At 46.5% G+C, this 72,089-nt stretch overlaps 1 protein-coding gene and 1 long non-coding RNA gene across 9 annotated transcripts; one reads left to right on the forward strand and one right to left on the reverse strand.

Moving 5' to 3' along the window:
* Nucleotides 1-21,137: 21,137 nt before the first annotated feature.
* On the reverse strand, nucleotides 21,138-28,155 carry LOC115833326. The gene is made up of 2 exons (XR_004028774.1): nucleotides 27,729-28,155; nucleotides 21,138-21,493 (listed from the first exon to the last, which is right to left on the reverse strand). It is a non-coding gene; the product is annotated as an uncharacterized LOC115833326 (long non-coding RNA).
* Nucleotides 28,156-29,205: 1,050 nt separating this feature from the next.
* MAGEA4 (MAGE family member A4) lies at nucleotides 29,206-50,758 on the forward strand. Of its 8 annotated transcripts, none has more exons than XM_030806763.1 (3): nucleotides 29,206-29,253; nucleotides 49,052-49,124; nucleotides 49,200-50,758. In XM_030806763.1, the coding sequence occupies exon 3, from the start codon at nucleotides 49,265-49,267 to the stop codon at nucleotides 50,210-50,212; it is 948 nt and encodes a 315-aa protein (XP_030662623.1). In that variant the 5' UTR covers nucleotides 29,206-29,253; nucleotides 49,052-49,124; nucleotides 49,200-49,264; the 3' UTR covers nucleotides 50,213-50,758. The 8 variants fall into 8 exon arrangements, with proteins under 8 accessions (XP_030662623.1, XP_030662621.1, XP_030662619.1 ...); XM_030806761.1 differs by lacking the exon at nucleotides 29,206-29,253 and adding an exon at nucleotides 29,594-29,680; XM_030806760.1 differs by lacking the exon at nucleotides 29,206-29,253 and adding an exon at nucleotides 30,215-30,315.
* Nucleotides 50,759-72,089: the final 21,331 nt, after the last annotated feature.

Below are 72,089 nucleotides of genomic sequence, written 5' to 3' on the forward strand. Positions count from 1 at the left end.
GAAATTTTTAAGGGCTTGATTTTATTCTTAATAAATTATAAGAGATATTAAGTTTTTTTATTTTAACCTCAAGTTTAAATTTTATTGCATCTCACTAGTTTTGGTTTTCTCTCCTCTTTTAAAGTAGCAAAACACTAACACTCCCCATCAACTCATCTTCAGCTCATATAAGGTTTTTATTTTTTCTTCCTCCTCAGGTTCTGTTTGTGTGTGTGTGTGTGGCCTGATGCTACCAATGTTTTCTTAAAGGTCTACAGGAAATATTGTCTTCCAACATTATATTCTGTGCACTGCAGAATGTATTTTCTTTTGCCTTTTGGTAACTGGCCTAACAGATTTTACATTTTATTGAAACAATTCCTATGACATCATTATTAAGTTTGGTTTGCTTAGGAAAAACTAATATTAAAAAAAATTTTAATTAAGGTTATTACATCCTTGTATCTTCCTGTGTGTGCTTTTAAAGTGCTTGTGACATTGAGTTACAGGGCTTGGACTCCTGGGTATAAAAAGTACACCAAGACCTGCTAAACTTTAAACACTGACAGCAATTGAAGCCTCATCTTTAGGCCTGGTAGAAGCAAAATAAGTTGCCTTCATGAGACACAGGGCAACAAATTAAAGCTATCTTACCCTTCAAGGCCCAGGGACTATCACAGAAGAGGTGGGTGTGTGAGATGGTAAGGGCTGATTTTGGGAGATAAAATAAGTTCAGTTTCTCTATAAATTAAACATTAATGTCAAAGGCACACAGATGCAAGACCAGCATATGGGCCCTGTGTCAGATTGACAAGGTTTCCTTGAAGCTTTAACTGACTCCTTAATGAAAGTTATAAAGGTTATAAAGTCTGGCTGCGTGCGGTGGCTCATGCCTGTAATCCCAGCACTTTAGGAGGCTGAGGTGGGCGGATCACAAGGTCAGGAGATTGAGACCATCCTTGCTAACACAGTGAAACGCCATCTCTACTAAAAATATAAAAAATTAGCCAGGCATGGTGGTGGGCACCTGTAGTCCCAGCTACTTGGGAGGCTGAGGCAGGAGAATGGTGTGAACCCAGGAGGCAGAGGTTGCAGTGAGCTGAGATCGCACCACTGCACTCCAGGCTGGGTGACAGAGCGAGACTCCATCTAAAAAAAAAAAAAAAAAAAAAGAAGGTTGTAAAGGCTTATATCTTATGATTAAAACTTTATACATTGTTTATAAAATTTTGTAAAACAAACTTAACTGGCTTTATGTTGTTTTTATTAGGGCTTACTGTTTGTAAAATTAAGTCTCCTCTCTCAAAAAATGAAGGTTTTTACCTTTTTAAAAAAAATCCTTGAGTTATAACTTTGATTAAATGAATGACTTATTTTACAATGACCTGTAATTCTATTTTGTAATATCAAGTAATATCAAGTGCTTTAAACCCTTGATATCTGACAAACTTTCCAAAATGAAATTATAAATTATATGTTTTTCTGACCTAATTAATCCTTTAAGATATTATTAATAGGTTCCATAAAGTCCAAATAATAACATATTGGCTTATTTGGTATAAAAATTATACAGGAAGCATTGTCAAATATAATATGGTGTTTGGTTTTCTTTGGACTGTATTTGTATAAATGTGTTATTGGTATGTGTTCCAAAATTATGAGAAACTCCTATAATTCTGATATGATTTACTGTATATTATCAGTAATTATTATAATTGTTATGTTAAATTGTTGTGTGCCACGGAGGTAACAAATTTCCTTGTTAATTATGTCTTTGACTATGGCTTCCCTAAAACTTTTTGTCATCCAAGGACAATTGTTGTCTTGTTTTGGTCCTCTTTAGAAGGTGGTTTTATAATCAGCTATAAAATTCTAACAGGTGTTCTTGAATGCAGGCTTCTGATAACTTTGGAGACTGTGACATCAAACTAGAGGAAAAACTTTCAGGACTGATGGAGAGTGGAAATGTTTATGCATATCAAGCAGAATAGGAATTAACTGCATGTACTGAACTAATAGAACTGTTTTATCTTTTTGCTTAAAACGTTGCTGATCCTTTGTTTTGTTTTTCAGAGTCAAGAAACTTTCCTTTTAAACTACTTACAGCTTTTAACAGTTGAGTAAAGTATACTCCTATGAACAAAATTTGGAGCATATTTGTTTCGGTCTGCCTGATTTCTACAGAATTTGGAAACTATTTGTGAGGATTTATAACTTACAACAATATAGTTATTTGCAAAAGTGCAATAAGAATCTGTTTTCATTTGTAACAGGACACAAGTGGAGAAACTGGTTATTTTACCAATGCTTTGACTGAAATGGAGTGCTTTCCTTTAAGAAATCTAACTTGATTTATGGAGCCAATAAAAGCCCCTTGGAAAAACTGGCCTCATACCTTTTTCTACACAGTACTTGTACAGGTTTTCTGACGTATGGTAAGTAAAGAAGGTCACTTTCTGACAGGCCCAGAAGCCCCAAGTTTATCTTGGAACCTCAAGAGGAGAGGAATTCATTAAACTCATAGGTATTTCATGGTATAAATTCATAGCTGGGTATGGATTTAAAAAGGTCTTATCTGAGATTCCTTCTGTGGAACAAAGTTCAATCAAAGTCAATTTAAAAGCCTATGTAAAAAATAACTATTCCTGCTGCACTGTGTACAAATAATTAGGCCAAGTATAATAAAGCAAACCAGTCCTACCGTGATTTGTCTTTAGTAAAAATGGGAAACTGGAGAAAGAAAAATTATGTTTCAAAAACTATAGTACACCTGTTGTTAGATTCTAGTCTTGTCTGACGTTTTTTGATTTTTATTATTTCCTACAGTTTGGACCAAACTCTAATTTTTCTTGGCTATGAGTCTTCAAAATAATGTTTTCAATTTTTTCTTTCTTTTTTCCCCCATTTTTCCTAATTTGGAGTAACTGGAAACTAAGCTGGACGTTCTTAAAGCCCTGTGAACTGAAGCCAGACAAATTAAACTTTAGTAGAAAATAACAGCAACCCATTTACATAGACAAGCCATTTTCATACCGGCCTACTGATGTATAGACTTCAGAAGAATGTGGCCTATATTGATTTTCCAGGATTGTTCTTTTGTTTGCTGTTGTTTTTCTCACTTCTTACCTCTATTTTCTCTTCACAGGACATGAGACTTCACAACCTTCTAAAAATGAGTGTTACTAATAACTCAGGACCTACCTGCCTTGGCTGGAGAGGAGACCCAAGGGTAAGGGTGGAAGGGTACCTGCAGGAGGTAGGGTACAGAGAAGTTTATAGAGTGAACAAATTACTGCAGTTTGGCCCAAAAAGCATTAGTCTAGGCCCTGTTCTGCCACCAACTTGCTATGTGATTGAGCTCAGGCCAACCCTTTTCCCTGTTATGCACTGAGAAGCCCCCTCAGCTTTTACCATCCATGGTTTAAGAATTCTTGCCCAAGTCAAAGCAGTAACATCTAGCAAGGTCAAGGCAAGCAAAGAACAGACAGCCAAGAAGAGAAACAGAGAGCTCAGAGGCATAATACTCAAACATGCTAGGGCAGGTGTAGCTGCAGATCAGGTTAGTTTCCTTTTCAACATCTGTTTTAATAATGAAAACAATAGCAGTAGCTGACATTTATTGTACATTAAGAGTCAGGCTGTATTCTAAGTTCTTTGCAGATATTATCTCATTTGATCCTTACAAACCCATGAGGAAGGGTGCTATTATGATTCCCATTTTAGAGATGAAAAAAAACTGAGGCTCAGAAAGGTTAGTTCAAGTCACCCTACTAAGAGACAGTAAGGACTCCTGGACATCTAGCTCCAGAAAACATTCATCTTAACCAGACACTTGAGGTTGGGACTATGATGAAAAATTGTTAGAATAAACAGCATGAATGTGCAAGCCAAGTGTAGAATAGGTATATCAGGTGACCAAAAAGTAGAACTTTTTAATGTGCTTACAATCCCACCAATCAATAACAGGAAGATGTGGAGAAGTTTGGAACTTCCTAGAGATTTGTTGAGTGGCCTTTGACCAAAATGCTCATAGTGATATGGACAATAAAGTCTCAGTTGAGGTGGTCTCACATGGAGATGAGGTACTTGTTGGGAACTGGAGCAAATGTGACTCTTGCTATGTTTTCGCAAAGAAACTGGTGACATTTTGCCCCTGCCCTAGAGATTTGTGGAACTTTGAACTTGAGAGAGATGATTTAGGGTATCCGGTAAAATAAATTTCTAAGCAGTAAAGCATTCAAGAGGAGGCAGAGCATAGAACTTTGGAAAATTCGCAGCCTGGCAATCAATAGAAAAGAAAAATCCACTTTCTGGGGAGAAATACAAACCTTTTTGCAGAAATTTCCATAAATAACAAGGAGCCAAATGTTAATTGCCAAGACAATAAAGAAAATGTCTCCAGGGCATGTCAGAGACCTTTCCTGCAGCTGCTCTCATCAGAGGACTGTAGGCCTAGGAGGAAAAATTGGTTTCCTGGGCTGGGCCAGGGAGCCCCCTCCTGTGTGTGGCCTAGGGACCTGGTGCTCTGCATCCCAGCCACTCCAGCTGTAACTAAAAGGGGCCAAGGTACAGCTTGGGCCGTGGCTTTGGTAGGTACAAGCTCCAAGCCTTGGCAGCTTCCATGTGGTGTTGAGCCTGTGGGTGCACAGAAGTCAAGAATTGAGGTTTGGGAACCTCTGCCTAGATTTCAGAGGTTGTATAGAAACACCTGGGTGTCCAGGCAGGGATGGAGCCCACATGGAGAACCTCTGCTAGGGCACTGCAGAAGGAAAATGTGGGGTTGGATCCCCCAAAAAGAGTCCCCACTGAAGCACTGCCTAGTGGAGCTGTGAGAAGAGGGCCACCGTCCTCCAGACCCTAGAATGGTAGATCTACAGACAGCTTGCACCGTGTACCTGGAAAAGCTGCAGCCACTCAACACCAGCCCATGAAAGCAGCCAGGAGGGAGGCTGCACCTTGCAAAGCCCCAGGGACAGAGCTGCTGGAGTCCATGGGAGCCCACCTCTTGCATCAGCATGACCTAGATGTGAGACATGGAGTCAAAGATCATTTTGGAGCTTTAAGATTTGACTGCCCCACTGGATTTTGGACTTTTGTGGGTCCTGTAGCCCCATTGTTTTCACCAATTTCTCCCATTTGGAACAGGTATATTTACCCAATGACTGTACCCCCATTGTATTTAGAAAGTAACTAATTTGCTTTGATTTTATAGGCTCATAGGTGGCAGGGACTTGCCTTATCTCAGATGAGACTTTGGACTGTGGACTTTTGAGTTAATGCTGAAATGAGTTAAGACTTTGCGGGACTGTTGCAAAGGCATAATTGATTTTGAAATGTAAGAACATGAGATTTGGGAGGGGCTGTGGGTGGAATGATATGGTTTGGCTGTGACCCCACTGAAATCTCATCTTGAATTGTAGCTCCCATAATTCCCATGTTTCATAGGAGGGACCTGGTGGGAGGTAATTGAATAAGGAGGGATTGGTCCTTCCCATGCTTTTCTCATGACAGTGAATAAGTAAGTCCCATGAAATCTGATGGTTTTATAAAGAGGAGTTCCTCTAAACAAGCTCTCTCTTGCCTGCCACCATGTAAGATGTGACTTTGTTCCTCATTTGCCTTTCACCATGATTGTGAGGCCTCCCCAGCCACATGGAACTGTGAGTCCATTAAACCTATTTCCTTTATGGATTACTCAGTCTTCGGTTTGTCTTTATTAGCAGCATGAGGACAGGCTAATATAATCTGTGAGCAAGATTTTTGAGATGGGAAGGGATTTCTGTAGGTACCTCAGACTCTCAACTCAGTCTACTTTCAGATGGGATCAACAAGGGAAAGTTCATGCACTCTCTACCTGTAATTTTTTTGTCCTGGGGTCAAAGGGTAATAGCTAATTCGACAGTAGCAAAATCCAAAACCAGAAAAAGTGTCTACATCAGTTAGAGAGAAGTGAAGGGCTGCTGCTGGCTTTTGGCATAAAATAGAATGTGCCAGGCAGTGGGATCAAGATAAAAAGGAACCTGTGTGAATTTTCAAAACTCTGATGAGTGAAGATTTTCATTTAATAGAGATAAGCAGCAACCATTCACTGTAGGTATCATTCTTTGCATCATTGTGTTTCCAAGGCAACTGGATTACCAGGGAGACCTGAGGAGTGTGTATTCCTCAGAAACTGTGTTATCAGGAGTGGCTCCAGCCCTTGCATGGCCTTTGAAACCACAAAGAATATGGAATAGGTTTGTATTTTCCTGAAGGCCTTCAACCAATGTCTGTATTCTCCAGTGCTCTGACTCAAATGGTTGGTCAGGAATAAATCAGCCTGGATAATGTTGTCCCCTTACTTAGAACTACAACTTGCATTGGCACAAGAAGTTACTATTTTGGCTCAGGCTAATCTCCAGCACTGACACTGGATAAATAAATGTGAGACAGATGAGAAGAGATCAAATGCTCCCAGATGGACCAGGACGTCATCATTCATTGTCAGACCATCTTTTTCTTCCCCTTCTCTCCTCACCCAGCTTCAGGTCAGGAATTTCTGCTGTTGGATTCTTGACTGACTGGAGTGGGGGTAGAGATTAAGAAATTCGGCCTATCTCATGCTTTGTACCTGTCTCTTCCAAAACTAGTATCTCTTCCTGAGCAGTAGAGGAAGTAGGGAGACACAGCAGGACATTAGACAGAGTGAGCCAAGTATGTGAAGACACAGATTTCAGAAAAATATTCTAAAATAATAGTGTGGCAGGAGAATACAGTAGAAGCAAAGAGACAGGTGTGAAATGATGCTGGAAAGGTAGGCATTGGAGCTAGCCATGGGAGGGCTTTATGTATGGGAAGGAAATGATCTAATTTGTTCTTTAAAAAGATGTCTTTGCTAGATGGAGAATGGATTGCATTAGGTAGAAGAGTGGAAGCTGGGAGACCAATTAGAAGTTATTTGCATAAGTCTAGGCAGTAATTAATAGTGGCCTGGAAAGGGATGGTGTCAGTTGGCATGGTAAGCAGTGAGTGGATCAGAGAGATGTTTAAGGGGTACAATTGATAGGATTTGGTGATATATTAGACGTAGTAAGCAAAAGAGGATGGAAAGTCTAGAATAACTGCTATCTTTCTGGCCTAAGGAACTGGGTGGAAGGTAGTGCAGCTTACTGAGATGGCCAAAACTTGGTAAGGGGTTTGCTAAGTTGTTTGGTATATCAGGAATGAACTTACAACTAATCCAAGTCTTTCATGTTTGTATTATCATCAACAAGAAACATGTGGTCAATGTCCATGCAAAATGACTTTCTAAAATCACTTTGAAACATTTCTTCTGAGTCAATTATTACTAAAAACAGAAAACCGGCAGGGCGTGGTGGCTCACACCTGTAATCCCAGCACTTTGGGAGGCCGAGGCGGGTGGATCATGAGGTCAGGAGATTGAGACCATCCTGACAAACACGGTGAAACCCCATCTCTACTAAAAAATACAAAAAATTAGCCAGGTGTGGTGGCAGGCGCCTGTAGTCCCAGCTACTTGGGAGGCTGAGGCAGGAGAATGATGTGAACCCGGGAGGCGGAGCTTGCAGTGAGCAGAGATGGCACCACTGCACTCCAGCCTGGGTGACAGAGCAAGACTCCATTAAAAAAAAAAAAAGCAAACCTATTTTCTTCAAGTGAGGCCCACCTTGCCTTTATATTCTTCCCAAGTCCTTGTTCTGCAATTTTCTCTAACCTAAAGTTTGTAACTCTTTCACCACTAAAACAACAGGACTCAATATTTCTCATTCTGGAGATAAACTGACTTTGACTTATCAGCACAATCCTTCATCCATTCAGTCAATGTTTGAAAATCTCCTTTGTGTCAGGATATCTCCTGGGCATTATAAAGATGATATGGGCCATCATAGCCATCCATCTAGCTATCCATCAGTCTATCCATTTCTTCCTTCAGTCGCTCTTACTCCTCCATTCTATCATGTTCTATTGCCCAGACCCACCAAGGCAGAGAAGCTGTGGCTCACAGGCAGAAGTGGTTAATGAATGTGGTGAGGGAAAATTGGAGAATGAGGCAGGAGAATGGAAGATTATCAAAACAAAATTAATTGCTTAGTAAAAAGCCATAACTTAAGGGGTTCATTCAACTCCAGTGAACTAATAACATCTTGTGCTTAGACCATTGTGACAGCCACCCCATGTGTACTCTCAGCCCTTCCAATCCATTATCCCCACAGCAGCCAGAGGGATCTTTTAAATAGCTAAACCAACTTATCTTTCTCTCATGCTTAAAAGCTTCCAGTGATTTCCCATCACACCGCAAATAAAATCCACATACCTTTTCATGGTCTTGCCAGGCCCTTATTACCTCTGTGGTTTCTCCTATCACCAAAATTCCCCTAGGTCACACTGCTGAAGACTTCAGGCCTTTTTTCTGCTCTAAGAAGGCAAGATTTTCCCTAGTGATTGATCATGCTGGTTTTTTTTTTTTTTTTTTCTGCTTCGAATCTGTTCCTCCTGAATTTTGCAGGCCTGGCTCTTTCTCATCACTTAGGTTTCAACTCAGATGCCACCTCCCTAGGGAGACCTTCTGTGATGACATTATGTATTTGTTCATTGTCTCCTCTAACAGAAAGTCCAGCATGATATCTATTCTTTTCACTACTGTAGTCTACATTCCTCCACAGGACCTGACCCAGAGTAGGTAAATGAATTTGTTAAATGAATGAAGACGTGAATGAATGGATGCCCCCCATCCCCACCCATCCATAGTTCCATCTAAGAGGTAGTTGTTAGTACTACACCTCCACTTCACTGATGTAAAGCCTAAAGAAGTGAAACAACTTGCCCATAATTGGAACCTAGATGTAAAGCTAATGGCAGGCAGAAGGTCTGCTTCCCCAGTCCTTCATGTCTGACAGAAAGGTTTTTAGTCAGGCTCCACCAAGCTCCCTTCTTTTCCCTTTCTCTGGCCAGCTCTGCCATTCCTCATGAGGCACAGAGCTTAGTAGCCAAATTCCATAGGACACTATGGACAAATTACCCAGACCCAGTAATGAATCCAGAGGGTGTTAGCCAGCATCCTCACAGTCATTTAGAATGAGAGGTTAGAATAAGCAGCTCATCACTTGCCTGCTCACTTCTGGTCATGTAGGATGGCTGCATTATGCCCAGAGAAATTGGACAATCATGGAGAACTTAATCAAGTCAGTTATTTAGCCTCATGCAGCCCGTGGAAAAAAGGGTATTTGACCAAATGCAACTAAATCCAATAAAGTTAGTTTGTAAGTAAGGATGGAATCTTTCATCCTGGTGGGTAATTTTATTGTTGGGGTGAAACTGAATGGGAGTGACCAAATATTCAGTGCTGATGGCTGGACCATTCAGGCCAGCTCAGCCTCACACCCATACCTCATATATTCAGGCTCCAGATGGTTAAATTCCCCAGAACAGGGATGATTATAAGCTTAAAAGGGCCTAAACTAGAAAAAGGTTATGTCACTCTCTCATATGCAATTAAAATTAATGGTTTTGCTATTGTATAAACCATAAATTGAGCGTAATAATGTTAGACACAATTCTGGTTTTACCCATGGTGATAGCTACCTAGGTGCTTTGTCTTTTAAATGTCTTTTTTTAAATTTAATTTTTAAATGTCATTTTTCTTTTTATTTCCTTTCTTCTTCCCTCCCTTCCTTCTTTCCTCCATTTCTCCCTCTATCTCTGTATCTCCCTATCTCTGTCTCTGTGTATCTGTCTCTGTCTCTCTATCTTTCCCCCTGCTGTCCTTACCCTGCTAAACTAGAGAAGCCTAACAGGTTTCAGTCCCCTCATTGTACCGATGGAACTTGGCTGTGCTATGATGGCAGTCAGTGGGAAACAGAGCCTGTATAAATTTGTTAAAGGCCCAATTATATACAGTCTTTAAAGAAAAGTAGACAATTTATTTTCATTACATAAAGCACATGGATTCTCACAGCAAATTAGACACAAAGTAGTAGCCTAGAGCCTTGATGCTGACTCTGATGCACAAATAAGTCCCGTTAGTAATTAGCACATTAATTTGGTTCCAATGATGGCTGTCAAAAGGCTTTGCCCCTTTGCAGGCTCTGTCAACGCTTTCCTCCCAGGGGGGGCCTAGCCCAGTCTAGGAGGCAGGAGCATTTGTGGAGGTTCCGTACGAAGTTACTGTTATTCTGAGATATCTGCCTGCCCAGTCTATCTGCCTGACCTTTTGTTTAGCTCATAAGTGTAAACAGGCAAAGAAGTTTGCTGAGCAACTTCTTAGCAGGGTAAACAAGGCCTTTGTGACCTTTTCTCTCACTTAAAACTTAGCTGGTGAGCCTCATCTACTGCCACTCTTCACCACTGGTCACCTGGGACTCTGGTGACATTGGACTTATTGCCATTGCTCAAACATGCTGTACATTTCTAGGCCTTTGTACAAGCTTCTCCCTTTGCTGGAAAAGTCTCTGCATCTCTTTGCCTGGTGCCCTCCAACTCAAGTTTCAAGACCCATCTCAATGTCACTTCCTCTGTGAATTCTTCCGAAAAATCTTAGCAGATTATTTTCTTCTCTGAGTTCCCCCAATCCTCTGTCTATCTTTCTTTTTCTCTTTTTCTTTTTGAGGTGGAGTCTCACTCTGTCACCCAGGCTGGAGTGCAGTGGCGTGATATCAGCTCACCACAACCTCCGCCTCCCGGGTTCAAGCTATTTTCCTGCCTCAGCCTCCTGAGTAGCTGGAATTACAGGCATGCACCACCATACCCGGCTAATTTTTGTATTTTTAGTAGAGACGAGGTTTCACCATGTTGGCCAGGCTGGTCTTGAACCCCTGACCTCAGGTGATCCACCTGCCTCATCTTCCCAAAGTGCTGGGATTACAGGCGTGAGTACAGTATCATCGCCTATTCTGTTTTGGGCAGGAACTGTGTCTTGTTCCTTATGTATTCTCTTTATCTTCTTCTTATCCGCCCCGCCCCGGACCCCAGTGCTAGCACAGTGATTGGTGCACGGGAGATTTTCAGTAAATGCCCACTGACAAGGCGAGTAGGGAATGCTGTCTTGGGGAAAGTCCTGGTTGAGAGCCTTGCTTCTCACAGTGTAGCCCCCAGACCATCAGCATCAGGATACTTTGCAACATCTCAGATCCCAACCTAGACCTACCGAGTCAAAATCTGCATTGAATAAGATCCCCAGGTGTTTCTTATGATGATTAAAATGTGAGAAGCACTGTGAGATTTGATAGAAGGAGAGTAATAACTAAAAGAAAACAGTGCGTTCATGATCTTCTGTCTATTACAGGAACGAGCCTAAAGGTCAGAACAGGTTCAAATGCTCTCAAATGAATGGGATACTCAGACTGTTCAGAGCAGCCTAGGAGAGCAGCTGGCTGACTGGTTCCGCATGGCCTCCAGATCATGTCTGTCCCATCAGGACCAAGCAGCGGGTGCCATGGCTGTGGGGTTTCACAGCCAATATAAAGCCAAGTGCCATCAGAGCTGGCTCCTTGGTTGAAGTCGGCCAGCCAATGACCAAGGCCAGCTTGTTACAGCATCCAGCCAGTCTGTCCTAGAACTTTGCATCTGACTTGTTTGATCCAACTCTGATCCAAGTTCATAAAGACCACAAATCATTTCCACTAAATCCTCAGGTTTCTGTTGATTTGGCCAATTTTTTTCTTATTGTATTAATATATTTTTAGAGAATGGAAGCAATTTTAGCTTAATTAATGTCATTATACATATGAAAAGCCACAGCCATCTCCAAGAAATTGAAAAAGTCACGATGCTCCAAGTCACATGCATTTCTCAGTTGGTCCAGGAGATAAAAAAGTCTTCTTTCTAATTAGTCTTTTGTGGTGCCTTTTCCATTTGAAAATATTATTTCCATTTAGTTCTCCTGGGTCCAAAGTATTAGCACCCCTTCTCCATCTCAAAAAGAATTGGGATTTTCCAAGTCCACTCATCCACTCTCTGCTGCCAAATTTTCCTGAGGCAGGCCTCCAGGAAGCTGTCAGCCAATGTCAATGAGCAGACAGATGCGGAGCATTATCCAAAAGCTCAGATGCTGAAACCCCAGCTAAGTTACCCCCACCAGACCTCAGATCACATCCCCTGATCATGTGCCCCTATCCTTTGAACTCAATCCCACTGAAGTCACTTCTCTTTGACCTCAGACAGGTCTCCAGCCACGGGGTGCATCCCTTTAATCCCAGTGCAGCAGGTTCCTTCAAGCCTCTCTTCCTTTCATCCCAAGCCAGTCCCCCATACATGATGGATCAGTGGAACAACTCTGTCCCCAGAACTCTTTATCCTTGTGCATTTATCTCTTTCTTCTGCATCCACTTAACAAAATCATATCTCTGGATGAACTAATAATCCACAATCCTATTTCTTTGCTTTTAGACCCAGCTCTGAGGCTAGTGGGGGCAAATCACACAACCATGATTAGCCTCATTATAAATCAGGGTTGTCCTCAACTGAGCAATCACTGTTGTAAGGGAATATTTTTCCATGGCCATAGTGACCTTCTCTTCCAGTTTTCATCCAGCAGATAAGGCTGGACAGTTAAGTTGTAAATGAGTGGCAAGCTTAAAAAGTCTTGTACAACTGCAAAGAAACTGGCCAGCAAGACTTCTCGAATGTTTACATTCACCAGTCACTAAAATAAACACTTTCTGCTTTCCTCAAGCCTCCTAAATATTGTCATGTTTCTTGCCTATAGAAAACAACTTTGCTCTTACTTCCTTGAAAACATGGAGGCCATCAGAAATTAAATCTCTTAACTCCCTGACTCTGCCCTCCTATCGATGTATGAGTCTTTTCTGACCACTTCACCTCCAGCCTCAGAGGTGTCTCTCCTTCTGTTAAAGGCAAGCATTTCTCCCATACTCATACCCCTAAGTCCTTAATATGTCCCTTCTGTCTCCTCATAGCTTTTTCCTTTTCTCTCCTGCTCCTTCATGCTCCTTTTCTCTAAGGTCTTCTCCAAACTTGAAAACACATTCAAGTTGCTGCAATATAAAAGAAAAAAAGATTCTCATAATTATTTTTAAAAACTCATAAATCTATGGCCTATAGTTTTTCTTTTTAAATCCAGCTTTACTGATGTATAATTAGTGTACAGAAAAACTGCACGTAATTAATGCATACAATTTGATGAGTTTGGATATGCATATACACTCATGTTCTCTTCTGACCACCATATCTTTCCCCCACTCCCTCCACCACTGTCAAACTCTTGGAAAGAGACATGTATGCTTACTGTTTCCACCCCTTACCAACCTCCCACTTGCTTATTAATCTACTCTACTGCTGTGGCCTCTACTCACTACTCCACAGAAAACCACTCATGTCAAGGTCAGCAATGACATCCAGATTGCTAAATCCATTGTTAAGTCTCAGTCCTCTTTTTACTTGACCCCTTAGTAACACTGAAGACTTTTGGCCATGCCTTTCTTGAAACACTCTACTTTTTTGACTTATGACTTCTCTTTGGGGTTGCCACTTCTTTATCCATCAAATATTACACAATCCAGGGTTCCTTTCTTAAGGCTATAACTTTTTCCCTGGACAGTCTTCTCCACTACCAAGGTTCCAACCACCACCTCTAAGCTCAAGACACTTCTCCCCACAAAAACTTTTACTTGCAGCTCATAGCTCTCCTGACTTCGTAATGCATATAACAAACTATCCACACAACATCTCTAACTGCACATCCCACAGGAATTTCAAAGGCAGCAGAGCCAAACTGAACTCACCACCTCATCCTTACCCTACGCCATGCAACTTAACTCCTTCCCTGTGTTTCCTATTTCAGTGAATGATTGCATCATCTTCACAGTCACCGCTGTAGTGACTTTGGGAGTTATCCAACTAATCTCCATATCCTGCTGATTTTTGTTTGATTTACATTTCTCAAGTCGGTCCCTAGCTTTTCATCCCCATTGCCATTATATTAGTCTAGGTTCTCATTATTTTTTCTCTTAACTATTGCAACTACACCACAAGAAGCAGCCTATCAAGGTATGGGTTACTGATTGTAACGTACTCATTTTAGTATCAATGGCACTTTGGAGTCTGTAGGTAACTTAAAAGTAGAAAATACAACTCTGACTCACAGATTTGTTGGCCATGTTATTGATTTCACTTTCTCTGGATGAATGTCATGGGAGCTTGGTCAATGTCTCCAATCTATGTCCAAAAGAGAAATTCTGTAAATAACCCATATAAGAAAGAGAAAACTTCCTTTCCCTATCATAACATTTTATAGCCCTTTCCAGGTCTAGCCTCATGCCAACACTGTAATAACTCGCATTACATTTCTAGGAGAGAAGAGAAAAATCAACTGCTGCCAGAGTGAACTTTACCTTTACATTGCATATGTGATTCCTGGGGGGTCCCCTCTATCTTCTTGTGAATTCTCCACATTTTCTGACATTTTTTAGAAAAGCACTGAAGGTACAAAACTTTACTGTATACCTTTGCACATGTGGTGTCTCTAGGTCACCCTTTCATCTCTGGCCTCACTACCAATTCATTCAAAGGTATTAATTGATTGACTTACAAAGGTCCTGCATAATCTGGCCCCTGACTACCTCCCCATTTGCATCTCTTACCATTTTCCTTGCTTTACTCCTTTCCAGTTATATTGACCTATTTCCTGTTCTTTGAATAAGCTGCTTTCATCCTCAAGGCCTTTACACTGATTGTCTCATTTTCTTAAATTACTTTCATCCAAGAACTTTGTATGGTTTCTTCCTTCACATTATTCAAGTATGAGCTTAACTTTTAACCCTGGAGAAAGTTCTTTCCTAACCATCTTATACAAATTAGCATCCCCCTACCCCAAACATTATCCCATTACTGTGTTTTATTTCCTGTAAGCCATCATCATTATCAATATTTTTTGTTTACTTTATTTATTTGTTGGCTTATTTATTATCTGTCTCCCCACACTACATTTTCTTTTTCTTTTTTTTTTTTTTTTTTTGAGATGGAGTCTCACTCTGTCGCCCAGGCTGGAGTGCAGTGGCGCAATCTCGGCTCACTGCAAGCTCCGCCTCCCGGGTTCACGCCATTCTCCTGCCTCAGCCTCTCCGAGTAGCTGGGACTACATGCGCCCGCCACCACGCCCGGCTAATTTTTTGTATTTTTTTTTTTTTTAGTAGAGACGGGGTTTCACTGTGGTCTCGATCTCCTGACCTCGTGATCCGCCCGCCTCGGCCTCCCATCCCCACACTACATTTTCAATTTCATGGTGGCAGAAGCTGTATCAATCCTCTTCACCACTGTAGTACCAGAGTTCAGTAGGTTATCCATAAGTGGTTGCTGGATGGATTAGTAAATGTCCACATGACATAGACCTGGTATATTAGAGGCAAAGTTAAAAGAATTCTAGGTCATCAAAAGTTCAGGAGTGTGAGGAAACAATGGCACAAATAATACAAAGCAGATAAAATGTAACTGCAGATCCTCTTCTCCCCAACAGCATATACACTTAAACCATGAACCCAGGGAAATGTTCTCTAATTCTGACAGAAGCCTCCCTTAAAACACTCACTTCTAAAATGTTGTTGAGGATGTTGTTCACCAAGTCCACCTTGTCCTCTTTATGAAGATTCCTAGAAGCAATTTCTTTCTCATATATTATGTGAAATAGTTTTGCTTCTATGAGCCAGTGTTTGGTTTTTGTCTTTCGAACCCTGAGGATCATGTAAAGGAGAGTTTTTCTCCTAGAACTGGCTGCTAAAAAATTCCAAGCTAAGCCAAAAGTACAGAATCCCACAGCATGCATGGTTTGCACAAACTAATCCCTGGCTCCATCTTTTTTTTTCTAATTTTTATTTTCCTTGAGCCCTGACACCCTGATCTTTAAAAATCCAATTGTATCAAAGCTCTTTAAAAATTTTTACAAATTCAATTTTTAAGCCAGGAGAACTATGTAAAGAAAATTCTCTCCTGAGCTTATTTGACAGGTATACTTTGGTGATCTGTTGTTGTGACAGGAATGTCTTGTAAATGTAGCAAGTGGATGAAGCAGGAGCTTCCAATTGGTTGGTCCGTATCAGTCAGAGGGTCTTGAAATCTTTATTACTCACCAAGGCTATTTTTGAGAGCTCACCTTCCCTTCTGTGAGGAGGGAATCTGAAACTGAGTCGGTAGCTAAGGGAAATCCCTCACTTGCTGCCCTGGCCCCTATCTGGTAACCAAACACGGGCAACAGTCTCCTCTCCCACCCATCCCACCATTAGACTGCAAACCAAGGTAAGGACTACATCTTCTAGGAAATGGGGAGCTCTTGAAGAGTTTTATGAAAAGTTATCGTAAGGCATATTCTTCCATCTGCAGGGTTAGGAGAAAATTAGAGAGAAATAGAACTAGAATCAGGATGATTTACTAAAAAGCTGTTACAATAAGCTAGGCTAGAAGTAATAAGGGCTATATCAGTCAGGGTTCAACCAGGGAAAGAGAAGCCATTCCAGTTGTTTTTTTAGAGGATAAATGTAATGCAGGGAACTAGTTACATAGGAGATAGAATTACTGATAAGCCAAATTGCATAAGATGAGTCAACCCAGAGATAAGTAACAGCAGGAAATCACTACCAGTCCTTGGCTGGAGAGACAAAGAATGGAGCCAGGGTTTCCAGAATCCTGGGACAGGGTCACGTGGTGGAAACTGGGATCATGGAGTGTCTGTTGGTGGGAAATGGAATCACAGGGGAGATGGACGCAGTTTAAGGCAGAGGGAAGAACAAAATATATACCCTCCTGGTTTCCCCCTTCCTCTCACCCTCCAATCTCCCTCCAGGAGGCACAAGAGGTTAGAAAATGCAGCCTGAAAAACAGAGTTGAGCAGAGAAAGGTGATGAATACCTCCGAGGGCAAATGGACCAGCATAAGGGCCTATATCAAGATGGTGGCAGTGGAGATGGAGATGAAAAGATGGAGTTAGAAGTTATTTAGAAGTGAAATAGGTGGAGCGGTGAGCATTTATTTCCAATTCTGATGACTGCTGGATTAATCATGGTACTCTTGTGTGGGAGTGTAGGAGATGAGGCTGGTTTGGGTCTTATTGAGGCTGAGATGCCTGTTAGGCCTCCAGGTAGAGGGACCTGGGAAACAACCATATACTCAGCTCAGAAGCTCAGGAGAGAGACGAGGCTGGAGAGAGAGAATGAATAATATTAGCCAGGGAGTGTATGACGACAGAGAGGAGAAGCTGGGAGGGTTTGGGGCACAATCCTGAGGAGCACCCACACTTAATGGTTGGACAGAGAAAACTGAGGGGGATTAGCCAGTAATGAGAAGAGAGTCAGAAGAAAGTGATCTGTGAGAACATAGAGAAAAGAGTATTTCATGAAGGAAGGTTCTAGGTTTTCTATCTCAGTGACTTTGGACAAACCCAGTGCTCTCTTCTCCTATATTCCCTTTCTCCCTACCACCAGCCTCTGCTTGTCTCTACCCTGGTAGTGCCAGGCTTTACAAAGCCTTCAGCTTAAGAGCTTGTAAGCCTTGCTGCCACTATGGAGAGTGTCAAACAACAAAAACTGAGCACCACTCCTCCTCTGTGCCAAGCAGCATGCTGGGTAACGTTAGGGGCCACCAAAATGGTTCTAAAGCAGTCATAGCCTTCTGAGATCCTGTCTGGTGGGCTAAGTGAAGTATCCGCATGCTGAGAGCTATGCTTACACAGAATCACATCCTGTAGGCCAGAGCATAAGAAGACAGATATGTGAGGCCTCAGAAGGAGCTGGAGACGGGCAGGTTTCTCCCAGTAGGTGCATCTCAGACAGTGCTAAAGAAAGATGAGTCTGAGAGAGGAGGATGGAAGTGTTACAAAGAAAGCCCTGGAGGCATGGATGACAGGGAGAAATAGGGCCCGAGCTGGAGCTGGAGCAAGGGATTCAAGCCAGGGCAAGTTGAAGACCAGAAAGTAGGAGCAGATGGCTAGGACTGAGAATGGGATATGAGGATCTGAAGGTAAGAGGCCAACTGGCCTGCCCTTCTTGCATCATGGCCTGGTGTGCTGAGCATTTCCACATGTGCTATTCTGCTAGAGCCACATGCCAACCCTAAGCTCCTAGCATCCTAGCTAAAGCAGCCCCCCACCCCCAGCACTTCCCACCACTTTTCCTAGTGAATCTCCTTTGTAGCACTCAGCAAGCAATGAATAATCTACTTTGGTCATTTATTTATGTATTCTAACCTTCCACCCTCAATAGACTATGAGCTCCTTGAGACTTTATGTAACTGTCCCCTAGTGCTTGGAACAATCTAGCACAAAATCGGTGTGCACTAAACATATGTTGACTGACTGAAGTTTAGAAAGGATTTGCAGGGTAGTCCACACTATATAGCTGGGAAACCAAGGCCCAGAAAGATGAGGTGGCTATGGCAAGGCTGCATAGGCAGCAAGGGACCAAGCTGGAACTGGAATCAATCGAGGTATTCTGATTCTCATTTTGCCCCATCACCATGATGCCACAATTGCTTCTTCACTCCTGACAGGAGACTCCAGGCCACCCAGAGAGGGAGGCTCATGTGCAGTGGCAGGAGCCCAGGCTTTGGAATCCAAGTTATGGTTCCAATCCTGGCTTTACTCCTTACTGTCTGTGTGACTTGCAGCAAGTTACTTCACTTTTCTGAGCCTCTATTCCTGAGCATGGTAACCTGGACTTCTCAAAACTTTTGGGAAGACTCATGAAGTCCACAGAAACATACTGAGAAGAGGGCCCAGCCTCCTAGCTTGTGGCTTTTGGTGGTAAGGAAAGATGAGTCTGAGAGAGGAGGATGGAAGTGCTATGAATAAATCCCCAGAGGCATAGAAGGCAGAGAAAACCGGGCCTGGGCTGGAGCAGGAGTGACGGATTCAAGCCGAGTCAGTGAGAGGCCAGAGGCAGGAGAAGCGATGAGCGGGGCTCTCCATCAGGAAGACAAAGGCTGATCCTAGGACTTCTCAGGGTATTCCCCCTCCAGTCATCTGGGGGTCTGTGAGACCACAAGGTCCTCTGCCTGGCCACTGAACTGTAGTAACCAGTGGCACTGACCCTGCAGGGGTGGAGAGAGGCTGGCAGGACAATCCACATGGCCTATGCAGACAGAGGGAGGGGCAATGAAAGAATAGTGGCACACTCTCAGAGGCACACATAGGCAGGTGAAACCACAGGGAACAGCCACATTTTCCCTGGATGATCCCAAGCCTGCCAGGCAATAGCAGCTCAGCTCTGCCATTGATGAATTTGCTTGTGATCTTGGACAAGATCCTGTTGTCTCTGGTCTTCAGTTTCCTCCATAGAATGAGGACCTCAAAGGTTCTTGCTGGTTCTGCCAGCTATTCTACTTGGCAGTAACAGATATTCCTTGCTCTGTACAGTGTTCTTTGTAAAGAACACGGGATACTCACAGCTGCTCAGGAGCAGGGCTCTGGCTGGCCCAACTGAGCCAGTATGCCAGTTGTGGAAAAGGTTTCACAGGGCAGTGGAAACATCAAAAGCCACTTACCCTGGGCAAGACACTTTACCAAGTAGAACTCCAGGATTCTGACTTCCAAAAATGGAAATAAGAGCCTCCTTTTGCCTTTCTTCCAATACTATATATTAAAGAGCTGGGGAAACCATAACATGTTAGCTTCAATGTCTTAGTCCCTCCTTGGGGACTCAGTTTCTAGCAGAAAAATGGAAAGAGAGCAAGCTGTTAGACTGTCATCTATAAGTGCCTCACCATATTGTGTTCCTAATCCCCATGGTGCCGAGAGGATCACTATGGCTGAGCTGCAATGTGGCAGGAGCATGAGACTCTTGCATTTGGCAGCGGGCTTAGGGGCTGCTGGAAAAGAGAGTGCCAGAGAAACTAGTGGAAAAATATCTTCCTCACCAGGCTTACCAAGAGTTTTCTCTGCAACACCCCAGTGCTCAGAGTGTGACTACAAGATGTCAGCCTGTCACTTGTGGTTCCCATGTGGCACTTGGGTGAGGAAATAAAAGGTTACTGCCTTTGCTCTTGATGTGCCTTCTTCAGGAAACCTTTAGGACCAAAGTCCAGATGTCTGGTGTATAAAGCAGACTAGATATTCTGCCTTAGTCAGGAAGCAGTACTTGGGTCATGCTAAGGAAGCAGCTGGGAGTTGGGCAAGGTTGAAATTCCTGGATCATAACTGCAGAAGGGATGAGTCACTCATCTGAGCCAGGGAGGCCAGGAAGGCAGAGCCAGACTTGGAGGCAGGCAGTGCACAAGAAAGGGAGGGACGTCCTGTGACCAGGCCAGCAAGCTGGCCTTCTATGACACTACCGATCTGGTTTTCTTCCTGGATACTGCCTGTGTGTGAGAATAACTGCCCCTCTCTGTGCTTACCTGCCTCTGTTGTAAGGGAAAGTGTTCATGGTTGGCAGATGCTCACTTCAGCTCAACGCAGGTCACTTTTACTGAAGGGATGGTTTGACAGCAAAATAATAGGAATAAACTTTTGGGGATGATGAGTATATTTTGCACCTTCACTGTGGTTGTGGTTTCTTGGAACTATATATTTTTCAAAACTCTGCATTGTTTCTCAGTGTTTCAGAGAAAAAGTAAGCAGAAAACCAGGAAGGATACACGTGACCTGAGCAGCACCATTAACTACTCTGACCTAATTAAAATTAAAAAAAAAAAAAACGCATCCAACAATAGCAGAATAAGCATTCCTCTTCAGTGTGCATGAAATATTTACCAAGATACATGGTATTCTAGGCCATCAAACAAACCTTACAAATTGAAAAGAATAGAAATAATATAAAGCATCTTCTTAGACCATAATGTAATTAAGCTCAAAATCAAACACCATGATGTCTGAAAAATGCCCAAATATTGGAAATTTTAAAATATGCTCCTAAATACCCTATGAGCCAAAGAGGGAGTCTTAGGAGAATTTTAAAAATACATTAAGTCAAATGAAAATAAAATTATATGTACAGAAATTTGTGGGATTCAGCTAAATTATTTCCTTGAGGGAAATTTATAGCATATTTTAAATGTTTATATTAGAAAATAATATCTAAAATCAATAACCAAAACTTCCACCCTAGGAAACCAAAGAAAGAAGAGCAAGTTGAATTTAAAGAAGGATCCCCCCTTCCCAAACTCCCACCTCTTCCCTCCTTCCTCCCTCCCCACCATCAGAGAGCACACAGACCCACACATCGTTTTACAACAGGTTTATTTTATTTTGATCACCATGGGATATACCCTGTGGGGTATAAAATGTACTCTAGACCCTGTTGGCTATTTATCTGGGGCTAGACCTCTGGAGACCTCTCAGCTTGCCCTGAAATTACTGACTGCTCAGGGAGACACTGAAGAAGGTAGAGGTCTCCTCACTGTTTTGGTCCAGCTGTGGCTCATTTTGATGGAGTTCCTCGTTCAGCTGGTCACAATGGCAGGATACTGTTGGCCCACTCCCTTCCTCAGGTTTTCCTGAAGCAGTGGTCTTTTTGGGAGAGACGTTTTTCCTGGAACTTCCTTGAAGGGTTCCTTTTCCCTTCCTAGCTGTTTTGGGAATCTGGAACGACAACAGGGAGATCTCAGAAGGGCATTGGTTTGGGGAAAGAGGATGGAGGAGGGGCGGGAGCCGGGGCTTCATGAGAAAGGCATGGGCTGAGGTGAGGGTTGTGCTAGGTGAGGACAGGGTAGGGGTCTTGGGAGGTAAGAGTCAGGGTCAAGAAAGGGAGGAGCCTAGGTGGTTCATTTATCTTGATAGGGCTTCTGGATCTGGGTTGAGAGGGGGCCTTCCTCTTCCTCGCCATTTTGGTGATGGCTGGTGATTGTTCCAAAACTGGGCTGGAGGCTGGTCGTTTCCTGGTCATCTTCGCCAGTGTCTCTCAATTGTCTATTCCAGGCTGCCTGGTCTCCCTATACATACCCCTCCTAGGACAATGACGAACGAGACCCCTGAGCTTTGATTGGTCAGCAAGCTACTACCTAGCCAATGGTTGCCCTGTTGTGGAGAAGGTCTTAGATATCACAAACCACCTTCAGGACATTGTCATGAGAGGGAGGGGCGAGGAGAGAGGAGGAGAGAAGGAAAGATGAGGAGGGGACGGGAGGATGAGGAGGAAGCCAGAGTGGTCTGGTTGAAGAAAAGAGGGGCATTTCTTTAGAACTGCTGAAGAGCTTTCCCAGATAGTGCTGCTCCTTTCCTCCCATGTTCAACTGGGGTGGGTCACATGGCAGGGAGAGAGTATTTCCTCCAAGCTTTTCCCCCAGGTCACTCCATTTCAACGCTTCTTTCTGTTTTCTCCTGCCATTCACTATTATCTAGTTTTTAAAAAATTATTATTATTATTGTATTTTACCAGAAATCTCTCCAAGATAATCTGGCTGTATTTAAGTCTATGTGTAGATGTGAATCACCCTACTTCCCTCCTAAAAATTTCTCTTATACATCTTGAAGACCACTCACTTGGCTACTACCAGGAAACTTTTCCATCTTACTTCCTTTTCCCAGTGTCCACAGAAGTCTCCTGGGGTTTCAGTTTTCCCCAGTCTGAAATCACTGCTTTCAGGCTGTCAAACTTCAGTGAATACACTTCCTCCATTGGACATCTTATGAATCTTGTTTCAACTGTGGGGTCATGCTCATCTCAGCAGGTGTAGTACCTATACTTGGATTTTAACAGTGTAGGGTGAATGAGGCAGATTTTCACATGTCAGAAATCATGCAGGATGTTTGCATTGTAGAAAAATACAACCCAAGACTGATGAGTTCATGGAACAGGGTAGTGTTGAGTAGAATAGATCAACACTGTGCCTGTGGTTCTGTCCAGTGTAATAAGTTTTTTTTTTTTTTTTTTTTTTCAAAAAAGGCCTTCAGATTGGAAAAAGACAAGTAGAATTGTCTTTATTTACAGAAAATAAGAGCATATGCAGACAATTCTATCAATCTTAAAAATGCTTCCAGAACTAATAAGAGTTTAGCAATGGCACTGGATATAGATCATTATACCTGTATTTTTATACTAGCAATGAGCAATTGGCAATTGAGACAAAACAATGCAATTTAAAATAAATATTAAATGGATAAATATGACAGAAGATGTGTAAGATCTGTCCACTGAAAACTATAAAACACTACAGAGATAAATTTAATGAGAAACTAAGTAAATAGAGATATAAACTTTATTCATTAGTCAAAAGACTGAATATTAAGATGTCATTTTCCCTCAAGGTTTTTGAAAGATTCAGTGCAATCCAAATCCAAATTCCAGAAATGTTTAAATAGAAATTGGGAGGCTGACTCTAACATTCATATAGAAGTGCAAAGGCCCTAGAATAGCCAAAGAAAACTTTAAAAAACAGAACAAAGTTGGAGGGGTTACCCTACTTCATTTCAAGGCTTATAAACTAACAATGATCAGTATAGTGTGGAACTGTCATAATTACAGCAATATATCAACAGAAGAGAATAAACTCCAGGAATGAATCCACATGTATATGCATCTATAGATAACTAATTATTGATAAAGATGCAAATGAAGATTAGAGGGGAGAAATGATAGTGTATTCAACAATTGGGTCTGGAACAATTGGATATCCATATGCAAAACCAGATTTCAATCCATACTTTATCTATCTATCTATCTATCTATCTAATCTATCTAAAAAGGGAGAGAGAAAGATAAAGGTATTTTAAGGAATTGTCTCAGGTGATTATGGGGTCTGATACATCCAAAATCTACAGGACAGGCCAGCAGGCTAGAAACTGACAGTGTTTTTATATTCCAATCTTGTGGTAGAATTCCTTCTCCAGGACACCTTGGTCTTTTAAGACCTTCAACTGATTGTATGAGGCACACCCACATTATGGAGGTAAACTGCTTTACTTAAAATCAACTGATTTTAAATGCTGATCACATCTACAAAATACCTTCACAGAAACATCTAGACTAGCGTTTGGCCACACAACTGAGTACTACAGTCTAGACAAGTTGACCCATAAAACTAACCATTGCACATGCCTTGCCCCATATAAAAGTGTAACTCAAAATGAATCATAGCCCTAAATGTCAAGAATGCTTTTTTTCCCTAGAAGAAAACAAAAGAAAAACTTGTTACCTGGGGTTGTGTCTTAGTTAGCTTTGACTTCCATAATAAAATGCCATGGATTGTGTAGCTGAAACAACAGAAATTTATTTTTTTTTCACAGTTTTGGAGACTAAAAGTCACAGATAAAGGACTGGAGGCTGTAGTTTCTTATTCCTGGCTTGTAGATGACCCTTTCTCATCGTGTCCATTCTTGGCATTTCTTCTGTGTATGTGCATGGAGAGAGGGAGGGTGGAAGGGTGAGAGAGAGAGAGAGTTCTCATTTAAGCATAAGAGTGCTTTCTTGTGTCCCTTCTCATAAGCACACTAATCCTATGGGATCAAGGCCCCACCATTATGACCTCTTTTAACATTAATTACTTCCTTAGAGGCCCCACCTCCAAATACAGACATACTGGGGCCGAAAGCTTCAAAATATGAATTTGGCAGAGGACATAAGCATTAGCAAAGAATAGACACATAGATTAATAAAACAGGATAGGGCTCAGAAATAGACCTGCACACATATAGTCAGGTGATTTACAACAAAGGCAATAATGGTAAAAGTATAGTTTTTCCAACAAATGGTGCCTGAACAATTGGACATCTATACACACATAATAATAACCTAGACATATCCTTACATATTTCAAAAAAAACTAACTCAAAGCACATCATAGACCTAATGCAAAATGCAAAATCCATACAACTTGTATAAGAAAACGTAAGAGTAAATCTACATAATTTTCAATTTGGTGGTGAGTTTTTAAATTCAACACCAAAAGCATCATCAATGAAAGAAAAATTTGCCAAGTTGGACTTTATTAAAATAAAAATAGTATGCCCTTCAAAAGACAGTGTGAATAGAATAAAAACAGAAGCTACAGACTAGGAGAAAACATCTGTAGTGTACATATGTGATAAATAACTTGTCTCTACAATATACACCAATTCTTAAAACTAGACGATAGAAATAAATGAAAATAGTCAAAGATCTGAACAGACACTACACCAAAGAAGATATACAGATGGCAAATAAGCATAATAAAAGTGCTGAACGTCCTTTGTCATTACAGAAGTGTGCACTAAGATGAGGTATCACTACACACCTAATTAGAATGTCTACAATAATAATAAAAGAAGACCATGAAGATATGGAGCAAAGGAAACTCTCATTCATTGATGGTGAAAATGCAAAATGGTACAGGCACTTTGGAAGACAGTTTGGCATTTTCTTAAAAAACTGAACATAGTCTTAAGATAAGATTCAGCAATCCTACTCCTAGGTATTTACCCAACTAATTTGGAAACTTACATCTACATAAGAAATTGTGTAATAATGTACACAATAGCTTATTTCATAATCACCAAAAACAGAGGCATCCAAGATGTATTTCATTTGGTGAATGGATTAAAAAACACATAGATTAAAAAAACAGAATAGAGCCCCAAAATAGACCTGCACACATATAATCAAGTGATTTATAACAAAGGCAATAAAGGTGAAAGTATAGTTGTTCCAACAAATGGTACAGGAACAACTGGGCATCTAAACAATAATAATAATAATAACCTAGACAAATCCTTAGGTATTTCACAAAATTAACTCAAAATACATCATAGACCTAATGCAAAATGCAAACACTATACAACTTGTATAAGAAAACATACGATAAAATTTACGTAACTTTGTTTGTTAAAGAGCTTTTAAATTAAACACCAAAAGCAAAAGTAGCAGTGAGCACACCTAGCACCCAGAAGTAGATTTCTAGAACCATTTCCCACTAAAAGGAACCAGATATTTGGAGAAATGGCTTATTTACGACTGGGGCAGGGCATAAACCTGATGAGCCTGGGCCATTTTGTAGCCCTAGAAATTAAGGGCTAGAGAATATGATAAAGGACATCACAGTGTTGCAAATCCAGACTGTGGAAAACTGGAAAGAACATAAGATCTGTTTCTTTCCAACAACAATGAAGCAATGGCAAGAAAACAGATCATGTGGAGGGGACCTACAGGTGAGAGGAGATTTAATTACAAATATCACTGTGTAATACTATTTTTGGGTACTCATCCAAATAAACAAATTTTTATAAAGTATAAGTCTTCTAGATAAGTGCATAAAACAGTTGAACATTTCATAATCATTTGTGTTTTTTTTAGAAATGAGAGTTGTATTGGGTTTTTATTTGTAGTGATTGTGACCCAGAGGTCACTACAATCACAGGTGCTGCAGCCACCCAGGGAATACCTCGCCTGGTACCTGCAGCCATTCTCTGCGAGGGGTACAGCTGGGTACAATGTCCTTATCTTTTAAAAATGAATATTGAATTATTTAGGGATGAAACGGTATGCTGTCTTTGATCTGCTCCACATTATTCCAGCAGCTGAGATGCAGGTAGGTGAGTGTCTAACTGGAACCAGATTTGCCATGTATTTAAGGTTGTTGATGCTGAGTGTCAGGTATGCTGGGTTCATTATGTTAGTCTCTCTATTATTCTATATGTGTGAGGCTTCCCTGATAAAAAAAGTTTTTTATCGTAAATATCATGCCATTAAAAATGAAATCCTAAGTGAAACTACTTTGTAGAAATAAAATAAATAAATGACCAAATTGATCCAAAAAGAAAAGTTCAATTAAATGACACAAACTGAAACTATACAATATTCAAAGCTCAAGCCACCCTCAAACGTCCCAGGTTAGTCAGTTTTGGAGGCTGATTCCACCAAATGATCAAGGAAAACTAACCATCATCTTACCTCAACTCTTCCAAACCACGCAAAATATAGACAATTTTTCAATTCATTCTCCCAGATTAACCCTCCTGGATTCAAAAATCAGATGAGGACCACCCCCCACTCCCGATGGAAAAAAACACATAAACAAGCTCTCTTACATAGCAGCAAATATCTTATGTAAATTAGTAGAATATTATATGAGCAAACAAGCTCTGCTCAAGGAAAGGAAATATGATTTAACATTAGAAAAAAAGTTTCATTGTAATTTTTTACATACAAAATAGAGGAGAAAAAATTTATCACATCAATGGGTACAGGAAAAGCTTTTGGAAGAAATTCAATATGAGTTCATGGTAAAAATATTTAGTTAACCTATATTGAAAGAGAACATACATTTCCTAAAATCAACAGCAAACAAATTTGAAAAGTTCAAAGAATTATCATTAAAGGCAGGAACAAGAAGTAGATGTAGGCTATTATCTCTACGTTTTAAATCATCATTGAAACACAAAGTCAGAGCTATAAGTATCATAATAAATAAGAGACGTGAATATAGGAAAAATACATAACGTTTAGTGATAATACCCTTATCATTCTTGAAAATTCAAAGAAAAAGGCATATGGAATATTCAAGTCAATGGGTTTTCAGAATGAGGTGTACAACAGATTACTATAGCAAAATCAAACTCTCTGCCACACAATAGCAATAACTATTAGAGTTAATTAATTTCCATTAATTAGAACAATTAGTAGAAAATGTGCCATTTGCAATAGCAATAAAATCCAAGAATTACCAAAAAAGAAGCCTAAGAAAAATGTGTAAGGTCTCTCTAGAGGAAACTATCGAAGTATACTGATAGATTCAGGTAAAAGGAGTTTGAAATAAGTAAAGGAGCATAACATATTCATTGATCAGGAGCAGAACATTGTAAAAATGTCAATTCTGCTTAAATTATTTACAATTTAGTGTCTTACCTGTAGCTGCCAAAATTACAGTCAAACTTAGGCTGCTGTTCTCTGGTTCCCAAATCAACTCTGGAAAATTATAGAAGAGAAAAAGAAAGAAAGAAAAAACAACAATATCAGCAATAAAATCTAAGCAACAAAACACAGAAAGTCCTGGGTGAGACTGAGGACTGTGTTGAACTGGTACTTATTATGTTTGGGGAGGTGTCGATTGGAGGGGGGGTTGGCTGCAGGGATGTTGAAGTCTATAGCCTGCCTAGACGTCAGATGACAGAATGAATAGGATGAACATTTTAAAATTTCCACCTCACTGCACTGCACAATCTGAGGCAGCACCTCAAAACACGATTCCAGTAACCCTAGGGTAATAGGACAGCAGGAAAATTGGGTTGGTTAAGGCAGTATGGTTCCAGAGATCTGCTAATTACAACCTGAAACCAACTTAGTGGGTGAAAACTGGCATTATTATTATTATTATTATTTTGAGACTGTAGCCCGGGCTGGAGTGCAATGACTCGATCTTGGCTTACTGCAACCTCCGCCTACCAGGTTCAAGTGATTCTTCTGCCTCAGCCTCCCAAGTAGCTGGGATTACAGGTGCCCACCACCACGCCCAGCTAATTTTTTAATTTTTGTTGTATTTTTAGTGAAGACAGGGTTTCACCCTATTGGCCAGGCTGGTCTCGAAAAGAATTATTTTAACAGAACATAAACAATGGAATAGAAGTTGAATAGGGTATCAGAGTGAATCATGCAAACTAAGGGTAGGTATTCTTTCACAGAAACAAATATATATGTTGCTACCTACATGTATCCTTGGAAGACATGTAAAATATATTTCTTTGAGGAAAAAAGGTTTCCAAAGTCCAGCTCTGGCTGGGGAGGAGCCCCTGTGGGAAGGCGTGCATCTTCTCACAGAGGTCACTACAATAACGGGTGCTGCAGCCACCCAGGGAACACCTCTCCTGGTACCCGCAGCCATTTTCTGCAAGGGGTACAGCTGGGCAAATGCTCAGAGGTGAGAGAAAGAGCATCTCCAACCCATCACTTCAACAAAGAGCCAGGACCCCGGAAGAGGACCCTCCTGAGTGAAGACTGAGAGTCCACCCCTGCACAAAGAGGAGCCACAGAATCCAGCTTAGAGCCTCCTGTCAGCCCTGGAAGACCCCAGCGGCTTTGTCGCCCAAGGACACCTCTCCCCCCACTGTGACCTCAGGGGACTCGGAGTCAGAACCTTGGTCTGAGGGGAGCAGACACCATTCGCAGAGAACAGGGGTCCAGGCTATGCCAGGAATCAAGGGAGGACTGAGGGGCACGCCTACCTCAACCCCTAACCCCAGGACCTCTCGCCTCCTCCCCCACCCCAACTCCCACCCTGGCCGAATCCGGTTCCGCCCCTGCTGTCAACCCAGGTGGCCCGGATGTGACATCTCTGACTTGCGCATTGGGGGTCAGAGAGAAGCGAGGCTGTCAGTCTGACCAGCAACTCGAGATCCACGGAGGGAAGCAGGCTCAGGCTCTGTGAGGAGGCAAGGTGGGGGCAGGCTGTGCTAGTTATCAAAGTCAGGACCCTAAGAGAGAGCTGAGGGTTCCCCACCCCCATTCCTATCCACCACCCCATTCCCATTCCCTTCCACACTCCTAACCCAATCCACACCCTCATCCCCTACCAGCATCCCTATCCTCCCCAACCCTGCACCACCCTCATACCCCCATCCCCAATTCAACCCCCGCACCCTCATCCCCCACCCCACACCTGCACCCCCACCCCCAACACCCATACCCCCATCCAGGCAGGATCCCCGGTTCCGGCCCCGCTTTCAACCAAGGAAAGCCCCAGGTGCCCGGATGTGATGCCACTGACTTGCACACTGGGGGTTAGAGAGAAGCGAGCTTCTCCATCTGACTCGCAGCTTGAGACTGGCAGAGGGAAGCCCGCCCAGGCTCTATAAGGAGGCAAGGTGAGATGCCGAGGGAGGATTCAGGAGGACCCCCACCCCACATAGACGACCCCAAAAAATCCAACACCACCCCTGCTGCAAGCCCTGGGCCACTCCTGGGAAGACTTCTCAGTCGGGGGAGAGGCCACCACCCCACTGCCACTTAAGCCTCAGGGGACTCAGGAGTCAGAGCTTGGGGTGATCAGTGCAAGACGGGTGGGGGCACGCTCTGACAGGCATCAACCTCAGGATCATAAAAGCCAGCTGAGCGTACTCCACCCCTCTTCCCATCCCGCAACCCCATTCGCATCCTCGACACCGTTCCCATTCCCATTCTCACTCACAAACCCATCCACACTCCCATCCTCCACCAGCTCCCCATCCTCCCAAACACCCCATCACCCTCACACCACCATCTCCCACCCCAAAAAACCTGACGCCTCCACTGACCTCACCCCTGCCACCGACCTGAACCCTCCCACCGCCATCCATGCTGAATCGGGTTCCGCTTCTGCTTTCAACCCAAGAAAGCCCCAGGTGCCCGGATGTGATGCCACTGACTTGCGCGTTGCGGGTAGAGAGAAGCGAGCTGCCCTGTCTGACCAGCAGCTTGAGATTGGCGGAGGGAAGTGGGCCAGGCCCTGTGAGGAGTCAAGGTGAGACGCTGAGGGACGACTCAGGAGGCCCCCACCCCAGATAGACGACCGCAAATAATCCCAAAACACTCCTACAAGCCGTGTACCACCAGTGGGCAGACTTCTGAGTCTGGGGAGCACACCACCCCACTGCCTCTGAAGTCGCAGGGGACTCTGGAGTCAGAGTTTGGGGTGATTAGTGTAAGACTAGTGAGGGCAGGCTCTGCCAGGCATCAACCTCAGGACCCTAAGAGAGGACTGAGCGTACCCCACCCTTATTCCCATCCCCCATCCCGTCCCCTTTCCCATTACCATTTGCACTACCAAACCCATCTGCGCCCCCATCCCCCACCAGCACTCTTACACTCCTCAACCCCCCACCTCTCTCAGACCGCCATTTCCCAACCCAAAAACCCCGGCCCCTCCACCAACCTCACCCCTCCCGCCCCCATCCACGCTGAATCGGGTTCCGCTTCTCCGTTCGACCCACCCCCAAAAACTCGCCCCCCCCCACTGACCTCGCCCCTCTGACCGACCTCACCCCTCCCACCCCCATCCACGCTGAATCGGGTTCCACTTCCGCTTTCAAACCAAGAAAGCTCCAGGTGCCCGGATGTGATGCCACTGACTTGCGCGTTGGGGGTAGAGAGAAGCGAGCTCCTCTGTCTGACCAGCAGCTTGGGATTGGCGGAGGGAAGCGGGCCAGGCCCTGTGAGGAGCTAAGGTGAGACCCTGAGGGAGGACTCAGGAGGCCCCCACCCCAGATAGACGACCGCAAATAATCCCGAAACACTCCTTCCAGCCGTGGGCCACCCGTGGGCAGACTTCTGAGTCTGGGGCGCCCACCACCCCACTGCCTCTGAAGTCGCAGGGGACTCTGGAGTCAGAGCTTGGGGTGATTAGTGTAAGACTAGTGAGGGCAGGCTCTGCCAGGCACCAACCTCAGGACCCGAAGAAGGGGCTAAGTGTACCCCACCCCATTCCCATCCCCCATCCCTTCCCGTTTCCCATTACCATTTGCACTCCAAAACCCATCAGGGCCCCCATCCCCCACCAGCACTCATATCCTCCTCAAATCCCCACCTTTCTCACACCGCCATCTCCCACCCCAAAAACCCTGGCCCCTCCCACCAACCTCATCCATCCTACCCCCATTCACACAGAATCGGGTTCTGCTTCCGCTTTCAACCCACCCCCAAAAAGCCGCCCCCTCCACCTACCTCACCCCTCCCACCGACCTCACCCCTCCCACCCCCATCCACAAGAAATCGGGTTCTGCTTCCGCTTTCAACCCACCCCCAAAAGCCCGCCCCCTCCACCGATCTCACTCCTCCCACCCCCATCCACGCTGAATCGGGTTCTGCTTCCGCTTTCAACCCAAGAAAACCCCCCGTGCCCGGATGTGATGCCACTGACTTGCGCGTTGGGGGTAGAGAGAAGCGAGCTGCTCCGTCTGACCAGCCGCTTGGGATTGGCGGAGGGAAGCGGGCCAGGCCCTGTGAGAAGCCAAGGTGAGACACTGAGGGAGGACTCAGGAGGCCCCCACCCCAGATAGATTACCACAAATAATCCCACAACACTCCTACCAGCCGTGGGCCACCAGTGGGCGGACTTCTGAGTCTGGGGCGCCCACCACCCCACTGCCTCTGAAGTCACAGGGGACTCGAGTCAGAGCTCGGGGTGATTAGTGTAAGACTAGTGAGGGCAGGCTCTGCCAGGCACCAACCTCAGGACCCTAAGAGGGGGCTAAGCGTACCCCACCCCATTCCCATCCCCCACCCCTTCCCGTTTCCCATTACCCTTTGCACTCCCAAACGCATCCGCGCCCCCATCCCCCACCAGCACTCCTGTCCTCAACCACTAACCTTTCTCACACCGCCATCTCCCACCCCAGAAACCCTGGCCCCTCCCACCGACCTCACCCTTCCCACCCCCATCCACGCGGAATCGGGTTCTGCTTCCGCTTTCAACCCACCCCCAAAAGCCCGCCCCCTCCACCGACCTCACTCCTCCCACCCCCATCCACGCTGAATCGGGTTCCGCTTCCGCTTTCAACCCAAGAAAGCCCCACGTGCCCGGATGTGATGCCACTGACCTGCGCGTTGCGGGTAGAGAGAAGCGAGCTGCTCTGTCTGACCAGCCGCTTGGGATTGGCGGAGGGAAGCGGGCCAGGCCCTGTGAGGAGCCAAGGTGAGACCCTGAGGGAGGACTCAGGAGGCCCCCACCCCAGATAGACGACCGCAGATAATCCCGCAACACTCCTACCAGCCGTGGGCCACCAGTGGGCGGACTTCTGAGTCTGGGGCGCCCACCACCCCACTGCCTCTGAAGTCAGAGGGGACTCGAGTCAGAGCTTGGGGTGATTAGTGTAAGACTAGTGAGGGCAGGCTCTGCCAGGCACCAACCTCAGGACCCTAAGAGGGGGCTAAGTGTACCCCACCCCATTCCCATCCCCCACCCCTTCCCGTTTCCCATTACCCTTTGCACTCCCAAACCCATCCGCGCCCCCATCCCCCACCAGCACTCCTGTCCTCAACCACACCCACCTTTCTCACACCGCCATCTCCCACCCCAGAAACCCTGGCCCCTCCCACCGACCTCACCCTTCCCACCCCCATCCACGCGGAATCGGGTTCTGCTTCCGCTTTCAACCCACCCCCAAAAGCCCGCCCCCTCCACCGACCTCACTCCTCCCACCCCCATCCACGCTGAATCGGGTTCCGCTTCCGCTTTCAACCCAAGAAAGCCCCACGTGCCCGGATGTGATGCCACTGACCTGCGCGTTGCGGGTAGAGAGAAGCGAGCTGCTCTGACCAGCTGCTTGGGATTGGCAGAGGGAAGCGGGCCAGGCCCTGTGAGAAGCCAAGGTGAGACCCTGAGGGAGGACTCAGGAGGCCCCCACCCAAGATAGACTACCGCAGATAATCCCACAACACTCCTACCAGCTGTCGGCCACCGGTGGGCGGACTTCTGAGTCTGGGGCTCCCACCACCCCACTGCCTCTGAAGACGCAGGGGACTCTGGAGTCAGAGCTTGGGGTGATTAGTGTAAGACTAGTGAGGGCAGGCTCTGCCGGACACCAACCTCAGGACTCTAAAAGGGGGCTAAGCGTACCCCACCCTTATTCCCATCCCCACCCCGTCCCCTTTCCCATTACCATTTGCACTCCCAAACCCATCTGCGCCATCCCCCACCAGCACTCGTACCCTCCTCAATCACCCACCTTTCTCACACTGCCATCTCCCACCCCAAAAAGCCAGGCCCCTCCACCAACCTCACCCCTCCCACCCCCATCCACGCGGAATGAGATTCTGCTTCCGCTTGCAACCCACTCCCAAAAACCCGCCCCCTCCACCGACCTCACCCCTCCCACCCCCATCCACGCTGAATCGGGTTCTGCTTCCGCTTTCAACCCAAGAAAGCCCCAGGTGCCCGGATGTGTTGCCACTGACTTGCGCATTAGGGGTAGAGAGAAGCAAGCTGCTCTGACCAGCAGCTTGGGATTGGTGGAGGGAAGCGGGCCGGGCCCTGTGAGGAGCCAAGGTGAGACTCTGAGGGACGTCTCAGGAGGCCCCCACCCCAGATAGACGACCGCAAATAATCCCGCAGCACTCCTTCCAGCCGTGGGCCACCCATGGGCGGACTTCTGAGTGTGGGGCGCTCACCACCCCACTGCCTCTGAGGTCGCAGGGGACGCTGGAGTCAGAGCTTGGGGTGATTAGTGTAAGACTAGTGAGGGCAGGCTCTGCCAGGCACCAACCTCAGGACCCTAAGAGGGGGCTAAGTGTACCCCACCCCATTCCCATCCCCCACCCCTTCCCGTTTCCCATTACCCTTTGCACTCCCAAACGCATCCGCGCCCCCATCCCCCACCAGCACTCCTGTCCTCAACCACTAACCTTTCTCACACCGCCATCTCCCACCCCAAAAACCCTGGCCCCTCCCACCGACCTCACCCTTCCCACCCCCATGCACGCGGAATCGGGTTCTGCTTCCGCTTTCAACCCACCCCCAAAAGCCCGCCCCCTCCACCGACCTCACTCCTCCCACCCCCATCCACGCTGAATCGGGTTCCGCTTCCGCTTTCAACCCAAGAAAGCCCCACGTGCCCGGATGTGATGCCACTGACCTGCGCGTTGCGGGTAGAGAGAAGCGAGCTGCTCTGTCTGACCAGCCGCTTGGGATTGGCGGAGGGAAGCGGGCCAGGCCCTGTGAGGAGCCAAGGTGAGACCCTGAGGGAGGACTCAGGAGGCCCCCACCCCAGATAGACGACCGCAAATAATCCCGCAACACTCCTACCAGCCGTGGGCCACCAGTGGGCGGACTTCTGAGTCTGGGGCGCCCACCACCCCACTGCCTCTGAAGTCAGAGGGGACTCGAGTCAGAGCTTGGGGTGATTAGTGTAAGACTAGTGAGGGCAGGCTCTGCCAGGCACCAACCTCAGGACCCTAAGAGGGGGCTAAGCGTACCCCACCCCATTCCCATCCCCCACCCCTTCCCGTTTCCCATTACCCTTTGCACTCCCAAACGCATCCGCGCCCCCATCCCCCACCAGCACTCCTGTCCTCAACCACTAACCTTTCTCACACCGCCATCTCCCACCCCAAAAACCCTGGCCCCTCCCACCGACCTCACCCTTCCCACCCCCATGCACGCGGAATCGGGTTCTGCTTCCGCTTTCAACCCACCCCCAAAAGCCCGCCCCCTCCACCGACCTCACTCCTCCCACCCCCATCCACGCTGAATCGGGTTCCGCTTCCGCTTTCAACCCAAGAAAGCCCCACGTGCCCGGATGTGATGCCACTGACCTGCGCGTTGCGGGTAGAGAGAAGCGAGCTGCTCTGTCTGACCAGCCGCTTGGGATTGGCGGAGGGAAGCGGGCCAGGCCCTGTGAGGAGCCAAGGTGAGACCCTGGGGGAGGACTCAGGAGGCCCCCACCCCAGATAGACGACCGCAAATAATCCCGCAACACTCCTACCAGCCATGGGCCACCAGTGGGCGGACTTCTGAGTCTGGGGCGCCCACCACCCCACTGCCTCTGAAGTCAGAGGGGACTCGAGTCAGAGCTTGGGGTGATTAGTGTAAGACTAGTGAGGGCAGGCTCTGCCAGGCACCAACCTCAGGACCCTAAGAGGGGGCTAAGTGTACCCCACCCCATTCCCATCCCCCACCCCTTCCCGTTTCCCATTACCCTTTGCACTCCCAAACGCATCCGCGCCCCCATCCCCCACCAGCACTCCTGTCCTCAACCACTAACCTTTCTCACACCGCCATCTCCCACCCCAAAAACCCTGGCCCCTCCCACCGACCTCACCCTTCCCACCCCCATGCACGCGGAATCGGGTTCTGCTTCCGCTTTCAACCCACCCCCAAAAGCCCGCCCCCTCCACCGACCTCACTCCTCCCACCCCCATCCACGCTGAATCGGGTTCCGCTTCCGCTTTCAACCCAAGAAAGCCCCACGTGCCCGGATGTGATGCCACTGACCTGCGCGTTGCGGGTAGAGAGAAGCGAGCTGCTCTGTCTGACCAGCCGCTTGGGATTGGCGGAGGGAAGCGGGCCAGGCCCTGTGAGGAGCCAAGGTGAGACCCTGAGGGAGGACTCAGGAGGCCCCCACCCCAGATAGACGACCGCAAATAATCCCGCAACACTCCTACCAGCCGTGGGCCACCAGTGGGCGGACTTCTGAGTCTGGGGCTCCCACCACCCCACTGCCTCTGAAGTCAGAGGGGACTCGAGTCAGAGCTTGGGGTGATTAGTGTAAGACTAGTGAGGGCAGGCTCTGCCAGGCACCAACCTCAGGCCCTAAGAGGGGGCTAAGTGTACCCCACCCCATTCCCATCCCCCACCCCTTCCCGTTTCCCATTACCCTTTGCACTCCCAAACCCATCCGCGCCCCCATCCCCCACCAGCACTCCTGTCCTCAACCACCCACCTTTCTCACACCGCCATCTCCCACCCCAGAAACCCTGGCCCCTCCCACCGACCTCACCCTTCCCACCCCCATCCACGCGGAATCGGGTTCTGCTTCCGCTTTCAACCCACCCCCAAAAGCCCGCCCCCTCCACCGACCTCACTCCTCCCACCCCCATCCACGCTGAATCGGGTTCCGCTTCCGCTTTCAACCCAAGAAAGCCCCACGTGCCCGGATGTGATGCCACTGACCTGCGCGTTGCGGGTAGAGAGAAGCGAGCTGCTCTGACCAGCCGCTTGGGATTGGCAGAGGGAAGCGGGCCAGGCCCTGTGAGAAGCCAAGGTGAGACCCTGAGGGAGGACTCAGGAGGCCCCCACCCAAGATAGACTACCGCAGATAATCCCACAACACTCCTACCAGCTGTCGGCCACCGGTGGGCGGACTTCTGAGTCTGGGGCTCCCACCACCCCACTGCCTCTGAAGACGCAGGGGACTCTGGAGTCAGAGCTTGGGGTGATTAGTGTAAGACTAGTGGGGGCAGGCTCTGCCGGTCACCAACCTCAGGACTCTAAAAGGGGGCTAAGCGTACCCCACCCTTATTCCCATCCCCACCCCGTCCCCTTTCCCATTACCATTTGCACTCCCAAACCCATCTGCGCCATCCCCCACCAGCACTCGTACCCTCCTCAATCACCCACCTTTCTCACACCGCCATCTCCCACCCCAAAAAGCCAGGCCCCTCCACCAACCTCACCCCTCCCACCCCCATCCACGCGGAATGAGATTCTGCTTCCGCTTGCAACCCACTCCCAAAAACCCGCCCCCTCCACCGACCTCACCCCTCCCACCCCCATCCACGCTGAATCGGGTTCTGCTTCCGCTTTCAACCCAAGAAAGCCCCAGGTGCCCGGATGTGTTGCCACTGACTTGCGCATTAGGGGTAGAGAGAAGCAAGCTGCTCTGACCAGCAGCTTGGGATTGGTGGAGGGAAGCGGGCCGGGCCCTGTGAGGAGCCAAGGTGAGACTCTGAGGGACGTCTCAGGAGGCCCCCACCCCAGATGACCGCAAATAATCCCGCAGCACTCCTTCCAGCCGTGGGCCACCCATGGGCGGACTTCTGAGTGTGGGGCGCTCACCACCCCACTGCCTCTGAGATCGCAGGGGACTCTGGAGTCAGAGCTTGGGGTGATTAGTGTAAGACTAGTGAGGGCAGGCTCTGCCAGGCACCAACCTCAGGACCCTAAGAGGGGGCTAAGTGTACCCCACCCCATTCCCATCCCCCACCCCTTCCCGTTTCCCATTACCCTTTGCACTCCCAAACGCATCCGCGCCCCCATCCCCCACCAGCACTCCTGTCCTCAACCACTAACCTTTCTCACACCGCCATCTCCCACCCCAAAAACCCTGGCCCCTCCCACCGATCTCACCCTTCCCACCCCCATGCACGCGGAATCGGGTTCTGCTTCCGCTTTCAACCCACCCCCAAAAGCCCGCCCCCTCCACCGACCTCACTCCTCCCACCCCCATCCACGCTGAATCGGGTTCCGCTTCCGCTTTCAACCCAAGAAAGCCCCACGTGCCCGGATGTGATGCCACTGACCTGCGCGTTGCGGGTAGAGAGAAGCGAGCTGCTCTGTCTGACCAGCCGCTTGGGATTGGCGGAGGGAAGCGGGCCTGGCCCTGTGAGGAGCCAAGGTGAGACCCTGAGGGAGGACTCAGGAGGCCCCCACCCCAGATAGACGACCGCAAATAATCCCGCAACACTCCTACCAGCCGTGGGCCACCAGTGGGCGGACTTCTGAGTCTGGGGCGCCCACCACCCCACTGCCTCTGAAGTCAGAGGGGACTCGAGTCAGAGCTTGGGGTGATTAGTGTAAGACTAGTGAGGGCAGGCTCTGCCAGGCACCAACCTCAGGACCCTAAGAGGGGGCTAAGTGTACCCCACCCCATTCCCATCCCCCACCCCTTCCCGTTTCCCATTACCCTTTGCACTCCCAAACCCATCCGCGCCCCCATCCCCCACCAGCACTCCTGTCCTCAACCACCCACCTTTCTCACACCACCATCTCCCACCCCAGAAACCCTGGCCCCTCCCACCGACCTCACCCTTCCCACCCCCATCCACGCGGAATCGGGTTCTGCTTCCGCTTTCAACCCACCCCCAAAAGCCCGCCCCCTCCACCGACCTCACTCCTCCCACCCCCATCCACGCTGAATCGGGTTCCGCTTCCGCTTTCAACCCAAGAAAGCCCCACGTGCCCGGATGTGATGCCACTGACCTGCGCGTTGCGGGTAGAGAGAAGCGAGCTGCTCTGACCAGCCGCTTGGGATTGGCAGAGGGAAGCGGGCCAGGCCCTGTGAGAAGCCAAGGTGAGACCCTGAGGGAGGACTCAGGAGGCCCCCACCCAAGATAGACTACCGCAGATAATCCCACAACACTCCTACCAGCTGTCGGCCACCGGTGGGCGGACTTCTGAGTCTGGGGCTCCCACCACCCCACTGCCTCTGAAGACGCAGGGGACTCTGGAGTCAGAGCTTGGGGTGATTAGTGTAAGACTAGTGGGGGCAGGCTCTGCCGGACACCAACCTCAGGACTCTAAAAGGGGGCTAAGCGTACCCCACCCTTATTCCCATCCCCACCCCGTCCCCTTTCCCATTACCATTTGCACTCCCAAACCCATCTGCGCCATCCCCCACCAGCACTCGTACCCTCCTCAATCACCCACCTTTCTCACACCGCCATCTCCCACCCCAAAAAGCCAGGCCCCTCCACCAACCTCACCCCTCCCACCCCCATCCACGCGGAATGAGATTCTGCTTCCGCTTGCAACCCACTCCCAAAAACCCGCCCCCTCCACCGACCTCACCCCTCCCACCCCCATCCACGCTGAATCGGGTTCTGCTTCCGCTTTCAACCCAAGAAAGCCCCAGGTGCCCGGATGTGTTGCCACTGACTTGCGCATTAGGGGTAGAGAGAAGCAAGCTGCTCTGACCAGCAGCTTGGGATTGGTGGAGGGAAGCGGGCCGGGCCCTGTGAGGAGCCAAGGTGAGACTCTGAGGGACGTCTCAGGAGGCCCCCACCCCAGATAGATGACCGCAAATAATCCCGCAGCACTCCTTCCAGCCGTGGGCCACCCATGGGCGGACTTCTGAGTGTGGGGCGCTCACCACCCCACTGCCTCTGAGGTCGCAGGGGACTCTGGAGTCAGAGCTTGGGGTGATTAGTGTAAGACTAGTGAGGGCAGGCTCTGCCAGGCACCAACCTCAGGACCCTAAGAGGGGGCTAAGTGTACCCCACCCCATTCCCATCCCCCACCCCTTCCCGTTTCCCATTACCCTTTGCACTCCCAAACGCATCCGCGCCCCCATCCCCCACCAGCACTCCTGTCCTCAACCACTAACCTTTCTCACACCGCCATCTCCCACCCCAAAAACCCTGGCCCCTCCCACCGACCTCACCCTTCCCACCCCCATGCACGCGGAATCGGGTTCTGCTTCCGCTTTCAACCCACCCCCAAAAGCCCGCCCCCTCCACCGACCTCACTCCTCCCACCCCCATCCACGCTGAATCGGGTTCCGCTTCCGCTTTCAACCCAAGAAAGCCCCACGTGCCCGGATGTGATGCCACTGACCTGCGCGTTGCGGGTAGAGAGAAGCGAGCTGCTCTGTCTGACCAGCCGCTTGGGATTGGCGGAGGGAAGCGGGCCAGGCCCTGTGAGGAGCCAAGGTGAGACCCTGAGGGAGGACTCAGGAGGCCCCCACCCCAGATAGACGACCGCAAATAATCCCGCAACACTCCTACCAGCCGTGGGCCACCAGTGGGCGGACTTCTGAGTCTGGGGCGCCCACCACCCCACTGCCTCTGAAGTCAGAGGGGACTCGAGTCAGAGCTTGGGGTGATTAGTGTAAGACTAGTGAGGGCAGGCTCTGCCAGGCACCAACCTCAGGACCCTAAGAGGGGCTAAGTGTACCCCACCCCATTCCCATCCCCCACCCCTTCCCGTTTCCCATTACCCTTTGCACTCCCAAACCCATCCGCGCCCCATCCCCCACCAGCACTCCTGTCCTCAACCACCCACCTTTCTCACACCGCCATCTCCCACCCCAGAAACCCTGGCCCCTCCCACCGACCTCACCCTTCCCACCCCCATGCACGCGGAATCGGGTTCTGCTTCCGCTTTCAACCCACCCCCAAAAGCCCGCCCCCTCCACCGACCTCACTCCTCCCACCCCCATCCACGCTGAATCGGGTTCCGCTTCCGCTTTCAACCCAAGAAAGCCCCACGTGCCCGGATGTGATGCCACTGACCTGCGCGTTGCGGGTAGAGAGAAGCGAGCTGCTCTGACCAGCCGCTTGGGATTGGCAGAGGGAAGCGGGCCAGGCCCTGTGAGAAGCCAAGGTGAGACCCTGAGGGAGGACTCAGGAGGCCCCCACCCAAGATAGACTACCGCAGATAATCCCACAACACTCCTACCAGCTGTCGGCCACCGGTGGGCGGACTTCTGAGTCTGGGGCTCCCACCACCCCACTGCCTCTGAAGACGCAGGGGACTCTGGAGTCAGAGCTTGGGGTGATTAGTGTAAGACTAGTGGGGGCAGGCTCTGCCGGACACCAACCTCAGGACTCTAAAAGGGGGCTAAGCGTACCCCACCCTTATTCCCATCCCCACCCCGTCCCCTTTCCCATTACCATTTGCACTCCCAAACCCATCTGCGCCATCCCCCACCAGCACTCGTACCCTCCTCAATCACCCACCTTTCTCACACCGCCATCTCCCACCCCAAAAAGCCAGGCCCCTCCACCAACCTCACCCCTCCCACCCCCATCCACGCGGAATGAGATTCTGCTTCCGCTTGCAACCCACTCCCAAAAACCCGCCCCCTCCACCGACCTCACCCCTCCCACCCCCATCCACGCTGAATCGGGTTCTGCTTCCGCTTTCAACCCAAGAAAGCCCCAGGTGCCCGGATGTGTTGCCACTGACTTGCGCATTAGGGGTGAGAGAAGCAAGCTGCTCTGACCAGCAGCTTGGGATTGGTGGAGGGAAGCGGGCCGGGCCCTGTGAGGAGCCAAGGTGAGACCCTGAGGGACGTCTCAGGAGGCCCCCACCCCAGATAGATGACCGCAAATAATCCCGCAGCACTCCTTCCAGCCGTGGGCCACCCATGGGCGGACTTCTGAGTGTGGGGCGCTCACCACCCCACTGCCTCTGAGGTCGCAGGGGACTCTGGAGTCAGAGCTTGGGGTGATTAGTGTAAGACTAGTGAGGGCAGGCTCTGCCAGGCACCAACCTCAGGACCCTAAGAGGGGGCTAAGTGTACCCCACCCCATTCCCATCCCCCACCCCTTCCCGTTTCCCATTACCCTTTGCACTCCCAAACGCATCCGCGCCCCCATCCGCCACCAGCACTCCTGTCCTCAACCACTAACCTTTCTCACCCCGCCATCTCCCACCCCAAAAACCCTGGCCCCTCCCACCGACCTCACCCTTCCCACCCCCATGCACGCGGAATCGGGTTCTGCTTCCGCTTTCAACCCACCCCCAAAAGCCCGCCCCCTCCACCGACCTCACTCCTCCCACCCCCATCCACGCTGAATCGGGTTCCGCTTCCGCTTTCAACCCAAGAAAGCCCCACGTGCCCGGATGTGATGCCACTGACCTGCGCGTTGCGGGTAGAGAGAAGCGAGCTGCTCTGACCAGCCGCTTGGGATTGGCAGAGGGAAGCGGGCCAGGCCCTGTGAGAAGCCAAGGTGAGACCCTGAGGGAGGACTCAGGAGGCCCCCACCCAAGATAGACTACCGCAGATAATCCCCCAACACTCCTACCAGCGGTCGGCCACCCGTGGGCGGACTTCTGAGTGTGGGGCTCCCACCACCCCACTGCCTCTGAAGACGCAGGGGACTCTGGAGTCAGAGCTTGGGGTGATTAGTGTAAGACTAGTGGGGGCAGGCTCTGCCGGACACCAACCTCAGGACTCTAAAAGGGGGCTAAGCGTACCCCACCCTTATTCCCATCCCCACCCCGTCCCCTTTCCCATTACCATTTGCACTCCCAAACCCATCTGCGCCATCCCCCACCAGCACTCGTACCCTCCTCAATCACCCACCTTTCTCACACCGCCATCTCCCACCCCAAAAAGCCAGGCCCCTCCACCAACCTCACCCCTCCCACCCCCATCCACGCGGAATGAGATTCTGCTTCCGCTTGCAACCCACTCCCAAAAACCCGCCCCCTCCACCGACCTCACCCCTCCCACCCCCATCCACGCTGAATCGGGTTCTGCTTCCGCTTTCAACCCAAGAAAGCCCCAGGTGCCCGGATGTGTTGCCACTGACTTGCGCATTAGGGGTAGAGAGAAGCAAGCTGCTCTGACCAGCAGCTTGGGATTGGTGGAGGGAAGCGGGCCGGGCCCTGTGAGGAGCCAAGGTGAGACTCTGAGGGACGTCTCAGGAGGCCCCCACCCCAGATAGATGACCGCAAATAATCCCGCAGCACTCCTTCCAGCCGTGGGCCACCCATGGGCGGACTTCTGAGTGTGGGGCACTCACCACCCCACTGCCTCTGAGGTCGCAGGGGACTCTGGAGTCAGAGCTTGGGGTGATTAGTGTAAGACTAGTGAGGGCAGGCTCTGCCAGGCACCAACCTCAGGACCCTAAGAGGGGGCTAAGTGTACCCCACCCCATTCCCATCCCCCACCCCTTCCCGTTTCCCATTACCCTTTGCACTCCCAAACGCATCCGCGCCCCCATCCCCCACCAGCACTCCTGTCCTCAACCATTAACCTTTCTCACACCGCCATCTCCCACCCCAAAAACCCTGGCCCCTCCCACCGACCTCACCCTTCCCACCCCCATGCACGCGGAATCGGGTTCTGCTTCCGCTTTCAACCCACCCCCAAAAGCCCGCCCCCTCCACCGACCTCACTCCTCCCACCCCCATCCACGCTGAATCGGGTTCCGCTTCCGCTTTCAACCCAAGAAAGCCCCACGTGCCCGGATGTGATGCCACTGACCTGCGCGTTGCGGGTAGAGAGAAGTGAGCTGCTCTGTCTGACCAGCCGCTTGGGATTGGCGGAGGGAAGCGGGCCAGGCCCTGTGAGGAGCCAAGGTGAGACCCTGAGGGAGGACTCAGGAGGCCCCCACCCCAGATAGACGACCGCAAATAATCCCGCAGCACTCCTTCCAGCCGTGGGCCACCCATGGGCGGACTTCTGAGTCTGGGGCGCTCACCACCCCACTGCCTCTGAGGTCGCAGGGGACTCTGGAGTCAGAGCTTGGGGTGATTAGTGTAAGACTAGTGAGGGCAGGCTCTGCCCGGCACCAACCTCAGGACCCTAAGAGGGGGCTAAGTGTACCCCACCCCATTCCCATCCCCCACCCCTTCCCGTTTCCCATTACCCTTTGCACTCCCAAACCCATCCGCGCCCCCATCCCCCACCAGCACTCCTGTCCTCAACCACCCACCTTTCTCACACCGCCATCTCCCACCCCAGAAACCCTGGCCCCTCCCACCGACCTCACCCTTCCCACCCCCATCCACGCGGAATCGGGTTCTGCTTCCGCTTTCAACCCACCCCCAAAAGCCCGCCCCCTCCACCGACCTCACTCCTCCCACCCCCATCCACGCTGAATCGGGTTCCGCTTCCGCTTTCAACCCAAGAAAGCCCCACGTGCCCGGATGTGATGCCACTGACCTGCGCGTTGCGGGTAGAGAGAAGCGAGCTGCTCTGACCAGCCGCTTGGGATTGGCAGAGGGAAGCGGGCCAGGCCCTGTGAGAAGCCAAGGTGAGACCCTGAGGGAGGACTCAGGAGGCCCCCACCCCAGATAGACTACCGCAGATAATCCCACAACACTCCTACCAGCTGTCGGCCACCGGTGGGCGGACTTCTGAGTCTGGGGCTCCCACCACCCCACTGCCTCTGAAGACGCAGGGGACTCTGGAGTCAGAGCTTGGGGTGATTAGTGTAAGACTAGTGGGGGCAGGCTCTGCCGGACACCAACCTCAGGACTCTAAAAGGGGGCTAAGCGTACCCCACCCTTATTCCCATCCCCACCCCGTCCCCTTTCCCATTACCATTTGCACTCCCAAACCCATCCGCGCCCCCATCCCCCACCAGCACTCGTATCCTCCTCAACCACCCAGCTCTCTCACACCGCCATCTCCCACCCCAAAAACCCTGGCCCTTCCACCAATCTCACCCCTCCCACCCCCATCCATGCGGAATCGGATTCTGCTTCCGCTTTCAACCCACCCCCAAAAACCCGCCCCCTCCACCGACCTCACTCCTCCCACTGACCTCACCCCTCCCACCCCCATCCATGCTGAATCGGGTTCCGCTCCCCCTTTCAACCCAAGAAAGCCCCAGGTGCCCGAATGTGATGCCACTGACTTGCGCATTGGGGGTAGAGAGAAGCGAGCTGCTCTGTCTGACCAGCAGCTTGGGATTGGTGGAGGGAAGCGGGCCAGGCCCTGTGAGGAGTGAAGGTGACACGCTGCGGGAGGACTCAGGAGGCCCCAACCCCAGATAGACGATGCCAAACAGTCTCGAACCACTCATGCTCCCAACCCTGGGCCACCCGTGGCCAGAATTCTGAGTCTTGGGCGTCCACCACCCCACTGCCTATGAAGTCGCAGGGGACTCTGGAGTCAGAGCTTGGGGTGATCAGTGCAAGACTGGTGAGGGCAGGCTCTGCGAGACATCAACGTCACGATCGTAAAAGCCAGCTTAGCCTACTGCACCCATATACCCATCCCCCAACCCCATTCCCATCCCCTACCCCATTCCCATTCACACTCACAAACCCATCCACACTCCCATTCTCCACCAGCTCCCCATCCTCCCAAGCCCCCCACCACCCTCATACCGCCATCTCCTACCCCCAAAAACCCGCTCCCTCCACCGACCTCACCCCTCCCACCGACCTCACCCCTCCCACCCCCATCCAAGCTGCATGAGGTTGTGCTTCTGCTTTCAACCCAAGAAAGCCCCAGGTGCCCGGATGTGATGCCACTGACTTGCGCACTGGGGATTAGAGAGAAGCGAGCTTCTCAGTCTGACAGGCAGCTTGGGATTGGCAGAGGGAAGCTGGTCCAGGCTTTGTGAGGTGGTATGGTGAGAAGCTGAGGGAGAACTCGGGAGACCCTCTCCTCCCCAGATAGACGACCCCAAATAATCTAGCACCCCTCCTGCTTCCAGCCCTGGGCCACCCGTGGGCGGACTTCTGAGTCTGGGGCGCCCACCACCCCACTGCCGCTTAAGCCGCAGGGGACTATGGAGTCAGAGCTTGGTGTGATCAATGCAAGACTGGTGGGGGTAGGCTCTGCCAGGTATCAACGTCAGGACCCTAGGAGAGGGCTGAGTGTCCTCCACCCCCATTCCTGTCCCCTACCCTGTTCCCATTCCCATCTGCACTCCCTACCCCATCTGTACCCCCATTCTCCACCTGTGCCCCTACCCTCCCCAACCCCTCCACCAGCCTCATACTCCCCTCCACCACCCCTACCTTCATCCCCATCAGTGCAGCATCCGGTTCCACCCCTGCTTTCAATCCAGGCAAGCCCTGGGTGGCCAGATGTGATGCCACTGACTTGTGCATTGAGGGTTAGAGCGAAGTGAGGTTCTGGGTCTGAAGGGCGGCTTGAGATTGGCAGAGGGAAGGTGGCCCAGGCTTTGTGAGGAGGCAAAGTGAGACTCAGAGAGAGGATTCAGGACACCCCTATCCCTGATAGAGGGTCCCAGCCCTGGACTACCCTGCGGAGGCTGACTTCTCAGGCTGGGCCGCCTCTAGCTTCCCACCCCACCACCACCTGTCCCCACGCCCCGTCCCCACAGGTGACTCTGGAGTCAGAGCGTGGTGTGACCAGGGAAGGGCTGCTTAGGAGAGGGTGCCGTCCAGGCTCTGCCAGGCATCAAGGTCAGGAATCTCATGGAGGACTGAAGGCTCCCAAGAGCCCACTGCAATCCCCACTCCCGTGACCCAACCCCCACTTCATTGCCATTCCCACCCCTATACCTCAACCCAGATCCCCATCCGCTTTGCCTTTCCACCCACACCCTTCCCACCAGAACCCCCACCCCGGCCCCCACCCTGGTGGACTACGGTTCAGCCCCTGCTGTCAATCCAGGAAAGCCCCTGGTACCCGGATGTGACGCCACTGACTTGCTCATAGGGAGTTAGAGCGAAGTGAGATTCTCCTTAGGGGCAGCTTGAGATCAGCATAGGGAAGCGAGCCCAGGCTCTGAGGAGGCAAGGTGAGTGGCTGAGGGAGGTCTCAGAAGGTCCCCTCCCGAGATAGAGGGCCCCAAGTAATCCAGCACCACCGCTGCTGCCAGCCCTGGACCACCCAGGGGCAGACTTCTCAGGCTGGGCTGCTCCCCACCTCCGCCCCCTTTGCAATGCGTTTGTTTAAGCCGCAGGGGACTCTGGAGTCAGAGGTTGGTGTGATCAGGGAAGGGCTGGTTAGGAGAGGGCATGGCCCAGGCCCTGTCAGGAATCAAAGTCAGAAACCTGAGAGGGAACTGAGGTCCCCCAATATCCCAGTCTAACCCCCACTCCCACAAATCCCCTGCCATTTTGCTGCTCCATTTCCCATTCCTTGCCCTTCACCCTCACTAGGCAGAATCCAGTTCCCCTTCTGCTATCAATCCAGGGAAACCGCAGGCTTGGTGCTGGGATGTTTTGGGAGTCAGAGAATCAAGGGCATGGTCCTGAGGGGCCAATTGAGATCGGCTGAGGGGAGCTGCGAGGCAAGGTGAGACTCTGAGGAAGGACTGAGGAGGCCCCCACCCAAGATAGAGGAACCCAAATAATCCAGCGCAGCTCCTGCTGCCAGTCCTGGACCACCCGGGAGAAGACTTCTCAGGCTAGGCCGTCCCAGCTCCCACTGCCACTAAAGCTACAAGGGACTCTAGAGTCAAGAGCTTGGTGTGCCCAAGGCAGGGCCCAGGCTCTGCCTGGCATTGGGGTCAGGACCTTGAGAGGGAGCTGAGGGCCCTACACTCCCACCCCATCCACATTCCAACATCCCCACCCCCATCCAGATCCCCAGCCCCATCCCCAACTCTGTTTTTCAGAATCCATTTTGTCCCCTGCAGTCAACCCTCGGAAGACCTGGGAATGGTCAGGCACTCGGATCTTGACATCCACATCGAGGGCTGAAGGAGGGAAAGGGTTTGGTATCATGAGCAGAGCCTAAGGGTAGCAGAGGGAGGACCCTGGCCTTCCTGGAAGATGAGGAAGGCCTCAGGAGACCCAGCACCCCAAGGCAGGGACCCCACCCCACCTCTGTCTGGGAATGAGGTGCCTCCTCTTTTAGCCTCGGGAATCCAAGGGATGGCGACTCAGGTCAGCAGAGGGGTGGGTTCCAGCCCTCCCAGGCTCAAGGAAAGGAAGACGAGGGAGGACTCAGGGGGCCTTGCATTCCAGATCAGTGGAGACCTGGGCCCTGGGAGGTCCTGGACAAGGTAGCCACCTGTAGCTCATACTTCCTGCACCTTCGAGGTCACAGAGAGGAGAGGGCTGTGGTCTGAGGAGTGGTACTTCAGGTCAGCAGAGGGAGGAGTCCCAGGATCTACAGGACCCAAGGTGTGCCACACTTCATGAGGAATAGGGATACCTGTGGCTCAGAAAGACGGGACCCCACAGAATCTGGCTGTCCCCTGTTCTTAGCTCAGGGAGGACCAGAGGAGGGATGGCCCTATGTGCTAATCTCACTTGTACCACAGGCAGGAAGTTGGGGAACTTTCAGGGAGATGAGGTCTTGGAGTAAAGGGGCAGTGTCTGCTTATCTCGGGGTTGGGGGTTGAGGAAGGGCAGGTCCTGTCAGGAGCAAACATGAGTAACCCATAGGAGGCCATCAGAACCCTCACCCCAGAACCAAAGGGGTCAGCCCTAGGCACCCCACACAGGGGTGACAGGATGTGGCTCCTCCTCATTTCTGATTCCAGATCTCAGTGAGGTGAGGACCTTGTTCTCAGAGGGTGACTCAGGTCACCACAGGGACCCCCATCTGGTCGACAGATACAGTGGTCCCAGGAGCTGCCAAGAGTCCTGGTGAGGAATGTGAGGGAGGATTGAGGGTACCACAGGGCCAGAACACAGATGATGACCCCACAGAAATCAGCCCTGCTCCTGTTGTCACCCCAGAGAGCATGGGCTTGGCTGTCTGCTGAGGTCCTTCTCTCATCCTGGGATCACTGGTGTCACGGATGGGGAGGCCTTGGTCTGAGGGGGCTGCACCCAGATCAGTAGAGGGAGGGTCCCAGGCTCTGCCAGGAGTTAAGGTGAGGACCAAGCGGACTCCTCACCCAGGACACATGGGTTCCAATGAGTTTCGACATCTTTTGTTGTCGTTCTTTGGAAGACCTAGGCACATGTGGCCAGATGTGGGGCTTCTTATGTCCTCTCAGGCATGTGAGCTCTTGATCTGAGTTTCTCAGGCCAGCAAAAGAGTGGGATCCAGGTCCTGCCTGGAGAAATGTGAGGGCCCTGAGTGAACACAGTGGGGATCATCTACTCCATGAGAGTGGGGACCTCACAGAGTCCAGCCTACCCTCTTGATAGCACTGAGGGACAGGGGCTGTGCTTACAGTCTGCACCCTAAGGGCCCATGGATTCCTCTCCTAGGAGCTCCAGGAACAAGGCAGTGGGGCCTTGGTCTGAGACAGTGTCCTCAGTGCCAGCAGTGAATGTTTGCCATGAATGCACACCAAGGGCCCCACCTGCCACAGGACACATGTGACTCCAGAGAGTCTGGCCTCACCTCCTTACCTTCAGTCCTGCAGAATCGACCTCTGCTGGCCGGCTATACCCTGAGGTGCTCTCTCACTTCCTCCTTCAGGTTCTGAGGGGACAGGCCAACCCGGAGGACAGGATTCCGTGGAGGCCACAGAGGAGCACCGAGGAGAAGATCTGTAAGTAAGCCTTTGTTAGAGCCTCCAAGATTTGGTTCTCAGCTGAGGCCTCTCACATGCTCCCTCTCTCCCTAGGCCTGTGGGTCCCCATTGCCCAGCTTTTGCCTGCACTCCCGCCTGCTGCCCTGACCAGAGTCATCATGTCTTTTGAGCAGAAGAGTCAGCACTGCAAGCCTGAGGAAGGCGTTGAGGCCCAAGGAGAGGCCCTGGGCCTGGTGGGTGCGCAGGCTCCTACTGCTGAGGAGCAGGGGGCTGCTGTCTCCTCCTCCTCTCTGGTCCCTGGCACCCTGGAGGAAGTGCCTGTTGCTGAGTCAACAGGTCCTCCCCAGAGTCCTCAGGGAGCCTCTGCCTTACCCACTACCATCAGCTTCACTTGCTGGAGGCAACCCAATGAGGGTTCCAGCAGCCAAGAAGAGGAGGGGCCGAGCACCTCGCCTGACGCGGAGTCCTTGTTCCGAGAAGCACTCAGCAAGGAGGTGGATGAGTTGGTTCATTTTCTGCTCCTCAAGTATCGAGCCAAGGAGCCGGTCACAAAGGCAGAAATGCTGGAGAGAGTCATCAAAGATTACAAGCGCTGCTTTCCTGTGATCTTCGGCAAAGCCTCCGAGTCCCTGAAGATCATCTTTGGCATTGACGTGAAGGAAGTCGACCCCACCAACAACACCTACACCCTTGTCACCTGCCTGGGCCTTTCCTATGATGGCCTGCTGGGTAATAAGATCTTTCCCAAGACAGGCCTCCTGATAATCGTCCTGGGCACAATCGCAATGGAGGGCGACTCTGCCTCTGAGGAGGAAATCTGGGAGGAGCTGAGTGTGATGGATGTGTATGATGGGAGGGAGCACAGTGCCTATGGGGAGCCCAGGAAGCTGCTCACCCAAGATTGGGTGCAGGAAAACTACCTGGAGTACCGGCAGGTACCCGGCAGTGATCCTGCGCGCTATGAGTTCCTGTGGGGTCCGAGGGCTCTGGCTGAAACCAGCTATGTGAAAGTCCTGGAGCATGTGGTCAGGGTCATTGCAAGAGTTCGCATTTCCTACCCATCCCTGCGTGAAGCAGCTTTGTTAGGGGAGGAAGAGGGAGTCTGAGCATGAGTCGCAGCCAGGGCCATGGGGAAAGGGCAGGGCTGGGCCAGTGCATCTAACGGCCCTGTGCAGCAGCTTCCCTTGCCTCGTGTAACATGAGGCCCATTCTTTACTCTGTTTGAAAAAAGTAGTCAGCGTTCTTAGTAGTGGGTTTCTGTTTTATTGGCTGACTTGGAGGTTTATCTCTGTTTCCTTTTACAATTGTTCAAATGTTCCTTTTAATGGATGGTTGAATGAACTTCAGCATCCAAGTTTATGAATCGTAGTTACGTATATTGCTGTTGATATAGTTTAGGAGTAAGAGTCTTGTTTTTTATTCAGATTGGGGAATCCATTCTACTTTGTGAATTTGGGACATAGTAACAGCAGTGGAGTATGTATTTAGAAGTGTGAATTCACCGTAAAATACGTGAGACAAAGAAATTAAAAGATACTTATGCCTCAGTCTATTCTGTAAAATTTAAAAAATATATATGCATACCCGGATTTCCTTGGCTTCTTCTTGAATGTAAGAGAAATTAAATCTGAATAAATAATTCTTTCTGTTAACTGGCTCATTTCTTCTCTAGGCACTGAGCATCTGCTCTGTGGAAGGCCCAGGATTAGTAGTGGAGATACTAGGGTAAGCCAGACACACACCTACCAATAAGGTATTAAGAATCTAGGAGCTGCGGTCATATAATTAAGGTGACAAGATGTCCTCTAAGATGTAGGGGAAAAGTAAGGAGTGTGGGTATGGGGCTCCAGGTGAGGGTGGTCGAGTGTAAATTCCCTGTGTGGGGCCTTTTGGGCTTTGGGAAACTGCATTTTCTTCTGAGGGATCTGATTCTAATGAAGCTTGGTGGGTCCAGGGCCAGATTCTCAGAGGGGAGAGGGAAAAGCCCAGATTGGAAAAGTGCTCTGAGCAGTTCTTTTTGACAGTGGGTGAACAGAGAGGAGCCTCTACCTGGGGCAGGAATGGAAGGTGTCTTGCGCTTTTGTCCCAGTGTTGTTGAACACAGTGCATGAGGTAGGTGGTGGACACCCATTATTTGCAAGGGCTTTCTGTGAGATAAGTGTATGTCTTCCCCAAAAGGGAGACCCAGAAGCCACTGGCCAGGTGCTTTTCTACCTGGCTGGGACAACCAGAACTGACTATTAAAAAGGCATTCTAATTAGGTTATCTCAAGTGCAATTTGACCAATTGTAAGCAGGGGCTAGATTTTGGGTGGTAACAAAATGAAAATAGTGGTATGGATGGAAAAGCAGCTGGGAGTGAGGGAAGGAGTTGGTCTTTGACTCAAATTCTAGGAGCTTGGAGCTGCATCTGGCTGGGGAAAACTCCCACACCCTCAAATTTTGAGGAACATTCTCTAAGTGGTAATTCTTACTGAATTTTATGGATGAAACTTCCTTTTCTGGCTAATTATTCCGTGCCCTGTTGAGCTGTATATTCTCTGATCAACAACAAAATCCCAGAATGCTAGGGTCTGGGGTCAAATAATACTAGAAATAACAGCCATCTGCCATTCCTTAAACTTCTAATTTAATTCCAGGCCCTGAGCCAGGTGCTTCACGTACATTGCACACACTCCAACAGTCCTACTAGATGGCTTATCAAATCTGCTTACAGATGAAGAATTCAAGGCTCACAGGGCTTGTGAATTGGGACATAATAACAGAGTATTTCCAGGGCATCCCCAGGCTCATGTGGCTAGTAAGGAACAGGGCTGGAACCAGACCCCTGCTCTGAATTCCTTTAGAGCCCGTGCTGTTCCCATTCCCCCCAGCCTGAGGTTGACCTCCTGACTGGTACTTTATTTCTCTTCTCAGCACTGCACCATGTATCTCAGGTGACAAAAACAAGGACCTTGAGGCCAACATTACTAAAAGCAGGGTTGGAGAAGGTGGCAATGAGAATCAAACACCATTTGGGGCTGGTTTGCGCTGGGTTCCTTGAGAGCTGAGTCTGCCCAGGTGTGGGCATTTCTGTCCAGTCTCAGCACTTTCTGGAACTACAGCGCATTTCCTCTGGTCACTTCCATGTGGTCTTGTCTGACTCTGGAACCTTCCCTGCTGACCACCTTGTCACTGGTCCCCACAGAACAGCCCAAAATCACCTGCTCACCTCTTGACGGAGCATTCTGGGACAGTAGAAGTCTTCTGGCTGTCCTATCTCTCACCCAGGAAGCCATGTGAGATAAGCAAACTTTTTGATATAAAATTCACATAGGGACAGTGGCTTTTAGACAGCTGGGTACCACTCTGGTTATCTTCAACACAGTCTCCAAGTGTTTTCCGAATGGGTTGAGTAGAGTCTGATTTGCCATATTATCCATCAGTTTTTGGCATGTCACCCCGAAGTTAATAGGGGTTTGGAACCACCTTGATACTTGAAATTGGACTTTAACAGGGTGTTTTATTTGGAATCCAGCTCTGAACACATACACAGATGAATGCTTTACAACCAAAGCCTCCCTCATGAGTATTAGGTGGGGAAAAACTTTGAAAATCCTAGTGGAACAAACATCTACATACTGAGGCTGAATTCCTGAATCCCTATAGTCTCCCAGGAGGTGAAAAATGATTCCTTGGAATACATGTCAGCTCTGATGAAAAAGGAATAATTAAGCAGCCTTCTACTGCCTCTTGTATGCTTAACTCCCCCATGGAAAAATACTGGCTTTCAGTGTGCCTAGAGGCACCTGACAGGTGTTCAGGCATGTGGAGGGTAGCAGAGACTCACAGGTTAAGATTTTAACTAGGAATCAAATGAAGAAAATATTCTCGGTGTACTTAGAGGGAGCTCAATGAGAAGAACTTACGAACACAAAGAAGGAAATAACAGACACTGAAGTCTATTTGAGGTAGGGAGGGTGGCAGGAGGCAGAGGATCAGAAAAGATATCTATTGGGTACTGGGCTTAATACAGGGATGATGAAATAATATATAGAACAAACTCCTGTGACTCTTATTTATGTATGTGACAAACCTTCACATGTACCCGCAAACCTAAAATAAAAGTTAAAAAAAAAAAAGGGCATTGCAAAGGGAGGCCTTCCTGCTGAGACTTTCAAGATTCTTGGACAGTTGTGATCCTACATTTGAAAGCATCAGTCACATATTAGGCACTCGAACAATCTGGAGAACTTCAAGGCAAATTTGACCTTCTCAGGAACTCCTCCTAGAAATGAGATGGATTGTGTAACATCAAATTATAATATTAATAGTTGCCTTTTATTGAGCACTTACTCTGTAACAGTTTATGGGGGAGACTATAGTCCTCACCCACGCCTTGTCTTCCTCTCTTTCCTTGACACGTAGGAACAGCACAGTTCACCTGCAGTTAGGAAGAATAGTGTGACGACCCCTTACCACTGAAACATGAGCAGAAGCGTTGTTTGTCACATCCAGGCATGTGAGAGCCAATGTGCCATTTCCATGCTTTCTCCCTCCTTTCAATGGCAAACATGGCAGCTTCAGTTTGAGATGATGGAATCACAAGGTGGAAGTAATATGGATCCCCAGGTCATGTGGGAGTGGAGAACCCCCGCCAATCCACATCAGAACTTAGGTGTGCATAAAATCAACTTCTGTTGTGTCAAGCCATTGAAATGTCAGGGTTTAGGCTGGGCGCGGTGGCTCACGCTTGTAATCCCAGCACTTTGGGAGGCCGAGGCGGGCGGATCACGAGGTCAGGAGATCGAGACCACGGTGAAACCCCGTCTCTACTAAAAATACAAAAAAAAAAATTAGCCGGGCCTGGTGGCGGGCGCCTGTAGTCCCAGCTACTCGGAGAGGCTGACGCAGGAGAATGGCGTGAACCCGGGAGGCGGAGCTTGCAGTGAGCCGAGATTGCGCCACTGCACTCCAGCCTGGGCAACAGAGCGAGACTCCGTCTCAAAAAAAAAAAAAAAAAAGAAATGTCAGGGTTTGTCTGTTGCATCAGCTAGCGGTTACTTTAACTGACACAGCTGCTATTTCTGTCGTTAGATGTAAATATTTTTTATTTAAAAGATAGTTGTTTGTATATTCTTATTGCAAAAATTATAGAAATGTAGATAATTTATAATTTTAAACTTTGCAAAGCTCTTCCACGGTTTAGCCCCCTCCTCAGAGGTCCCACAATTAACCATCTGTTGTGTATTATTTTAAAGCTGACTCTAGGCTCTTCACTGACACATAAACTGTAACAATATATTATTTTTATTTAATATAAGAGAATAACGATGTACGTATTGATCTGCCACTAGTGTTTGTCCCTTCATAAAATGGATATGGGATCTTTCCACAACAGCACATATATACATCTATCTCTCTTTTGATACTACTTTCTATAATTCTAAAGTAGACATGCACCATAATTAATTAAACTCTTTCTTCCTAGTAAATACATTATTTACCATTTGCTGTGTGATAAACCGAATAAAATCAATATCTTTGAATATGAATTATTGAGCAAACATGAATGTTTTCTTTTTTTTTTTTTTTTTGAGACGGAGTCTCGCTCTGTCGCCCAGGCTGGAGTGCAGTGGCGCAATCTCGGCTCACTGCAAGCTCCGCCTCCCGGGTTCACGCCATTCTCCTGCCTCAGCCTCTCCGAGTAGCTGGGACTACAGGCGCCCGCCACCTCACCCGGCTAGTTTTTTTTGTATTTTTGGTAGAGACGGGGTTTCACCGTGGTCTCGATCTCCTGACCTTGTGATCCGCCCGCCTCGGCCTCCCAAAGTGCTGGGATTACAAGCGTGAGCCACCGCGCCCGGCCGAATGTTTTCTTATAAGAAATGTATTAACATGGACATCGGGTTAAAATGAAAAGGTTGTAAATAGTTTAACATTTTATAAATATTTTTAATTTCATTACAAAAAATGCTGTACCAATTCACATCCTAATAAAAATCACAGATTATTTAAAATTCTGAAATGTGGACAGGACATTTCTACTTTGCTTTGAGAAGGATTTGGTCAGACTCAACAGGAGCCAGGGAAGTGGAGCAGAGAGGACACCCTCCGCCCATGGGGGTCATTGGGAGGACCCAGGGGAGAGCAATTGCCAGGGTCTATGAGAGAGACCACGTGTGAAACCAAGTCCACAGAGCCCTAGGCAGGCTGGCACTCCGTGCTCTGAATGCAGAGTTCAGCCCAGTGGGGTCAGGAACCTGAGGAGGAAAAGTGGGAAGGGAAGAGGGAGAACAGGACAACAAACAGGAATAGATTTGGGAAATCGGGCACCATCATCACCAATTGGACTGGGCCCTGTGATCTGAATGTGCAGGCCTTTTGGCTGAATTCATCAGCCGCATGCAAGATACCACACCTTCCCTCAGAATTTCCTTCCCTCTATCAGGAGGCTTATGGCTGGCTTCCTGCATCTTTCTGGGCAAGCTGCCTCTCTTGACAATTCCAGTGGTCCTGTGCAACGTCTCCAGCATTCCAGGGCTGGGAGCTGTCTTCATGCCTGCTGGGGGCTGGTGTTTTATCCCCTGGGGACCCTTCACCGAAGCTGGGCTATGTGAATGGGTTGGTGACTGATGACCGAAAGCCAAGATGGGCCAGGAATGCAGTTGAAGGTGGCAGTGTGGCTGCATGGAGGGAAAGTTGGAGGAAGAGTGCCGTGGGACTAATCTGCTCAGACTCTGCACATGAAGCACTGTGTGTGGACGTGCAGGGAAAGTGATCCAGGTGGTGAACATGTCTCAGATGGCTTCCTGTGTCTTCTGAGCTCTTGGGCCACAAGGGGCAGGTGTCCTGAAGCTGTGACCACTTGTCTATTTTGCCTCCAGACACTGTCTAGGGTAGAGGGCTGGCCCAAGGTGTGGACATGGGCAGGTTGGATGGAAACCCAGTAGAGATGGCACAATCCCTTGTTAAACTGACAGGGATGTACAGGGTCCAATGCATGAAGCATCATGCACCGTCCTGTTGGGAGCATCTTCATCTCCATGATGGTGTTTGGGCCTGGGGAGGAGGCATCCACAGTGACCCTCTCAGTGGTAGTTTCCATGGAAATTTTGAGCTCAAGTGATCATAGATGAGGGAAGTGTAGGTTTTTTCATGGAGGCAGGAGGCCTAGGTGCAGGCAGGCTCTGAAATTTAAATCAGTGATTTCACTGATGCCTTGCCTGGTAATTTCATTCATTCATTCATTTGTTCATCCAGCAAACATTTATTGAACACATGCTGAGGACACACCAAGTCAACAACACAAAAGAAAGTGGCAAGCCCCTTAATTCATTCTGTGAGGGGTGTGGAGAAGATGGTGAGGTGGAAAGACGTGAGAGTTTTAGGAAGTGAGGGACTGTGAATTGATGGAGAGAATTGCTATTGATTTGACTTCTGAGGTTGTGCCTAGGTGATGCTGTTCCTTTAGTTGAGAGTAGGGTGCAGGAGGAAGAGTTGGTGTTGTTTTGGTGAGGAAGAGTGTGGAGATGAGGTCCGTGTGCACTAGGTAGTTAGGGAGGTACTGTAGCCTGTCCAGGTGGTGCTGTCAAGTAGGCAGTAGGGAAAGGGGTCTGTCTATCTGGTTGGGGCCAAGACTGGATATTAGGTTGGCTGCATCACGAGAAGCAATTTGAGGCTATAGGCTTAGGTAAAATCAAGCGATTATTGTGTAGATACTGGCTTACATGCTACATGATGCCATTCCGTTTCTCGCAAACACATTTATTTGGTAACCAAAGTTACACAAAGTTTAATAAAGGAAGGAAGCGTACAGGAGGCTTGAAAGGGAGAGAGAACACTTCCAGAAATCCAAATAGGGAACGTTTCCTATATATGTGTGTATACATTTGTGTATATACATATGTGTGTATATATACATATATACAAAGATATATGTATATCTTCATGTATACATGTGTGTATATGTACAAACATATGTATATATTTGCATATACACATATAAACGTATATTTGTTATATATACATATATAAACATATATACATATACATATATGTATATTTGTTATATGCATATATAAACATGTATATAAACACGTATATTTGTATAAAACGTATATTTTTGTATAAAATACATATGTGTATATGCATTTGTGTGAATATATATAGTTGCATATGTGTATATGCAACTATTTATGTGTATATGCCCATATGGGTATAGGCACATATGGGTATATGCACATATGCGTTTGTGTCAACATATAGTTGTATATATGTTTCAGCTGTCTCATGTTGTATATAGATTTATATATCATCCTTTTTTTTGAGACACGGTTTCTCTTGTCCAGGCTCAATGGCACGATCTCAGCCCTCTGCAACCTCCTCCTCCCGGGTTCAAGAGATTCTCATGCCTCAGCCTCCTGAGTAGCTGGGATTACAGGCATGTGCCACCATGCCCAGCTAATTTTTGTATTTTTAGTAGAGACGGGGTTTTGCCATGTTCTCCAGGCTGGTTTCAAACTCCCAACCTCAGGTGATCTGCCCACCTTAGCCTCCCAAAATGCCTGGATTATAGGCATGAGCCACTGTGCCTGGCCAGATTTATATATCATCCATTTTCAATGTCATATATGCTATATTATGTTACTTTTAGTGCTCTTGGCATCTGTTGTCCAAGATTAAGTGTATAACTACTAATACCCAGAGACTTATCTCCTATAACAGTGTGCTGTTTTCAGCAGCTGGCAGCTCTACTGTAACTAAATAAAGATTATCATGACAAACAGAACAAGGAGCAAGAAGCAATCTGGAGTCGAAGTACCTGGGGGTCAGTACTTCATGATGTATTTTGTATCTAGTTGGTGGAAAGTGGTTGTCAAAATTTTAGATGTGGAAACTCTTACTCCAACAGAAGCCTTCCACAGAACTCCAGTCCATGAACATGGGGAAGACAGAGCAGTGTGGATGAAGCGAGGACTCATCCCATAGTCCTGTCTACCCAGCACCTTTTTTTCCCTCAGAGCATTGGGCCCTGACACCCCTGAGGACTACTGGGGCAGTTCTGTGAAAAAGGCCCTTCCCAGACATGGACTTTCTCATGCCCTCACACAGGCATCTATCTGTGTGGACACCATTCTGTCTACCACACAGAATCTCAACTTTGTTGCCAGGCACTGCCAAAAACTTGTGACCTCCCAAACTGTCCATTCTCTGTATATGCTACAATTCCATTTCTGGTTTCCCAAGCTCCTCATTGTGTCCCTCCACCCCATCCCCTGACCTAAACCCACATAGATACACACTGTCTTCCTGCTCACTCATGTATTTTTTATTATCAGCATGGGACTCACTCCCCTCCCTCCAACCCACCATTCTCCTTTGGAATTTGCATGGGCTCTTCCTTCCTGTTGACCTCAATTCCTATCTTCACCTTCATTCCTAGCCCTGCTTCAAACTCTCTGGGAAGGGGGCTCCTAGTACTGCACCAAATAACATGATGGGCATTTTTACTTGTTTTTTGAGACGGAGTCTTGCTCTGTCACCCAGGCTGGAGTGCAGTGACGTGATCTTGGCTCACTGCAAGCCCCGCCTCCTGGGTTCACGCCATTCTCCTGCCTCAGCCTCCAGAGTAGCTGGGACTACAGGCGCCCTCCACCACGCCTAGCTAATTTTTGTGTGTGTGTGTGTGTTTTTAGTAGAGACGGGGTTTCACCATGTTAGCCAGGATGGTCTCGATCTCCTGACCTCGTGATCCGCCTGCCTCGGCCTCCCAAAGTGCTGGGATTATAGGTGTGAGCCACTGCACCCAGCTGGGCATTTTTACTTTCTTTTGAAAGTATTCTCAGATCACGTTCAACCGTCCTAAACAAGGGCAAAGAGCTGGGTACATTTTACTTATGTATGTTGCCTCTGCTCCCCCAACACAGCACATAATCACCTTTACTGGTATTCAGATTGCCTAATCTCAACTAAAGACTATTAAAGATGTATAGCTTAATTCCCTTTAAGAACACAAGGTGAAGTGATTCCTATGAGTTCCTTATTTAACAGAGAAGAGTAATTTGGGTGTGGATTTCACAGATTCCCTCCAGTGACACTGTGTTCATACTTTAAATGATGAGTGGTATTTAAATGCCTGACATATACAGGCCCACCTGGCTACTGTGCTAGGGCCTTGGGTACAAAAAGGAAGCGAGCTGGCCATTGGAACTCAGAATAGTCAAACACATGAAAACCAACAATTTACTTCCATTCCTCCCTTCTTAGCTTTTCATCTATTGTTGAGACACATTTTATTCCTACATGTGTTATATACTTCACAGTACAGTATGTTTTTTGCTTTAAACAGTCATTTTAAAGACATTTACATAATAGAGAAATTATATTTATCCATGAAGTTGCAAATCTTGATGCTCTTCATTCCTTTGTGTTAGTCCAGATTTCTACCGGTATCATTTTCTGCCTACCTGGAGGACTTTCTTTAACATTTCCTGTACTGCACTTCTGTTGGTGATTGATTCTGAAAAATACTTTATTTCACCTTTGATTTGAAACGTATTTTCCCTGGGATGCCAGTGAATGTCAGACATTGTGGATTTTAGGTTCACTATTTTTCTTTCAGTGCTTTAAGGATATTGTTCTGCTCTTCTCTGGCTTTCATTGTTTTTGACAAGAAATATGCTGTTGTCTGTATCTTCATCCATATGTAGGTAAAATACCTTTTTTGCCTCTTTCTACTTTTAAGATTTTCCCGTTATCACTGGTTTTAAGCAATTTTATTATGAGGTGCCATACAGTTTTCTTCATATTTCCTGTTCTTGGGATTCTTTTATTTTCTCGGATCTGTAGATTTATGGTTTTCATCAAATTTGGATAATTTTCATTATTTCTTCAAATGATTTTTATCCTCCATATTTCCTCTCCTTTGGGAGGTCTCTCAATGCATCCATATTAGGCCATTTGAAGTTGCCTCATAGCTCACTGATGGTCTACTCATTGTTTCCTGTGTTTTTTCTTTCTGTTTATATTCTAGAGAGTTTCTATCACTATATCTTCAAGTTCACTAATCTTTTCTTCTTTTATGACTCGACCCCTATTAATCCACACTGTTATATTTTTTCAACTCAGACATTATAGTGTTCATATATCAAAGATGATTTAGTTTTAAAAATATTGTCTATGTCTCTATTTTACCTGTTTAATTTTTCCTCTAATTTCTTGAACATACGTAATTCAGTTTTAATAAGTGTTTTTATTATCCTTATCTACTATGTTATCTGTCTCATTTGTATGTTAGTATTATCAATTGATTTTTCTTGATATCATTCATCCTACTATCCTTTTTTTTTGAATGCCTGGTAATTTTGATTGGATGCTAGACATTGTGAAATTTACCTTGATGTGTGCTGGGTATTTTTGTGTGTCTATAAATAAATATTCTTGAGATTTGTTCTGGGCCATAGTTAAGTTTCTTGGAAATAGTATGATTCTTTTGGGCCATGCTTTAATTTGTTATGTGAGATCAGAGCAGTGTTTTGTCTATAGTTGGTACTTCTTCATTACTAAGACAAAACCATTCTGAGTGCTCTAACCAGTGCCCTATCAATTGTGAGATGCTGTACTTTACCTGTCGGGAATGGGGATTATGTCAAGCTTTCTGTGAGGTCAGGAGATCTCCCTGTGTACCTTTCTCTTTTCCAATATTTTGCACTGAAACCTCCAGCCACTTTGGCCTTTCTGGACTGCCTGCTCCAGATCCTCAGCTCAAGGATACAATCAAGCTCCTGCTCTGTGCACTGCCATTTGCAATCTCTCTTCAGGCAATATGCTGGGTACAATTGTAGGACTTTCCTTTTTTGTTTTTCATCTATCAGAAATAACTGTCCTTTGTTGCCTAAGTCCAATAAATTGGAAAGTGTTTCATATATTTTGTCTGGGTTCTAGTTGTTGTAAGCATATGTATAATTTTGGTCCTTATTACTTAATCTTGGCCAGAAGCAGAAGCTCTGTGCTCCAAATTTAAAACCTATCTATGCATGACAGAAATATCAATATTTCAAACTTATTTAAATTACAAAGCAGGATTGGAAGACTATGGGACACCCATATGTGTTCTTATAGACTTACATGGAACTGGGAGGATATATAGCAAAATAGCAACAATGCTCTTTTCTTGCTAGGGGAAATGTAATTGATTTATTTATTCTCTTATTTATGCTTTCAATATTTTCCAACACATCTGAAACACATGAATTACCTTGATAATTATAAAATATTATAAATATTTTAAAAGGTGATTTAGACTACCAAAAATAAACACATATTCTTTAGTTGGCTTGTTTCCAATATTGATTAACCTCTTGCTTGATTCTTTTATTCAGCCTCTGATGTGCTTACCATTTTTGTAACCAGAAAGAAACAAATACTTTGAAATAAAATTAGTAGGCTATGTGTTGTCACCCAGTTTCTTTCACACTTTCAAATACAATGTTAAAGAGATAAGAAACTACCTTGTTTTTAAAGTCCTCCCTCTAGAAAAATTAACTTATATTTTAAAGGAAAATTATATTTAAACCATATTCTACATGACATGATTGAATCCAATATTTATATAAAGGACTGTGTATAGGCAATCTTGGCAGAAGGAATTATTATGGTTATATTCATTATTATGAATGTTATTCATGTCTCTTCTCTAAGCTCACAATAAACAAATTATGTTTCTTAAAAAGTGCTTCAGTCATTATTGTCACTAATTCCAAGCAATGTCTGAAAATGCACTTTCCTTTAAACATTTCTTTATTTTAATAAGAATGATGCAACATTTCTTTATTTTAATAAGAATGATGCAAGATTTTCAGAATAATGATCAACAATTTTCTCCACAGATGATTATACATCACGGCTTCTTCAGTTAATACATGATTGTCTTTCACAAAGTCAATACCATATAAAAAATAACTGTAATTTATGATTTTATTAATATTTCTTCTGTACTGGAAGTGTTATGTGCTTATCCCACATATTTATTTTCTGTAATCACAGTTTCTCCATTTTAATGTTTTCATGCCCACACTGTCCTAACCAAGCCATTAGTGGTCTCTCATACTGATATGATTCTGTATTGTTTTGGGGCCTCAGAATTTTCTCAGCGCCATATTGTTTGTTCCTTTTTTTCCCTTGTAGAAGAAATACACACCCTTTTTCTTCCTGTGAGTACTTCCTTTACTTTTTGTTCCATAGCTTTTTTTCCTAAAACTCATAAATCTCTGAATTTTACCAAATTATTTTGATCCAAATGTATGTCTATAGATTTTCAGATATAAAATATATGCACATAATTTATTTCTTTGCAATGGAATAATATCATAGTATTTTTATTTTTTCTTCTTTTAAAATATGAGTTCACATTCTCAAAAAAAAATGAAATGAGTAAACACTAGTATCTTTGCTAATACCTTTTCATGCTAACTCCATTTTATATTCAGCCAGTATTTTTCCCCTTGCAATATAAAAATGGTTTCTTATTTTTCCGTGTTCTCACCTTGTTTTCTTTATATGCTTTTGCTGTATATTTAAATGATTTGTGGGCTACTCCACACTTTTAAACAATTAAACATTACTACTAGATCATAAGAGATTTGTTAATTTTAAGGTCTTTTTTGCCCTTTCTTAAAACTCTTGTATCATATATCCCTCACTCTGTATGTAGAGTTTCCTAGACTTTTAGCTGTGCTCTTTAGCCATGGCTTCTCAACAATCCTGTTTTAAATATTTATCATTCTGACATTGGATATTTCAGCTTCTCTGGTCTTTTCAAAGAGCCAGAATTTGGTTACATTGATATTAGTCATTGTTTTTCCAATTTTAATTTTATTAGTGTCTACTCTTATCTGTATTATCCCCATCTCTCTCCTTGCCTTAGATTTGGTTGACTTTTCTTTATATAGTTTCTTAAGGGAGAAAGCTTAGATTATTGCTTAGAACCCTTTCTTTCGCTCTAATATGAACATATAATGATATAAAGTTCCCTTTAAGCATGAGTTTGGCTGAATCTCACAAATTCTCATGCTGCAATTTTAACTTAATTGAAAATATTTTCTAATTTCCCTGAATTGTTTCTTCTGAAACATGGGTTATAAAAATGTGTTATATAATTTGCAAATATTTGAGGACGTTACAGATATTTCTTTTGTCATATTCTTTAGTTTTATTTCATTATAATTAAAGAACATACTGTCCTAGCCTCTTTTGTGCTACTATAACAGAGTACCACAGACTGGGTACTTTATAATGAACAGAAATTATTGGATCACAGTTCTGGAGGCTGGAAAGTCCAAGATTGAGGAGTCCAACATCTGGTGAAGGCCTTCCGGTTGTGTCATCCCATGGTAGAAGGACGAAAAGAAAGGGCGAGAGAGAGCAAGGGATTAAACTCACAGCCTCAAGGTCTTTCATAATCTGCATTAATGCATTCATGAGAGTGGAGACCTCATGACCTAAACACTCCCATTAGGTCCCATATCCCAACGTTTTTACATTGGGGATTAAGCTTCCAACAAATGCTTTTGGGGGACACATTCAAAATATAATACATACTTTGCATGATTTCAATTCTTTTAAATTTTTAAGAGGTGTTTTATGGCTCCTCTTGGTGAATATTCCATGTGTACTTGAGTGTAATTTATATTTCAACGTTGTGTGTGGTGGTTTGTATGTGCAAATTAGATTAAGTTTGTTAATAGTGTCATTAGAGTTCTTTTGTACTTAGAAATGTTCTGTTTACTTTATTATTTACTCAATGATGAGTATAAAAATCCCCAAATATAATTGTAGACTTGGCTATCATTTTATTCCTATCAGTTTTTGTTTCATTTATCTGGAGGCTCTGCTTTTAGGTTCACACCTTTAATATTGCTATATTCTTGGTGAATTGAATCTTTTATTATTATGTAATGTCCCTGTTTATTCAAAGTAATTTTCCTTCTTATGAAAGCAAGAATTTCTGATGTTAATATTAACTACAGTTTTCTCATTTTCTTATTTTATTTTTTTAAATTGTCAAATGATAAAACTCCTTTTTTCCCTTTTGATGTATGTACAGTTTTAGGCTTTAACACATGTATAGATTTGTGTAACCACAACCACAAGGAGAATATGGAACTGTTTCGTCGCCTTCTGCAAAAAAATTTCACGTGCTGTTCATTTATCAAAGAAAAAAAGATAAATTAGACTTCCTCAAAATGAAAAACTCCTTTCCCTTCACACATAACCTTGACAACCACTCATCTGTTCTCCATCACTATAGTTTTGCCTTTTGTACAAAGTCATATAAATGGGAGAATAGAGAATGTAACTTGCTGAGACTGGTGTCTTTCACTTAGCACATTATACTTGAGGTTTATCCAGGTTGTTGTGTATATCAGAGGTTCATTCCTTCTTATTATTCAATAGTAATCCATTGTATGGATGCAACACAGATTAGCCATCACTGTGGAAGGACATTTGCGTTGTTTCCACATTTTGGCAAATATTAATGCAGCTTATATAAAAATTGATGTGTAGGATTTTGTGTGAACATATGTTTTTATTTCTCTCAGGTGTGGCGTTTCTGAGTCATACAGTAAGTGTATGTTTATGAGCAATTACCCAATCATGTTCCACATCTGCTGTACCATTTTACATTCCCACTAATAATGTATAAGAGTCAAAGTTGTTCATTATTGCTATCATTTTGTAATGCTATTTTTAACTTAAAAAATTTGTTTGAATTTTTTTCTCTCTCAAATGTATGCATTTAATTTGTGTTTCGCTATTGCTAAAGATGTAGAACAATTTTCCATGTGCTTACTGGCCATCCACATATCTGCTTTGGGTGAAGTATGTATCATTATCTTTTGGCAATTAAAATATTGTGTTGTTTATTTTATCATACTGGAGTTTTGAGAGCTCTTCATGTAATTTGTGTGTAAGACTTTTTTTTTTTTTTTCTTTTTTTTGAGACAGAGTCTCCCTCTGTCGCCCAGGCTGGAGTGCAGTGGCACGATCTCGGCTCACTGCAAGCTCTGCCTCACGGATTCACGCCATTCTCCTGCCTCAGCCTCCCGAGTAGCTGGGACTACAGGCGCCTGCCACCACGCACGGCTAATTTTTTTGCATTTTTAGTAGAGGCGGGGTTTCACTGTGTTAGCCAGGATGGTGTCCATCTCCTGACCTCGTGATCCACCCACCTCAGCCTCCCAAAGTGCTGGGATTACAGGCGTGAGCCACTGCACCTGGCCGTGTGCAAGACCATTATTAGATACATGATCGGCAAAAATTTTTCCAGTTTGTAGCTTGACTTTTTATTCTTTCTCAAAGCAAAAGTTTTTCATTTCGAGGAAGTTTATCTTTTTTTCTTTTATGAATCATTCTTTTGGTGTCATGTTTAAGACCTTTTTGCCTAACTCTAGGTCATGAAGACTTGACTCCATGTTTTATTTTAAAACTTTTATAGTTTTTCATCTAACATCTAGATAATGCATTTTGAGTTAATTTTTGTATAAAGTGTGAGGTTTAGGTAGAAGTTCAATTTTTAACAAAAGGATGTCTAATCGTTCCAATAGCACTTATTGAAAAGCCAGTATTTCTCAATTGAATAGCCTTAGTCTTTTGTAAAAATTGCTGGGCCGTATTTATGTGAGTCTGGTTCTGAACTCTATTTGGTTTTATTAATCTATGTCTCTATCTCTTAGCCAAAATCACACCATCTTGATCACTATAGCTTTGTACACTATTGGCAGAAATGTAAATTTGTATAGCATTATTTAAAACAGTATGGAAGTTCCATTAAAAAAGTTAAAAATAGAACAAACATATGATCTGACAATCCTGCACTGGGTATAGATCTAAAGGAAATAAAATCACTATCTCAAAGAGATATCTGCACGTCTATGTTCATTACAGCATTATCTTGGCTACTGTGGTAGCCAAGATATGGAAACAACTTAGGTATCAATCAACAGATGGATAGATAAAGAAAATGTGATATGCACACGTACACACATGCAATGGAATATTACTCATCTTCTTTACTGAAGTGTATTTTTTTCTAGATATAGAATTCTAAATCAGCAGCTATATTTTTTCTGTGCTTTGAACACATCATACTATTGTATTGTGTCTTCTATAGTTTCTGTTGAGAATTGAGCTGTCCATCTAATTATTTCTTTTTTGAAGGATGGTAGGCTGAGTAATAGCCTCCCCAAAAATATCCACCTCCTAATCCCTGTAACCTGTGAATATTATCTTATATGACAATTTACTTTATAGGTCTGTATGAGAGAGTGGCAGAAAGAGATTTGACACAGACAAAAGAGAAAAAAGCAATGTGATCATGGAGGCAGAGATTGGAGTGATATAGCTACATGCCAAGGACTGCTGGTTGCCAGGTGGCAGAGGCAAAGAACAGCCTCTGGAGAGAGCACAACCCTGCTAGATTTTGGCTCGGTGATGCTGATTTCAGACTTCCAACCTCCAGAACTGTGAGAGAATAAATTTCTTTTAAGCTACCAAAGTTGTGGTAGCTTGTTAAAGTAGGCATAGGAAAACTAACACCTGATGATAATCTATGGAATATTTGTAGATGATTTAAATAGGTATTTATTCAATTGCTGCCCATCCTTATCACCATTTATAGAGACTTTAAAAGGTTGTCTTAAAATAGTTTTTACTAGTTTCACTAGGCAGTGGGTCTACAGATTTCCTCATACTGTCATGCAGGAAGAAGTTTTCTCCTCTTCAGTTTTTAGTTAGCAAAACTCTGCAGAGTCCTAAGGCCAGAACCCTTTTCCCAGACTTCCCCAAAACTTACACGCATGATTACTCTTCCTTCTATGAACTTTTTTCTTTAACTTTTATTTTAGATTCAGGGATACACATGCAGGTTTGTTATATAGGTAAATTGCATGTCACAGGAGTTTAGTGTACATATTATTTTGTCACCCAGGATATAAGCACAGTACCTGATAGGTAGTTTTTCCATCCTCACCCTCCTCCACCCTCCACCCTCAAGCAGGTCCTGGTGTCTGTTGTTGCCTTCTTTGCGTCCATATATACACGATGTTTAGCTCCCACTTTTAAGTGAGAACATGAAGTATTTGGTTTTCTGTTCCTGTGTTAGTTTGCTTAGGATGATGGCCCCTAGCTGCATCTATGTTGCTGCAAAGGACATGATCTCCTTCTTTTTTAGGGCTACATAGTATTCCATGGTGTATATCTACCACATTTTCTTCATCCAGTCTACTATTGATAGACAGGTTGATTCCATATCTTTGCTACTGTGAATAGTGTTTCTATGAACATGCATGTATATGTGTCTTTATGGCAGAATAATTTCTGTTCCTTTAGGTACATACCCAATAATGAGATTGCCAGGTTGAATGGTAATTCTGCTTTAAGTTATTTCAGAAATTGTGAAACTGCTTTCCACAGCAGCTTGACTAATTTATATTCCCACCAACAGTGTATAAGTGTTCCCTTTCCCCTGAAATCTTACCATAACTGTTATTTTTTGACTTTTTATTAATAACCGTTGTGACTGGTATGAGAAGGTGTCTCATTGTGGTTTTGATTTGCATTTCTCTAATGATGAGTGATGTTGAACATTTTTTCATATTCTTGTTGGCTGCATGTATGTCTTCTTTTGAAAAGAGTCTGTTAATGACTTTTGCCCACTTTTTAATGGGGCTGTTCGCTTTTGCTTGTAAATTTAAGTTCTTTATAGATTCTGGATATTTGACCTTTGTTGGATGCATATTTTGCAAATATTTTTCCCATTCTGTAGGTTATCTGTTTACTCTGTTGATAGTTTCATTTGCTGTGTACGAGCTCTTTAGTTTAGTTAAGTCCCATTTGTTAATTTTTGTTTTGGTTACAATTGCTTTTGGTGTCTTCGTCAAGAAGCCTTTGCACATTCCTATGTTGATAATGCTATTTTCCAGGTTATCTTCGAGGAATTTTATAGTTTTACGTTTTACACTGAAGGCTTTAATCCGTCTTGAGTTGATTTTTGAATATGATGTAAGGAATGGGTCAAGTTTCAATCTTCTGCATATGGCTATCCAGTTATCCCAGTACCATCTTATTGAAAATGAATTCCTTTCCCAATTGCTTGTTTTTGTCATCTTTGTTGAAGATCAGTTGATTGTAGGTATGTGGCATTATTTCTGGGCTCTCTCTTAGGTTCCAGTTTTCTACGTGTCTGTTTTTGTACCAGTACCATAATGTTTTGGTTACTGTGGCCTTGTATATTTTGAAGTCAAGTACTATGATGTGCTCAGCTTTGTTCTTTTTGCTGAGGATTGTCTTGGCTATTTGAGCTCATTTTTTCATTCCATATGAATTTTAAAAGAGCTTTTTTTTCTAATTCTGTGAAGAACGCCATTGATAGTTTGATAGGAATAACATTGAATCTGTAAATTGCTTTGGGCAGTATGGCCATTTTAACAATATTGATTCTTTCTACCTGTGAGTATTGAATGTTTTTCCCTTTGTATCATCTTTAATTTCTATGGGCTACTAGCTAAAGTGTTTGCCTCTTTTCTTACATTCTCTTGAACTGGGATCTAATCTAAGTATAAAAATAGAACATAATTGCTTTTCTCATGAAGGGCCAACATTTCCTGGCATGGTATTAATACTGTATTGCCCCTAACAGACTGGATTTAAATTTTGACTACCACATGGATGGCTGCTAGTATTTCCCTTGTTGTCAGTCAGACATGGTGATAAAAATAAGAAACACCTAACTGACCTTCCTGTATGCTGCTATTATTCAGTTATTAAAATATAAAACAGATTTGAAATACACACCACACTGGGTCTCCAATTTTGAGGCAATTATTTTACTTTTAGACTAGCTCATAAAGCTTTTAGAAGTCCATCCTTTTGGCTAACAAAGCATCTACTGTGTTACTACCACCGTGCTGGGGTCCGTGCTGGACTGATTACAACTTTTGAAATGCTACATGGGACTATCATGTGCTTCAGACCACACTTTTTGTCCCTTTTATGAATTTTTTCCCCAATTTCAAGTGCTTTACTTGAGACATGTATATTTGACCTTGGAGAAGTCATAATGCTGCATTTTCCCTCATGGGTTTATATTTACTCTAGTGGGAACTAGAGTAATTCTCTGTCTGAGGATTTTACTTGTGTGACCTTATTTCAGGTCCCTATCAGCTTCACTGGGGCCAAGGCAAAACTGCATTTATCAAAGAATTAAACATGCCACATGGTTATTGAGCTCAAACTAAGAGTGTGTAACCTGCACTAGATTGAATGTGCCCCACAGGATAAAGCAAACATCAGTTTCAGTATCCATTCTTAGATCTTATGTTTTCCAATTTATAAATCAAGAGGTACAGGACTCCCTGGATCCCCTTTATGACTTGGAACTCCAGGTGTGCTCCTTTGTGCAAAGACTGAGAATTGAAACAATTCACTGGAGGGAGAGAAAAGTCTCACTTGCAAGAATTGTATCCACTTCATACAGGAATATTATTCACTAAACCCTAACAATATTCCCATTATTTTTCTTCTTTACCCTGGTCTCAGCCATCATGAACTCTCACCTAGACTCTTGCAGTAGTTTTATAGATAATATCATAGACTAATTTTAACAGTGTAGCTTGGGTGATCCTTTTAAAAACTAAGTCAGATTAGAACATTTCTCTGATCAGGAGCCTTCACACTCGGAGGAATAGTCAAAGTACTTACAAATGACCAACAGATTGTGATAGTTAATTGTATGTGTCAACTTGACTGGGCTAAGGGATATCCAGATAGATGGTAAAATGTTATTTTTGGGTGTGTCTGTGAGGGTTTTTCCAGAAAAGGTTAGCATATGAATAGGTAGACTGAATAAAGAAGATCACCCTCTCCAATGAGGGCTGGCATTTTCCAATCTGGCTAAGACCTCAAATAGAACAAAAAAGTAGAGGAAGGGCACACTCTCTCTGCCTGAGCTAAGACATCCATCTTCTGCCCTCAAACATTGGTGCTCCTGGTTTTCAGGCCTTTGGACTTGAACCAGTACTTATACCAGCAGCCCATAGTTACTAGGGCCTTCAGACTCACATTACAACGTACACCATTGGTTCCTCTGGTTCTCAGTCTTTCAGCTTGGACTGGAACTGCACCTGGTCTTCCTGGAAGATAGCAGTGCAACTGATAACATTTACTCAGTGATGAACTGAGATGGTAGAGAATGCATGGCAGATGCAAAATATCAAGTATTTGAGAATTGCAGAGGAATTAAATATAAGAAAAATAGAATGGGTGAACAGTGCTGGGAGCAATAAAAATATTGGAGAGAGGCAATCAAAGGCTGAGGGTGATTAGTCACCCATTAGAGGTTGTGTGTAAAATAGAAGACCTCTTTGGCAACATATAGAAACTCTACTTGCAGCCAGAAGGTAGGCAGGAAATGCTGACTATGAGACCTGCGGCTTAATTATGAGAAGAGCAGGATAAATTCTAAATTTCTGGAGGTCAACTACATAAAGGTCAGTGCCCTGATTGGTACCCTGAGACAAGAAGGAAGAGCATCTAAGTTGATGTACTCTAGCATCTTGATTGCCCAAACTTCTCTGAACCTTCTAGGCTTTCAAAGGGGACCATTTCTCCCTATTAAAAAACAGTACTCCATGCTTGCTTAAAGTCCATGTGACCTTTATAGACAATATGTATCCCCCTCAAGGTCTGCTTCCACTCACCCTCCCATACACCAGAGCAATAACTAGCATTAAGTTACTGTATAACCTGGTCAGAGAATTGCTAAACTTGCTAGAAGAGGAGACAAACTGTTTTCCAAAGGAGCTACAAGATCTAGCAAATATATACCATCAAGCTGTGACAGTAAGCACGGGACTAGGTTCTGAGAATGTTGGATCAGTGGAGGTGGAGCATAACATTGGATAGGAGAGATATTATAGGTATAGGAGTACTCTCCTGTAACAAAAGATGTAACAGCCTGGCCAGGCCCCTGGGAAACAGTGTTAATGTACTGTTTACATGGTTCTTAGAAGCATTAGGAAAGTGATGGGCCACACCTAAGTGAAGGTGAAATGCCAGAACTGTCAAGACTGACAGTGGAAGAAGGGATCAAAACACTCAGAGAAATTAATGGGAAGAGTGGATATCCTGCATCAGACCAGAAAACCCACCAGAATGGCCATGGGAGAGCCAGGAGGATGCTCGGTTTAGCATAGCAGTAAGTAAATAAGTAAGTACCAGTAACGTGAAGAAGTTCAGTGATGGGTATCTGAAGGTCAAGGTAGCCAGTAAAATTTGCTGTTACAGAATTGGGTTCCCTATTAACAATAAGAGGATGCTTCAGTAATGGAGACCAGGTGATGGTGATTAACCATTATGAGGAAGGTGAGCACAACTATCAGAATGAGCAACAACATCAAAGTAGCAGCCAGAGGTCTGACTTGAAGAGGGCTATGAAGATAATTATTAGAAAATAAATTTTCTAGTGGCAGATACCAAGGCTGTTGCTCCATCTGTACCACCAAAATAATGGATAATCAGGAGGCAGATGAGGGACACTTCTATAAAAAGTCATGATTCCATGCCTAGTTTCTGGATGTGAGCCATTCTTCAAACTCAGAATCCATTCAATGAATTTGTGTGTGTATGTGTGTGTGTGTGTATGTACATAGACAGACTATTTATTATGTATAATATGTACACTATTCATTATATATATGTATATACTATTTTATATATATATGTGTATATATACACATAAACATACATACACGCTGTGTGTGTGTGTGTGTGTGTATTTTTTTCTCATCCTGGGCCACGTCTCCTTCTACACAAAGTTAATGACCAGGTGACTAGGTGCACTGCTTGCAGCTCCACTCATTGGGGAGATTTTTCCCCTCTACTGACTTTTAACATGAGTAACTTCACACTATGTGGCAACTGTAACACAGGGATCTGGGCTACTGCT

This window comes from Nomascus leucogenys, chromosome X, assembly GCF_006542625.1.
Source record: "Nomascus leucogenys isolate Asia chromosome X, Asia_NLE_v1, whole genome shotgun sequence".
Taxonomy (NCBI): Eukaryota; Metazoa; Chordata; class Mammalia; order Primates; family Hylobatidae; genus Nomascus; species Nomascus leucogenys.

What these genes read in the sequence shown, in the direction of transcription:
- MAGEA4 (XM_030806759.1), top strand. Translation starts at nt 49,181, where the DNA reads ATGCTCCCTCTCTCCCTAGGCCTGTGGGTCCCCATTGCCCAGCTTTTG.